This window comes from Wolffia australiana, chromosome 16 (genome assembly GCF_029677425.1).
Source record: "Wolffia australiana isolate 7733 chromosome 16, ASM2967742v1".
NCBI lineage: Eukaryota > Viridiplantae > Streptophyta > Magnoliopsida > Alismatales > Araceae > Wolffia > Wolffia australiana.
In genome coordinates this window covers 6467040-6527987 of record NC_135850.1, presented here as the reverse complement: position 1 = coordinate 6527987, position 60948 = coordinate 6467040, and the positions used below count along the sequence as shown (strand labels likewise).

Sequence of the window (60948 nt, the reverse complement as noted above, 5' to 3'; positions counted from 1 at the left end):
TAAGTCAAGGTCAAATATTAAACATTAAAATAAACTTGTACTATCAATGAATTATCACCCTAAAATTGAGTTTATCATGATCTAATAATACATTATAAGTGGAGGGAGAAATGAAAATTTCTTTCCCCACAAACTAGTGGGAAAACGTAAATAACTACATTGAAACAATGATGGAAAATAGGCTCTTTTAAACGTAGTATATAATTAAATGGATTTGAAGTTATATTTCCAGATGGTTTAGTATAATGGGCGATTCCACACATGAAGGAGATCAATTTTCTTATATTTTACTAAAGCACTATTCCCAAAACTTGGACGCAACCTGAATGCCAAGCCTCATGCCATGTCAAATGCCAAAATATAATGAAGATGATTTTTTTACTTAAAATTTTTCAGAAAAATCCATTATTTAAATATATTAACCAATGCCCATGTGATCTTATGCATGTGACCCTCTAGGCCCATATATCGTTCTAGTTAACAACTTTAGTGGCCCAAAAATAATTATTAGTCATCCTTATTAATTAAATATATCAACATAAATATTAATTAACTACGGATTGATTTATCCCAACTGGTAAGATAAGTTTCCAGTCCCTAGGGTGACAAGCTACACCTCATGCTCTAGAAGATACCGACTAGTATTCAAACTTGTGCTCTAGAAGATACCGACTAGTGTTCAAACTCTCTCATAGAACATTTACCATCATTCATTACCATATATGTGTAAGCCTTTATCCACACAAGACTCCTGAATGACTTAAGGTATGGTTGATGATAAATCATTATCCGTCATTGGATTAATATTGATGCATAACGGGGATCATTTGAGAACGCCTTCTCTAATATCCTCACTAATATAGCAAGGGATCTGCTGCATCAGCTTTCTTGAGTTAATCTCCTTTTACATAGTGGGCAGATGACAACTCAATCATCTGTGCGAGCTTCTTACTGTATCCAAGCAATAACTTGTTTGAATCCCATGGTTAAAAACTTGTAAGTCGTAGTCAAAACATAGTGGTCCATCCACGATGTCTTTCGTGTCTCACGGTAAATGGATCAATTATACAACCATGACATGAATTAACATAATTGTCGTTTAGGTATAATATCATTCGGGGATTCATACGGATCAGTTCAATGAACTCTTTCTCCAAAGAGCACACACCCTCTGTCCTTAGTGTCTTCACTCTAACGCTAACATGATCAATCATAATTATCATTTAACTAGGATCAAATATTATTATTCTATCTAGATAATTCGATGTCCATCTTGACTATCCATTGAATAGGAATAATTAGAATGCATATTTAAAATCACTTGATCATTGTATTATGATCTCATCATAACTCACTAGGTCATTCCACTTATTCATAGACTTCATTATAAACATCACACATGAATAATAATGAAGGAATATAGTATTCAATGAACTTACAATAAACATGGTGGCTTGATTGGCATGGAAGCCACATAATATCTGTCAGGTAGTGTTGATGAAGTCTGAAGTTCAGATAATATATTGGAAGGCTAAAGGAATGGAATAATTAGAATGCTGATTTCACGCTACCTTAAAAAAAAATCCCTAAAATTTTTTTGGATCTCTTTTTGCATATAACAAATCAGAAGACAAAACTTGAACTCACTTCGATAAATCCAACCAATGTGATTCTCTCATGCATGGATACCAATATGAGGTAATTTGTATGTAGTGAGGCGTGTGGATAGATGATGATCCAACATATGTTTCGTCCCTTACATCCTCCTCTTCTCGGAAATGGAAACAGAATGAAAGCCTCCATGCCCATCATTTTATTATATTCCATCATGATGGTAATTTAATCTTGGTTTAGAGCTATCCTCCATTAGTTCAGCCATACTTATGTCAGGCCCGTCCGAAATAACTAGAACAAAACTACAAACTTTATGATAGGTGAGTGACTGAAATGCAGTCCCATCCTATCCCTTCTCTTTGTCCCCAAGCCTTAGTATATAGTTGGAGGGAAAATGGATTGTCATCCTCCATCCATCATGTCCAACCCTTTAGAGGAACTAGAACAAAACTGCAAACTTCATGACACATAACTAAATGAAATACCATTCCGTCCCATCTCGTATGTCTATCATCTGTCTATGAGCCTTAGGATTTAGTTGGAGCAGAGATTGACCATCATCATCCATCCATTCAACCGTACACCCCTTGCGACCACTAGGAATGTAAACAAACAAAACTACATACTCTATAATCTTGTCCTAAAATGTCATTCCATCCTATCCCATCTATCAGTGAGCCTTCGTATCCAGTTCAGATGGTTTGATCCTGTTCCACATCCCATTTTTTTGGGCCCATCTCTTGCGCTCTCATCCGAAGACCATCCACTCTAGAATTGTTACGTTTGGGAACCGTGTCATCTAGAATTGTCCTGTCCAATATTTGTCTTGTCTAGAACTGTCTTGTTGTTAAATGGTAGCACCCCTAGCATCCCAATTCCATATGACATTTGGAATGAATACCGTAGATGTTCCAATTCATATTAGTTTTAAAACTTGATAAAAAATCATAAAATGAAATTTTAGTACATTCATCATGCGTCCCGTCCAACATGTGGGCGGGGCAGTTTTCTCATCTCAAAACACAAAAACCATCATACCCTCTCTCTAGCAGAAACTTTTCTGTCTCCCAACGTTCGAGTCCTGGACAGGACATTTTTCATTTCCAGGGGATCCAAAAAATCATCACGTTGGCATCCATGAACAATAACCGTCACATCCCATTTGTTTGTCATTCATCGGAGATTCTTCGTGTCTAGTACGAGGGGAGATGGGCTGTTGTGCTCTACGCATTCACACATCCATCACGTCCAACCCCTCCAAGGGATCGGGAACAAAACTACAGACTTTGTAACAGATGACTGACCTAAATGTCGTTAAATCCCATCACTCATCTATAGTGCACGGACACAGATGCGGACGGGACGGCTATTTCATCCCAAGATGAAAAAATCATCCCGTCAGGGATGTTGGACGAAAATCGGGATGAAAATTCGTCCCGAGATGAACGGACGGGACAGTTTCATCCACTTGGACGAAAAAACCATCCCATCCAGAGGTCTTAGACAAAAAAACTGTCCCATCCGCATCCCTGCACTGATTCCGGATGTTGGACAGGACAATCTTCATCCCGTCCCTTCCGTCGTCCACATCCCAAATGATCCAGAACTATACTAGTTCAGGGATGCGGACGGGACGGTTATTTTGCCCCAAGACAAAAAAATCATCCCGTCGGGGAGGTGGACGAAAACCAGGACCAAAATTCGTCCCGAGACGAACGGATGGGAGGGTTTTCATCCGCTCGGATGAAAAAACCGTCTCGCCTGGAGGTCTCGGACGAAAAAACCGTCCCCTCCACATCCCTGCACTGATTTCGGACGCCGGACGGGACGATCTTCATCCCATCCCGTCTATCGTCCACATCCCGGGCGATCCAGAACTATACTAGTCCAGGGATGCAGACAGGACGGTTATTTTGTCCCAAGATGAAAAAATCATCCCGTCGGGGAGTTTGGATGAAAACCAGGACAAAAATTTGTCCGGAGACAAACGGATGGACGGTTTTCATCCACTCGGACGAAAAGACCGTCCTGCCCGTAGGTCTCAGATGAAAAAACCGTCCCGTCTGCATCCTTGCACTGATTTCGGACGTCGGACGGGACGATCTTCATCCCATCCCATCTATCGTCCACATCCCGGGCGGTTCGGAACTATACACTCATCTGAACAAAACCACAGAGCAGGGAACTACAGCCGTTATCCGTCACATCACACGTTATGATGACGACAACGTGACGGATGATGTGACGGTGACAAAATTAGGGGCTTGTGACGGTGACGGTAATGGATGATTAACTGGGCGTGATGGTGACGTGATGGTGATGGAGGGCCTCGGACGAGTGACGTGACAGGATGGCTGTCACGGATGACAACTGTGACAGATTTTTTAAAAGGACCCAAAAATACTTAAAATCATTAGATTTAAGCTTTTTGACGGCTGAGAATTCGCCACGTGGTATCGCTAACTCGATTTCTTAGCATTGTGCAGAAAATTCCCTGCACAAATTCACGCGCGCAAAAGGATGCCGTCCAAAGATAATCGGTGATATGCCCCTCCAATTCTCTCTCCTCTGCATGGTTGTTTTTCTCGTCACACGTGATGGTGATGCCGTCCGGTGACGGGGACGTGAAGGGAGCCGCAAACCATGATGGTGATGCCAACATGATGGATTTTTCCGAAATCCTCAGATGTGTGACGGGATGGTGATGTGACGAAACTTTCATCAAGTCACCGTCCGTCACGGATCATCATCCGTCCCGTCACTTCTCTGGTGTCACGTCCCAAACGTGCTGTTCCCTACCACAGATCAGTCATCCGTTGTCCGGCATCCGTCATCCTAATCAGGAATCCGTCATCCGTCATCCGTCATTCTCTTATTGGGCCTAAAGCTCTCAATTTTAGGGTTTTTGCTGCCATTATTGGCGGCCGGCGAAGCTTGAGCGGAGCTCAGCTATGGCGAACCTCCACCGCCATCTCTCTCGGATCCGCTCTCGTTCCTCCCTCGTTTTCGGCCTTCTCCATCGCCATAGCTCGGCGCCCGGAGCTCGCTTCTCCCACCCGACCCGCCATTTCTCGGCTGGAAAGGACGATTCTTGGAGCACTCCCGATCTAGGCTGGGAGGAGGCGGCTTCCTCCTGGTCTACGGGGCTGACGGAAGAACACTTCGACGGGAAGGCCGTGGGCAGGCGGCGAGATCCTCGGGAGGAGGAGGAAGCGGCGACGGTCAAGGATGGAGAGGGAGAGGCGGATTTCATGGAGAGGGTAGAACGAGAAAACCGGAAGAGCAGAGAGTTCGTTGATGGGTGGGGAAGCAGGATGAAGGAGACGGTGGAATTGTTGAAGCAGGTGAGAGAGCCAGGCGCCCGTGGATCGTACTTGAAAGATTCTGAGAAGGCGGAGATGTACAGGCTTCACAAGGAGAATCCGGAGGTGTATACGGTGGAGAAATTGGCCAAGGATTATAGGATTATGCGGCAGAGAGTGCATGCTATTCTCTGGCTTAAGGAGATTGAAGAGGAGGAGGAGAGGAAGCTTGGGCGCCCTCTTGATGATTCTGTAGAACAATTGCTCGATGCATGTCCGGAGTGAGTACCATTGGTTTCTTTGTTCTGTGGCTTGATTATTTGCGAAAATTTGATCTAATTGGGTGTAATTTCATTCCCTAGAGGCCAAACTAATGTTCTTCTGCTTTTTATCAACATAGTTTTTCTTTTGATCCGTCAAAAAGAAAATTGCATAACCTGTTCAATGCAGATTTCTGTTTTCTCTGTTCAATTTGGTAAGTTCGTGCCCCGAAGGTTAGATCTAACCACCCAGCTTCTTGAAGTTCAACGTTATCTACCACTTTTGTTTCCCCATACCCTCGATAGAATTCCTATTTCTCAGATAAACAAAAATAAAATAGTGACCCATGAAAAGAAACCCATATCGCAGCGTTCGTCCCTCCTGCTTTTTGTTGAAGCTTAGAATTGTTCATGAATTTTTTGAATTTCTCGAATTTAAATTCAGTTTCTTTGAATCCCATCTATATCAGATGATTTTTTTTCTCTATCCCTACTGCTTAGTTTGCCCACTTGTTCATGGATCCTTCTTGGATTGGCATCTGCATTTGAATAGTAATATGATTCTGATGCGGTTTTTGATGATGTTCCTGCTAGATTTTTATATCGATTTGAAATGCTCATGTATATAGAATATGAACAATTTTATGGAAAGTTTCCATTCTTCCCTTGGTTGGCAGGTGCTTTATTTCTCATGACCGGGAGTTCCACGTGGCAAGCCTCCCCTACAAGGCTGACTTCAAGGTCATGCCCGAAGACTGGGACGGCACGGCGAGAGATCCCGACGAAGTTCACTATGAGATCTCCAAAAGAGAAGACGAGATCTTGTACCGTGAGTTTGTCCAGAAGATGAACTTCAACAAGATGAAGGCAAGTCCTTGCTATCTCTTGTCATTGCATGGTCATCGTATCACCATCTTCATCATCATCATCATCTCATCATTATTTTTGCATTCGTCTCGCACCAATGCTTTCAGACATTACCGATTAAATAGACTCAAATCACTGGGATCCATGATGTCACAATATTTATAACCATGGGTCGTGCAGATGTTTAAATTGAGATCCATTCAGGATGAGTATAGTGTACGGTGATGAAACATTGTCCTCATTGTCGGCCAAATCATTCGATGTTGAAAATTTTCATTATCTCATTGTTGTCTCATCATCATCTCGTCACTGTCTTGTCATGCTTTCTCATTCTGACTCGTACCTAAAATGAATGACCTATGTCACTGGCTCCATCATGAAGATCCAAAGTGTCACAATGCTCAAAACCACTGTCTTTTAGGCATTACTTATGATACAAACCCCATTCATTCAGATCCATAACGATACAATGTTGGGTCTTTCACTAGTTAGGGTTTGGATTTGTTCAGGATGATGAAAGAGAAAGATGACGATGGATGATGAAAATTCATACTTCCGAAACATCTGATCGTCATCAGCTCATGTTCATCTCTTCGTTGCCTCAGTAGGCCCTTGTCATCATCCTGTAGTTTGTCCTCGTACCTAAAACAGATGAAGAATGTGTGGATGATGATGACGACTACAAAACCTTAGCAGATCTTACTTGTTATCGTACCCAAATCACTAAAATCCCTCAAGGCACAAGGCTTTAATTTTGAACCAAAGGTCTTGCAAAAGTTGCCTGGATCCATGGTCGTAAAATTGAGGCCTTGAGAGAGCTAAGGTAATTGCCGAATTCCAGCCAAACATTTAGAATCTGGGCTTTGATTGTAACTCATATATTGTGGAAGAAGCTAATTCTTTTAAATTTTAATGATGGGTCTTATAAACGCCTTTTGAATCTGTAAAGTCAACTCTGGGTCATGGTTCTTTGACCGTGTCTCCTGCAGATGGCAGGGCAGGTTAAGTGCCACAAGTACAGTCGACGCCGCCCAGATGAAGGGTGGAACTTCACTGTCGAGAAGCTCGGGGCAAAGGACAAGCGGCCGGGCGGTGCCGGTGCTGGGTGGCGGTTTGTGAGCCAGCCCGACGGCTCCAGTCGCCCTTTGAACAGTGCAGAAAAAATGTACGCCAAACGAGAGACTGTTCGTCGCCGCCGCAAGATCTTACCGTGAGTTGATCCTTTCAGATGTGGTCGAATTTCCTGTTCAAGAATGCTCCTCTCAAGGCAAGTGCTTCTGAGTTTGGCCCTCTTTGTTGGTACAAATTTGATTTCTGGAGGGTTAATATCATGGCAATTTACATTAATCATTTGTGCAGTTTCAATGCATTTTTAGAGTGCAGGAAAGACACATTTCTCATCTATTATGCTGATTAAATGTTAAATGGAAGAAAAGTGGAATTCCTTTGCTTTACCAGTGGTCTATTCTGCTTGGTAAACGTAAAATTTTCTCTTCTGGCTGGACATAATGGATAAAGTGAGGGTAGAACTACAGATGATCTTGATCGGGTACAGTGAGTGGTGGGGGGTGCCGTGGTTTGACACTTTGAATCACTCTTCATGCCTCTTGAGTAATCCACCTGCCTGTCTCACAAGCCGTGAAGTACGGCAGAATGGTACTGAATCCAGTACTGAAATTTCAGTAAACTGATACAATCCCGGATCTAGGCTCGTATCGGAGGGAGGGTAGAGGACGAGGTGGCAAGGTAGAAATTCTCGGGATAGAGAGGTGAAACGGGAAGGATTGCAGAGCAGGCCGAGCTGAGGAGGTAGGGATCGGTCGGGCGCGAGCCGCCTGAAGATGTGGTGAAGTAGAGACGATCATCAAAGATGGGGATCATCGAGGGAGAGGGAGAAACCAGACCTAGATGAGAAGGGAGACAATAACTTCTTTCTTCTATCTTCTTGGTTGCCCTCCGAAAGGGAGGGCATCCCTATTTAAAGGGAAATACAATATAGCAAATGTCTAAAACGCCCCTATGGGCAACATGCCTAAACTACCCCTAGGATCCTACCATAAACCCGTGATTCTCAAACCAGCTTTAATGGCTTAGCTTGGTCTTACTGAAGTTTTGTTAAAAATGGCTTGATCCAGCACCAAAATATGGTGACATTCAGCACAATAGTTGAAGGCCTTGATCCTCATATTCTACCTTGATCTTAAATATGAATTTTTAAAGAAGCCCCCTGAACCTTTCTCACAATTATAAACTTTTTGTTTCAACTGAAGCTTTCTAGTGAGGGGTTTTAGTCATTAAAAATGACCATAATCCCATTCTATTTTTATCTCTAGAGACATTAACAACAGTCCATCAGATACACATAGTTAAATAACAAAGTGCCTTTTCATTCTCTGTTGTTTTTCATGTGATATTAGTAATAGCTCCTCAGTATGAACTTTTGTAGAAGCTCTCTCAACCATTCTCAACATGATAAAATTTGTTCCAAATGAAGCTATATGGTGTCAGCCGGGACATTTCTATTCCTTGTTCTTTCCTTCACATTTTTTTTTATTTCTGTTATTTCCTATTCTCTCTTTCCTATGATAGTTATTTCTGCTTTCAAACTAATGCTCCTAGTTATTGGCCCAATACGTGTACATTAATGAGATGTGTGTGTCGCTATTGTTCAATACCAGTCTAGTTTTCCCTCAGGGTTTCCGCCAAAGTCGTCTGGCAACATCTATCTTCATTAAAGGACATCAAGGCTTTTAGTCATACATAATGTCTCCAATTTAGACAATAATCATTTTTTAGTTTTGTCTTTAGAGACCTCTCGCGATACATTACTAGAGAGAGAGGGAGAGGGAAGGAGAGAAAGTAGAGAGAGAGTGGAAGAGGGATGATGGCGACGACGTCAATACGACTTCTGCAGACATGTCGCCGCTGTCAACCGAACAAGTCAACGCACCGGCATCAAGCACGTCTCCATCTACGCATCCCCCGTCAAGCACGTCTCCACCTACGCACGCCCCGTCATGCGTCATGACACGTCGTCAATGCCAGATCAAGAACTGCCCTTTGACATGACATGATATCATGTCGCCTACCTTTACTTTTATTTTTATCTCTCGCATTTTCTCTTTCCTCCAAGGCCAATATATATAGGCCAATGCTGCAAGAAACATTTGGCAAAGTTATATTCAAGAATTGAGTTTCTCTTCTTGGAGGACTTGCCCTCATCCATCCCTCTTCTTCGGATCGCCGCCGCCGCCGCCGCCGCCGTCGTCTCCGCCACGTGCCGTTGACTGCCGCCCTCTCTCTCTCTTTCTCTCTGTCTGTTCGTGCCCAGCCCCAAGCACCCCGCCGTCCTAGCGCCAGGTCACCTGGCCACCCAAGCGCCAAGCAGCCCTAGCGCCCGGTCGCCTAAAGCCCGAGCGCCAGGCCGCCCAATGCCCAACGCCCAAGGCGCCCAAGCGCCAGGCAGCCCTAGCACCCGGCCGGCCCAGCGCCCAACACCCAGCGCCCAGCGTGCCCATGGCACCCAAGTGCTAGGCAGCCCTAGCGCCTGGCCGCCCAGCACTCAGCGTTCAGGCCACCCAAGAGTCAGGCAGCCCTAGCGCCCGGCACCCCGGCCGCCCAGCGCTAGGCCGCCCAAGCGCCCGGCCACCCAACGCCCAACGCCAAGCCGCCCAAGCGCCTTGCCGCCTAGCGCCCAGCGTCAAGGTCACCCAAGCGCCAGGCAGCCCTAGCGCCTGGCCGCCCAGTGCCCAGTGCTCAAGCCACCCAAGCGCCTGACCGCCCAGCGCCCAGGCCATCAAGCACCTGGCCACCGAGCGCCCAGCGCTAGGCCACCCAAGCGCCTGGGTCTGTCCGTTCATTGATCGTTCGCCCTCGTTCGTGCTGAACGCAGATCGTCTCTTCTCCGATTCGTCAGTGATACACCGAGAATTTCCCACAGCCTCGACACGCACCCAGGTGCTGAGGTACCCCTGAATTCTTTGGTGTCGTGTGTTCCTCGTCCAGTGTTCCTCGAGAAGTTCTTCCACCGCCGTCGGATTTGTTTTGGGATTCTTTTGAAGTTTTCAATGACCAATGGATTAGGCTTTTCTTGAGTTTTCCCGTGAAGCGTGAATTCGATAGTATTAATTTTGGTGCTTGGCATCATCGCGGTGCTTGAAGACAGTACTCCCGCCCTCAACGAGGAAAGGGGCTGCACCACCACTATTTCATCGGATTTAAGTCTCTCGAAATCGATCGTGTGAATTTGCGGTATGTTTTATCCATCCCTTTTCTAAACCAGCCCAATATTTAGCTTCACCCATCGTCCATTCCCCGTCACCACAGTTGTCCCACATCCTTCATCTCCCGTTGTCCTGCATCAAGGGAAGGAGAGAAAGTAGAGAGAAAGAGAGAGGAAGAGCGAAGGAGAGAAAGTAGAGAGAAAGAGAGAGGAAGAGCGAAGGAGAGAAAGTAGAGAGAAAGAGCGAAGGAGAGAAAGTAGGGAGAGAGAGGAAGAGGGAAGGAGAGAAAGTAGAGAGAAAGAGAGAGGAAGAGCAAAGGAGAGAAAGTAGGGAGAGAGAGGAAGAAGGAAGGAGAGAAAGTAGAGAGAGAGAGGAAGAGGGAAGGAGAGAAAGTAGAGAGAGAGAGGAAGAGGGAAGGAGAGAAAGTAGAGAGAGATAGGAAGAGCGAAGGAGAGAAAGTAGAGAGAGAGAGAGAGGAAGAGCGAAGGTGAGAAAGTAGAGAGAGAGAGAGGAAGAGCAAAGGAGAGAAAGTAGAGAGAGAGAGAGAGGAAGAGGGAAGGAGAGAGAAGGTGAGGAGAGGGGAGAACGACAGGGGGGAGGAGAGGAGATGAGAGGAGAGAAAGACAGAGGAGAGAGAGGGAGAGGGAGAGGGAAGGAGAGGAGAGGGGAGAACGACAGAGGGGAGGAGAGGAGAGAAAGAGAGACAGGGAGAGGGAAGGAGAGAGAGACAGAGAGAGGGAAGGAGAGAGAGACAGAGAGAGGGAGAGGGAAGGAGAGAGAGACTAAGTGAAAGAGGGAAGGAGAGAGAGACATAGAGAGGGAGAAAGAAGGAGAGAGAGGGGACAGAGTCAGAGAGAGAGACAGAGAAAGAGGGGAGAGAGACAGAGAAAGAGAGGAGAGAGACAGAGAAAGAGGGGAGAGAGACAGAGAAAGAGGGGAGAGAGAGAGAAAGAGGGGAGAGAGACAGAGAGAGGGGAGAGAGACAGAGGGAGGAGAGAGAGACAGAGAGAGGAGAAAGAGAGAGAGGGGAGAGAGACAGAGAGAGAGAGGAGAGAGGAGAGAGAGAGAGGGGATAGAGATAGAGACAGGAGAAAGAGAGAAAAAGAGAAGGGAGAGAGACAGAGAGAGAGAGGAGAGGGACAGAGAGAGGACAAAGATAGAGAGAGAGAGAGGAGAGAGACAGAGAGAGGAGAGAGACAGAGATAGGACAAAGAGAGAGAGAGAGGGGAGAGAGACAGAGAGAGGAGAAATAGAGAGAGATATAGAGAGAGAGGGAAGAGAGACAGAGAGAGGAGAAAGAGAGAGAGAGAGGGAAGAGAGACAGAGAGAGGAGAAAGAGAGAGAGATAGAGAGAGGGGAGAGAGGAGAAAGAGAGAGATAGAGAGAGAGGGGAGAGAGGAGAGAGAGAGAGAGAGAGAGAGAGAGAGAGAGAGAGATAGAGAGAGAGGATAGAGACAGAGAGAGTAGGGATCAGGGATTCGGACAGATCGTTTGAATGTTCGATCGGATTGGACATTCGAACGAACGAATCCGAACGCCGATCTGTCCACTTCCAATCCGAACACGATCTGCGTGTCTGTTCGGATCGGATTGTTCGAACAAGATGGCTGTTTGGATCGAATGTTCGAATAAGATCTGATTCGAACACGTTGTTCGAATCAGATCGAATCGAATGTTCGAATCTGGCTGCGCTAGCGGTGCCCAGCAGTGCCCAACGCCGCCCAGCGGCCACCAGCGCCCACCTAGCGCCAGCCAGCGACCACCCAGCCGCGGCCAGCGGCCAGCGCCGCCCAGCTCCAGCCAGCGGCCGCCAGCTCCGGCCAGTGGCTGCCACTTGCGGCCAAAGGCTGCCAGCTCCGGGCAGCGACCACAGGCTGCGGCCAGCGGCCGCCAGTGCCGGCCAGCGGACGCCCAGCACCGGCCAGTGGCCGCCAGCGCCGCCCAGCGGCCCCCAGCCCCGGCCAGCGGACGCCAGCGACCGCCAGCGGCAGCCGGCCAATGATCCCCAACGGGGCCAGCGGCCGCCAGCAACCGCCAGAGAGAAAGTCGCTGGCAGTCGCTGGCATCGCTGGCCATTTGTTTGAAATTGTTTGAACTTTTTCGAACAAGGTCGAACAAATGGCAATCGAACACGAACGAACCAAATTGTTCGTTTGAAACTTTCGATCGAACACGAACAAATGGTTTGTTCAATTGAAAGATTCAAACAGATTGTTCGAATCGGCATTTGTTCGTTCGAATCTGTTGATCAAGATTCGAACGATCTGATCCGATCCCCGATGCCTAAGAGAGAGGAGAAAGAGAGAAAAAGAGAATGGAGAGAGACAGAGAGAGGACAAAGATAGAGAGATACAGAGAGAGAGAGAGAGAGGAGAGAGACAGAGAGAAAGGGGAGAGAGACAGAGAGAGAGAGAGAGAGAGAGAGACAGAGAGAAAGGGGAGAGAGACAGAGAGAGGACAAAGAGAGAGAGAGAGACAGAGAGAAAGGGGAGAGAGACAGAGAGAGGACAGAGAGAGAGAGAGAGACAGAGAGAAGGGGGAGAGAGACAGAGAGAGGAGAGAGAGAGAGAGAAAAAGAGAGAAAGAGGAGAGAGACAGAGAGAAGACAAAGAGAGAGAGACAGAGAGAAAGGGGAGAGAGACAGAGAGAGGACAGAGAGAGAGAGAGACAGAGAGAAAGGGGAGAGAGACAGAGAGAGGACAAAGAGAGAGAGAGAGACAGAGAGAAAGGGGAGAGAGACAGAGAGAGGACAGAGAGAGAGAGAGAGAGAGAGAGGGGAGAGAGAGAGAGAGAGGAGAAAGAGAGAGAGAGAGACAGAGAGAAAGGGGAGAGAGACAGAGAGAGGACAGAGAGAGAGAGAGAGAGAGAGTGAGGAGAGAGAAGGAGAGAGACGGAGAGACAGATTGAGGAGAGAGGAGAGAGAGAGACATAGAGAGAGGAGGGAGAGAGACGGCTGGAGAGAGAGAGAGAGAGAAAATCAGGTATTCAGATTTATTGGTACCCTTATTTCTAGAGCCATGGCCGTACCAACTCTACCGTTCTTTTGCCAGAACCCTTCAAACTAGCCATTTGCCCATCTCCCACCCAGTTCCCAAGATTCAACCTCGCAGTAAAATCTCGTTCCAAGTTCCAACTGCGATCAGTTCTCTCCTACCATTCTATCTTCATCACAGCGTCCTCCAACAGGCCCCCCCTTGAAAAATACACATCACAACCCAACGCAAACATCCGACGACCCGATTTCTTCGAAACCCATCTCTATTTTTGCGTCTTCTTCCGTCCTCTCCATCAATTTCCCATCTTTTGAAGTGGGCAACGAAGGAAATCCTCAATGGACCGCAGCGAGCTTTGGGCGATCTTCGGCCCAGGCGTCGCCGGCGCCGTTTTCGGAGCCGGTTGGTGGTTCTGGGTTGATGCCGTCGTCTGTAGCGCCGTCAAAGTGTCATTCCTCCATTATCTTCCCGGTAATGATTCCCCCATCCGAAAATTTCGCCTTAATCTCCTCAATTTTCACCTTAATCTCCTCAATTTCAATCGATTTGAGTTTTTTCATGTTCTGGGTTGCGCCGAACTTGCAGGGATCTTCGCGTCTCTCGCGGCTCTCATGTTCAATGGCGTCAAGAAGGAGGACATGGATTACTCGCCCTATGAAGATGGCGAGTGGAGGTGAGAGAATTTGCCCGTTTCTGTTCTATTGATCGATCAAACTGTCGTGTTGGTGTTAGAATTTTATCTGGAATTCGGAGCAGAGTGCTGTTTTCTTTGGATTTGTGCATCTTTCGGATTGAGAAAAGTAGATGTTTATTGAAAAAGCTTCGTTGAGCTACTCAGAGAGGAAGTATCTTGATCGATTTTTTTATGGTTTGAGAGATTTCTAACCAAATCTATTAAACCACCGTAGATGTTTTTGAGAGATTTCTAACCCTTCAAGTAGATGTTTTTACCTTTTGGAGTCGGTGATGAATATTACAGCAAAGAAATAACTACGGAATTCGTTGAATAATAGTAACATGCATTGTCAAGTAAGAGCTGGCAGCTCTTGTTTAAACCACCGCTTTGATTTTAAAGTAGTTAAATAATTTATTACTCAGTTAACTTGGCCATGTTTCAAATAACTTGTCGACTTACCTGACCCTCTATCGTCCTTGTTCTGTCTAAAAATCTTGAGGTTTTAGTTGGAGTCCTTAATCAGATTTGTAAATTGAAGTAATTATTGTCCAGTATGGAACTGTCTCCCCCTTCTAAATCTTTTCTCAAGATTTTCTCTGAATTAATTGATTCATTCCATTTCCCTGTATCCCGAAGTCATTGTCCAAAAGTTTCTGGCTATTCAGTCCGATCATAGAATGGTGAAGCTGCTTTTCCTAATGGCCCACTTGACTTTCCTGGAAAAAAATCTGGAAAAAAAAGACATCTGTCGACTTTCATCCGATCGATTGAACAATGTTCTTAGCGAAGTGCCAAAAATTTGAAATCATCCATTCCAGTGAAATAATCAGGACACAATCCCCACCGCATGCCGTAACGATCTATTCCCTCTAGTAAGCTCAGTAGGGGCATTCTCATCTTTGCATTCTCGTCTTGCACTTTCCTTTAACTATGTAGCCCTCCTCGTTGGAGGGCAGGACTTGAAGAGTAAGTATTTCCCCTTGGTAGCTACTATTTTAGTCGACGACGTCCAATCCGTCAGGTCTCTTCCCCTCTGCCACTACTCCGGCGTTGTCCATGCTGCCAGGGTCACCTCCTCCCCCTTCCTTCTCGATACGATCCCTGGTAGGGAACATGTCACATCCCAGGTCGTTTTGGTAATTTCTCTAAATTAGTTTCCCATTTTATACAGTTGTGAACCACTGGCATCGTATCCCCTGTCTCCCTTGTAAGCGATTTTCCATGGATGTACATCGGCAATCTTACTGCTGACATCCTCTATCCCTTCTCTCCTCTCTCTTTCTCCTTCCTCTCTCTTTGCTATCAGAAACTATTTCAGACTTAAGTCCGGCTTAGGGAAGTGAAGTTTATTGACTTAGTCATTGATACATCCTCAGGGTTGTATCAAAATATTCAGAAAAAAAAATATTGGTGCTCTTCTTAAAAAGATAATTGTTCAATGGACTCAGTGTTGGGGGCTTTCTTGTGTAATCGCAGGGTGAAGCTCTGGCTCTTCCTTGCCTATGTCGTCTCGTTTGTTTCATTAGCTGCCTCTGTTGGTCTCCTTGTTCAAGATGCTCTTGTGGACAAGGGTCAGTCGACTTGGACTGGCATCGCTGGCATCCTCCAATGTGTCTTCGTCTTGATCAGGTTCACCTCATGCTCTATCAATTCATTCATGATGTCGAGTATGGAGATGTATAAACTTGCTTTGCATAACTGTGCCCTTTTTTTCAGCGGTCTTATCTACTGGACATGTCATTTTGAGTAGGAGACCTCGTGGGATGCTGTAAATGGAGAGATGGGAAAGGGAAAGCTTGAGGTTTCCTCTTATTAATGTGAGTCTTTTTTTATTTCATGTATGGTTGACTGTGTGGCCTGTTTATGTGGAAAAGGTAGCATTCTTACTTGTAATAGGTTGATGTTTGACCTAGTAGGGCCCAAGCAAGCCTGTAGAATTTATTTAGAGGGAGATATATGGGGAGAAGAGAAAGGAAAGATGAATATAAATTTGAAGAGATACAGAGGGAAAGAAAAGAGAAAAACCATATTTTTTTGCCATAATGATGTTCTAAAAGTAAACTCCGCATGAGTTTGGCATAAGACGTCGTTTCATTAGAACCAAATCTATGTGTTGGGCAAATATTAATACCCACTGTGCTGCAAATCACTCTACATGTTATGAATGTTGACAAGCGCACTGCCCTAATTGTTTATGTCGACAATATCATCATCCCTGGTGATGAAGTTGAAGAAACTTGGCATCTCAATGCATCGCTTGTCCATGATTTTGAGATTAAATCTCTTGGGATAATTAGTTACTTTCTGGGTATATAGGTGGTCTACTTCTGGATTTACTTCTGGAGGCTGGCAAACTGGCCTACAAACCTGCCAGAGGCCCACTAGACTCTCTGATTTTAGTCACGAATAACAGGACTGTCATTTCTGTGGTCCTTTTTCTCCAGCATACAAGACGTGATCTTGGATTTTCAGTTAGTGTGTTGAGTAGACACATGTATGACCCCAGGAGGTACATCTCCATGTTGTCCACTGAGACCTTGCATACTTGAAGGGTGCTCCTCGCCAAGGGCTACACTTCAAGTAACCCATAGAGCGACGATCAGCATTACGCTATTGTACGTTTGTCTGCGGCAACATTGTCAGGGGGAACAGTAAGAAACAACAGATAGTGTCTAGATGTAATGCTGAAGCTGAGTTCTAAGCATTGTCTTAAGGCATTTGTGAGGGCATGCGGACGAGGGGTATCCTTAGGACACTAAAATTCCATCCCGGAGGTCCCATTTGACTCTTTTACGTCAACAAGCATGTCAAATCAACTGCACATGACCCAGTGCAACATGAGCGTACTAAGTATGTGGAGATTGATCATCATTTTATCAAAGGACAAATTGAGACAGGAGTTGTATCAGCTGTGCAAGTGGTCAATATCTTCACAAAAGGTTAATTTCTCTTTCCCAGGCTAATTTGAAAGCTTGACATGAGCAATATCAGCTTGAGGGAGGTTGTTAAGCCGTGGCACTTACTAGTCTTCTCCTTATTTCTCTTTATTTATAACCGTATTGAGATCTATTTGATTTGCCTCAATCTAGACTATCTTATGCACTTGCTGGAGTTTAAGCCAGTGAACACATTCTTTCAATTTACAAATCATCAACAAATCAGCTAGTTGTGAAGAAATCTTCTATTCTTCTCAGACCCTCGAACACCCCCACCAGGAAGAAATCTCGTTAGGGTTTGACATACTATTGAACATGTCCAGATTTGATTTATACGCACTTGTGGTCTTAGGATTCAATAACTAAATACTCTTACAGCATAAGCTGATTGGAAAAAATGAACAGACTAGTTGGGAGAGCATCATTATGTTTAATGTTTAAAAATTGAAATTTTCCCAAAGGATTCCAAACAATAAAATGGAATAATATTGTCGTCTAAATAAGTTAAAAAACTAATGTCTGCATGGTTATTGCAGATAAAAAGATGGTGCCATTATTGAGGAATTAAATCACAATCTAATGGTGAGATGTGAATGTGGGCTCATTGAGAACATATCGAAGACGAGTGTCGTTATTTAACCATTAAAATACTGCTTTTGGTGATTACATTCTTTCAGCATAGAATCCACATCATGATGGAGAAAATCAATAATGAAATAATTGGGTAACTATAAGCTGCAATTACGTCTTTCTTGTTGTCAGCAACGGCATGTGTGCACTATTGTGAATATATATTTTACAGATTTATAATGGGATAATGGAGCAGAATATAGATTTTAACCCAATACTAACCTGAAATTTTAAAAAAAGTGAAAGTTAGTTCACCACTGTATAAGCTCCCTTCTATCAGGAAGTGAAAAGAGCAGAATATAGGTTTTATCTGGTGAACGTCCTTCTAGAAGCACGGTATGGTTGCCAATGGGAGTTAATCTGAATTCCTTCATGCCGCTTGATAACATGCATTTCTAGCACCTTATATTATTATATTACGTGTTTTATGCATTAAATTACTCATAATTGCATGTTATCAAGCTTAAAATGATTAAATATATTTTTAGAACAAATTTCTGAATTTTCTGTATTTTTTGGGATTTTTCTAACAATATATTATAAAATAATATAATTTTTGAGACAGAATATGATTTTTCTGGAATTGTTTGATATTAAATTTGGAAAGATATGATTTTTCTGAGTCAAAAAATATATTTATACGTATTTTTTGGGCTTTTATATATTTATACGTTTTTAAGTGTTTTGTCTTTTTGCTTGGCACGGGGTGACGTGGCTCACTCACAGCCACTCATTCAAAACAAAGGAAAAAAAGAAAGAAGAGGGTGATGTGGCGCGCTGACGCGTCACCATGTCACCCTCCGGAAAAAACATGTTTTTAATGTATTTCTTTTGTTTTCTTCTTCTCTTTTTTTTGTCTTTTTCTTCCTCCTAGGAGCACGTGCGTGGAAAAAGACATGCGTGCTGAAGACCAAAAAGCACGGAAGATGAGGCATTTTTGACTTGTTACTGGGCACAGAAAACGAGGATGATGACGAGGAGAGACAAAATATCAATGGCTAGGATTGCTCCAACTTCAAACGGCCATAACTTTTGATCTACAACTCCGATTTAGCTGAAATTTTCAGCATTGCTTTGTCTCCTCCTCCTCTTTTCTATCCATACCCTCTGATTTATAAATAGAGGCTTGGATCATTGTAAAATTCATCTTGAACTTGGTTCCTACTTGTGTAGGCTGATTGAAACATAGTGAATTTTGAGATCCATCAAGAGTGTTCTTGGTGTCTTGAGTGTGTGGGAAGAAGCATTGGAGAAGAGGGGGAGCTTACCGGCACTTGTAAATTGCCATGATCCTGGCGGAACAAAAGGATCCAAGGTAAGTGTTTTCGCCTTACGTTGTCTCTTTCGCATCACTATAGCTGACATAATTAGTGTTTATCATCATTCTTGCATCCTCATTTTACTCTATTCTCTCGTCTCTCCATCCTCTCCACCACACCACTTCACATCCAATCATTATCTTCATTCATACCGTCGTTCATCGTCATATCCATCACAATCACTTACTCTTTTCTTTAAGTTAAATTAGCTTATAATTATGTATCTTTTATCGATATCACTAGCTCACATCCTCAAATCTTGATTTCGTCAATCCTCTCATCCATCATAACTAATATAAGAAAGTAATTCCTTAATTATCGTTCCCTGTGGAGACGATCCGTACTCATCACTAACTAAGTATTTTTAAGTACGGTTAAATATATTTTTATTCAATAATCTCAATCACCAATGATGAATTTTAACTCTAAAATTGAGATTATCACCTCTGCTATAACGTTTATTACAATCCAGTTCAATTTGTGTGATTTCATGTATTTTATGATCACCTCTGAATTTTTTATAACATTGACTAGGAAGCTAAGTTATGCAAGGTCCTAAATGACTTGTGTTTCTAAAAGAAGGTTAAAGGTTTCAAACGGATGAGAGGTTAAAAATATAAGAGAGTTACATGTCTAAAATAATATACATTTGGAAGAATAAAATATCTCAAGGTTGCTCACTTGAATCGTATAACATAAAGTAGAGGATTTGTGTTAAAATACTTAAATGTTATTACACAAAATTGAGGATCAAATTGATTTGGGCTTATGTGGCCATGGGCAAGATATTATTTCCTATTTTTTCTGCGTACTTAATAAACCAATTGATTTAGAAACTTTGGACTAGGGCATCAATTACTTTATTATATATATATTTATATGCATCAACGTATTTTCAGAATTGATATTTGTAGGAGAAAACCAATAGAAAGCCCAAAAGCAGTATTGCAAAAAGGAGCTTGGATTATCTTTTTGATACCATTAGAATGGGGGATAATTATATGATAAATATGTGAGAATTAAAAAACGTGATTCAAAGAGACTAAGGGAAAATTTTGTAGACTTATTAATTGAAATATTTATTCAATTTTTTAGTTTAGGCAAATATTTAGTGACCTAAATCTTTTTGATAAGCCAAAAATAAAGGGGAATTTTGCAATTTTATAATCCCCCGTCATTGTCAATTTTTGCTTGTACAATAAGATTTATATAACCCTAACTTAATATGTATACTGATAAGTAAGAGTATCGTCCAAGGGAAGCTAGTAAGGAATCCAATTGATGATATACTTGAATAATTTGACCCTAATTGGGAGTAATTTAATATTCAATAAAGATTATGATCAAATGACCCCAATAAGAGGAGGAATTTAGAAAGGGAGGTAGGAGATATTGGAAGAATAGAAGAAATTAGGAGCTCTAGATTGACTTCTTTGATCCAAAAAGAAGGATCAAAGGGGTCAATTAGAGAGGTTGAGAAGAAAAATATGATATGGTTTGAGTTTGAATCTGAGGAAATTGGTAACAAAATTTACTAACCGCTAGATCATAAGTGAAATACAATATCTCCATTAAATTAAAGTTTTTATAGATTTTTTAATATGCAAATGGAGTACCTATGTAAATTTCACAATCTCTCCTCTCAATCCCAATATGGGCTTGTACATTCCACTCACGCCTAGCGATTTAGAAATTCAGACCATGATCAAGAAGAACGTTGAAGAATTCACTAAAACATCATCCAAAATACACTAAAAATTCAATTACAATGATGAAAAAAGTACCAAACAGGGTGATCCAGGTTGAAGCTACTCTCTCTCTTGCAGCTGTGATAGTGCACCCTTAAGAATGACCCCCTCCTCTAAAAATTCGGCTTTTATACCTAAGTTACACTGTCAAAGTTATCATTTTACCCCTATTCAGTAATTATTTTTATCCATGAATGTTGGCTTGATCTGAATGATCCAACCATGCAAATAGAAAGAGGAGGTCAAGGCGAGCAAATCCATAAAACAATCATCTCAATCGGACTTCAGGATCAAAAGTTATGAAAAAATGAATTTCGACCAATTGTAGCCATTGGATTGAAATTCATTTATTTATTATTTTTTCTTCACACGCCATGATGTGTCGATGGCAGATTGGCTGGTGCAAATTTGAATTTGATTTTCAGGTTGAATCTATGAGCGCCACGTACCCCCTGGCGAAAATTAAAACAAAGAAAAAAATCAGAAAATGTTAGTTGTAAGTTTAAAACGCATTTAGCTGTGCATTTTGCACAGCATATACCAATAGGGATATGACACATCACAACACGTGCACGGCATTGTATGCGTCGCAGGGGTGGTGCCCAGTTGCATATTCCTCAAGCGTTGTCGGATTCCCATGCGACGGTCGAGATGCGGCCACGCAGGCCACCCGAAAATCCCCTTGTCATTTTGCATTTGAGTCCCTTTTAAAAACGTGTATTTGCTGCTTGACGCTGCCCAAAAGTAATTGTGTATATGCCCTTATGCACTCTCTCCTCCAATTTTTTTCCTGAAATCAGTAAAAAAATCCTAATAAATTGCAATTGAACCCTGTGCTTTTTTAATTATATCTTTACGGCTTGAGTCATGATTAAGAGCTATTTTTAGGGGTATAATTGCAACAAAAAATTAAGAAAAACACTTGGAAATTTAAAAATTACTTTCAAACTCGTATCCTTATAAATATATCCATTTTCGAGTTAAAATTTTATTTCTTCCTCGAATAAATCCCAAAAAATCCAATAAAATCTTATATAATCCTAGAAAATTCAGTAGTTCAAATCCACACAAATTAACATCAAAATTAAATTTTAAACTTGCCATTTTCATTTAAACAGAATTATTTCAAGATTAAATAAATTCCATTAAATTCATTAAATTAACAGAAAATTAGGGAAAAATTGGAAGTCACTTGGAAACATTAATTAAATGTAAATTTATGATAACAACCCCATTTTAAACTCTTTACATGCATAAAATTGTGCTAATTTCTTGAAACAACGACCGAATTTTCGGTGTTATCAGTTTATACTACCTCCAAAGGTATGTAGATTTAATAGATTAAAATATCAAAATGAAATAAATTTCAGCTTCAGTTTCTCCAAATACTTTCTTACACAAAAAGTAATGACAGAACCACATACTAGAAAAAAATCACAAAAAAAATAAATTGAAATAAGCTTAAAAAGTGAAAAAAAGAAACATAGAGAAAATATATCCAACTCAACAATCAAATATACTACAAGGGACACCAATCCCCGGAAACATTGCCAATTTGGTGAAGCAAGAGTTAGGGTATGATTTGTTGTTGTAATTCATTATGCTTAAATCAAATAATATTTATACATATGTAATATTACTCAGGGATGTATAGCAGAGAGAAAAGTTTTCTCCTCATCGACTGGCATTCAGAGATACAATCAAGAAAGAGTTGAAAGAAATATGACGAAATGAAGAAGACAAAATGACGAAGCATATATTAAGAAAAAAATACTATTCAGGGAAATTTTAATTTATACCATTACTATTATTTAAAATCCCGTTGAAATAATGTAGGAAGACATACACATAGTTGGATAGATATAAGATAGTGAGAAAGTTGAAGAGAGGAAGAGTTGTCACAAGAGAGAACTTTTCAAAAATAAAGAAAATCACAAATGCCCCCTAGGTGTTTGCACAAATATCTGAATGGAAGAGAATATTTATCTCGATTTTTTATGGTGAATAAACCTTATAATTTTTATTTAATTAAAATCAGATTAATATCACTATCAGATGGTATTTAGACACTAAAAAGTAGGTTATTTTGTAACTTTTAATGGAATTTTTAGAATTAAATAATGAACAAATTTAAGGAAACAAAGTAATCATAAACTGCTCAATGAAGGGTCAACAAGAAAAAAGTATATGATGTTTGTTCATAATTACTCATTATTTATTTTCTCTTTGTAGAAGGCTTACTTATATTTATTTGATACATTGATATAATGGAATTCTTTTCCATGTTAGAGAGTCACCATCATCTTCAGAACTCATGTAGTGATGTCGTCCTCCAGGTTAGTCAATGGACCTCCATCCTTCAAGCACTATCTCCCTTGTCTCTCCTCCAAATTGAGTTGGCTATCAATAGGGAAGGTTGCTAATGTGTTCAAGAAGGAGCCAGCAGCATTCAATGCACATCATTCATTATATGAATTAGGCTAGGTACCAAGGGTTGGGTTCCCACCTGCATTCAGTTAGGTTTAATATTCTGTTTTAAAATGTTACCTCTATAAGTTAATCATAAAGTTATGGCCTTACCCATAGCATTGTCCATACACAAATTGTCCAGATATTCTATAAGTTATTTATTCTATGGCTGATAACACACTACCAATTAGGTTAACATCATGGAATTTATATTTTTATTTGAAGTTAAAATCGAGCCTGAAGAAATTAAATTCATTTTAAGAGTAATAATATGAAAAGTGTATTCAAACTTTCTCTCTCCTGGAGAAGAGCTTCTCTCTTCAAAGATTTGGGCTTTTCACTAGAACTTGGTAATCTAACCTCCGATTGGATCGCTTGCCCTTCATACAACCCAAAACTAGACAATGACCCCTTTAGATCTCAATCTCTAGATTTTTCTTCAATCTTATGATAGGATATCGTATCAGGATCCGCCCTTACACTACATTCGGTTAGTCAATGCAAACAAGAGATGAGATTGAATGAAAACTTCAACAAACTTACATTATGCAAGTTGAACAACCTGGATCCTGAAATATGCCTTGTCCTACAGGCCAGCCACTTGCTAGAGCACGTCCATAATGAGGGGAAATGAGGGAGAGAAGAATATTTATAGATTGGATGAATTACTAAAATACCCCTTTGGGTATTTTCTATTTTCTTTTCTTGTCATTTTTGCCTCTTTTTATCCATTGGTTGAGATTTTCTCCTTGTAATATTGAATTTCTTTCTTTGGAAGGCTTTTAAGCCCAATGGACAGGTCAGGCAGTGGCCCATCTTCCTCTGATTTCTCATTTGAAGGCCCAAAACACCATTTTTCTCCCTTCAAGCCCCCTTTCGAGAATCACTAGACTCCCAAAAATTCTCAAACTCTTGAAGAATTGTGCTTTCATTCCTGTGAATCTTTTCACTTGTGAAACTATAGAATACTCATCAGTACTAAAATTATTGACTTCAAAGAAGTCAAGGAGTTTAGTCAAAAATAACCATAATGTGCAAAAATTAGAATTTATAGCTCATGCATAAATATTTAGTTGATTCAAATAATAACATGATAAATTCTGAATAAATAATACCATAATCATTTAAAATGTATCTAAATATCCATTCATTTATCATGTTATCAAGATATAGAGCAACAGAAGATAATAAGAGGATTTAAGAGGGTTTAAGGGTAATACTAATAAGATTAAATGCTTAATATGTAGATTATAATAATAGAAAGTGGGTTTATAAAATAAGTATTTTTCAGAATATTTCTAAGGTAAAATCTTTAGGAAAATGTGATCAATTGGGGAGATTCATCGATACCATGTGATCGGTGGCATATCTCAAAGAAGCCCTGATTGCAAATTCTGATGAAATTTGGAGGCTTCATGTATATCTGTTGCTACTCTGAGGCTCTCACAACCTGGGATGCACTTAAAGGGTTTTTGTCAGCCTCCTAATTATTGCAACAAGAGATTCTCACTTGGGGCTTGTAGATCTCCTTTTACGGTTCTTAGAAGAGCTGAAAAAGCCGTGGATGGTATGTACTGACTCTGGGATCCTCCCAGGCCATTGGATTGCCTGTAACAGTCCCCCTTGGTTGAAAACCACCGTGCAACCTGAGGAGGATGATGAACAAGAGCAGAGATGTATGCATCGGCCGTTGGCCATTGGATTTGGCTTTAGGTGGGATAACGTCTATGATTAAGTTGGGAGCCGTGGTTCCCTATTACTTTGAGACACTCATGTGCCACATCACTAGCTCCATCATGCTCCTCGTTAGATGTGTCATCAGCATTTTACATTGTGATTTACCATTTGTGTGGCCCGACCGACTGTATTATCAGTCATACAAAATGAACAACCTAAAAATATGAAAATAACATGAAATGATTAGTGAGAAGTTGAGATCATATCCTTTTAACTTAAATAGGCACGTTATTACTCCGGTTTCAGGCTGGGTCAGGTCAAAGCTAGGGCATGGATTCTTTAATATTGCAGCTTGTTAAGCAAAGATTTTTCTTTAATGATGGCGGCCCAAACCTGGGACATATTTGAAGAAGGCTGTTGTTGTGAATACCATATTGGAATAATTAGAAACATGTATTGCTATATATATGCCCTCCAACAAAATGATTTGAATGAAAATACAATCTCACAGGCAAGTGCGTATGAGCTATCTCTGTGCTAGGCCTTATCAGAGCTGCTTATGGGCTGCTTTGTATGGGCCTTTTGTGGGGTTCACTATTAGCCTCCTTAGTCTTTGTGAGCTGGGACCTAGACAACAACAATTGTCAGCTACACAGGGCTTGAATGCTCCAACACTTGAGTGCTTCCAACTGGCTCGGGTGCTATCATCTCTGGCAGTTGCCCTCTTATAAAATAGCACTTTAAAGAGAATAATTGAATCCATTAATATTTCTAATGTTAAAACATAGTTTGCTTGAAAATAATTGGCCTTTTAAAAACATGTAGATGTAATGTGTTGTTTTAACATGGTAAATCTGTTGAGGCATGAGTGGTAATATTGTATTAAAGTGAATCTACTATAAATTAAATGATCAAAATAATGTGTTTTGATGTGTATTGATAACATGCAAATAAGAATGATTATTCATGTTCATTTCATACATTTTAAAGCATACTTAAGCTAATTTTATGCATGTTATAATGAACTTTATTTAATTTTCACCAAAATGCATATGTCCACTAGATAATTATTTTGATGTTTTAATGATTTAAATGGATTGTATATTTTAAAAGAATTAATTTGGTAAAAACTTCATCCAAGAAGGAGTTTTAGATAAAGAGGTATTTAATTTTGAATTTTAGAAAATTTATTGGATTATATTTGATATTTTCCAAGTATTTGTTTTAGTTATAAAATGGCAAAATCAACGCCCACTAATGAGGGATGATGTGGAACAACCGGTGGTTCTCTTTTCTTGTGGAACAAGTCAATTTTGTGACCTACAAGGAGGGATGATGTGGAACAACTGTTGGCTCTCTTTTCTTGTCAAACAAGCCAAATTCATGTCCTACCAGGATGGATGATGTGGCATGCTCTGATGGCTTCCTATTTTGGTGGAACTACTCAAACAAATGAATGGCTAGAAATGCACAAAATTCAAATGTCCATGACTTCTGATCCCATGCGTAGTTTTGGATCAAATGGCCACCTCTTATTTTTTGTTTCATGATCGATGCTTGAGCCTATAAATAGATGCCAAAATAGGTTCTTCTTGTACTTCATTTTGCCTTTCTCCATGTGGGAGACATTGTGAAACAAAGGTGTATGAGTGCTAATTTATGGTTTTCCTCTCCCAAAAGTTTGTTTATTCCCTCTCTTGATCAATCTTTGTGTCTATTACAACATGCCAAGGCACAGTGCGCAATATACGGGTCTATGAAGGGAAATTAATGCTTGGGAGCATCAGTAGAGGAAAAGGTAAGTCCTAATAATTAGGCTTTTTATTCAATTTCCCCCATCTCTTAATCCATTCTAGATTCTCATATCACTTCACTCTCTATTATAAGTTATTAAAACCAATGAGTAGGGATTAATGGCTTATAACACCCATTCCTAGTTAGGGTTTTCATAGGAAAGCCCTAATTAGGGTTCCTTCATCACATCCATTCATCTCATCCTATCCTCACTCCACAATTTTAATTCTATTGTAATTTCTGTTATAAGTTCATAATTCTCACGAGTAAGAATTATGAACTTATACATATAAATTAATTGAATTAAAATCACAATATATATCTAGTATCTCTTCTTTCCACGCCATCTCATCTTAACAACTTTCTTAATCATTACTTTTTTATAAATATCAATCTTAATCACAAAGATTTCTCTGTGGTTCGACCCCTTACTCACCAATTTACATCAGTAATTAGGGTTAATTATAAATATTATTGCATAAGTCTCAAAATTACACATAGACTAGGTTAACCACTTAGACGTTTACTTATCATGTATGTTTCCATGTCTCATTTCGTATTAATTAAAAATTGAGATGAATAATATCTCAGGTGATCAGGATCCCTATTCTATCCGAGTATGGAGGGGTCTCTTTAGCCTCCTAACACCTCTATTCAAGCCTAATGCCCTTGAGTCATTGGTGAATGTTGTCAGAACATTTATATTTAATTACAAAGATGTATCTTTGTTCAACTACCCTAGATATGAATCTATCTTTTAATGAGATTAACCTTTTCTTATGTATCCGCCGTATGATCTTAGTTTGCACTGGTGATGAGCTGATTCATCATGCCATGGATTGGGTCGGATCAGGTCAGATCTGCAAGTAGAAATATTTTTAAGAGAGTCAAGAGCCAGGATATTTTTAAGGAATATTTTAAAGGAATGCAAGACCCATTTATACTTATAAGTACGTATAGATATACTATATTTAAATTCTTTCTTAGTAATTTATTGATTATATAATTTAGAAAACAAAATTTCAAAGGTGAAATAAATTTCAGAAAATTCTGAAACAAATTCAAGAAAATAGTAGTTAATTTAATTAACTCAAGTAAAATCAAAAGAAAATTTTTTTGAGGTTGATAAAATTATGAAAATATAATTGTGTATTTATTGAATAGAATAATTTAAGTGTTAAATTATTATGGCCTTCAATAAAATTCCATAAATGGTTTAATGTTTTTAAATAATTTTTTTTTGAATTTGAAAGCATGAAAGTCATGTTTCTTTACTAGAAATTTGAAGCATTTAAGTAATTTTTTTATATTGCATTCATTATGTGATTTCATTTGTGGTATAAATATGTTGTATGGTTAATGTGATGTGGAAAATCAAAAGTTGGACGGACTTAATGTAGGTTCCCTTAAGTTAATGGACCAATCAGATTAGAATGTGGAGTTGAATATATGAGATAGTCAACATACTCTTACACACATACAATTTCATACACCACACATAAGTTAGGGCTTATGTTAATATGAGATGTTACATGTGCACATGTCATCAAAGAGACCCTATCAAATCCTTCTATTTAAGATCTGAGCTGTAATGCAAAAGTGACCAACTTAAGTGTGGTCCTCCTTTGTTATAGTCTAAAGATCCAAATCCCTTTAAGCTAGGTTGGTGGAGTCAATTCCAGGCCTACCTATTTGGGAGGAGGAATTAAGAACTTGTGTGTAACACAAGGTTGAGATAGAGGAACATTGTAGTTTGGTGGGGGTATACCCCAGGATTACACGCAAATCTATTTTCGTCAAGTAATGATGGTATTGCTCAGACAAAACTCAATGGTATGTGGGGGTATACACTATGTCGCATGAGCGTTGGGGACCAAAATATGATTGGATATTTCAAAGAGTTGCAGGTCCCATGAGATGGGTGTTCAATTATGTGTATTATGATTGGTGAGAGTATAGTCCAGGTCGTATTACACATGTTGAAATTCTGATCCCCACTAGGAGATAGTCGGTTCTCCGCTTCCATACACTTGAGAGTTGTATGGAATGATGAATTGTAGTGGGAGCTATATATTTGATTATCTTAGAATCTGCTAGAACTAGTAATTCATTAGATATATCTTGTGCAGGCAAAGATTTCGTCGAGCAACCAAATTTGTGGCATAATGGATGCCAACCAATTGACTGGACCAAAATTTAGTGATTGGCTCAAAAAAATAAAGATCCACCTTAAGTCTACGCACATAGCCTGCTACCCATTGCCCAACGCTCCCCACTTATATGTGATATACTTCACACTTGGGGAATCTTGACAGCTCTAACTTCCCTCGCCACTGGGTTGTAGATTGTCCACTCGCATCGAGTGCTAATAGGCTTTCTAAAGCTCACTATGGATGGTGCAGACAAAGGGAACCTGCAGTAGTAGGTGGATCTTTATGCAGCTCCTGGAGGCGTATCCTACGAGACCACACAAAGAGTATCATTTTGACTTTCTCATATTTCTATCGAGTACAGACTAATACAACAGCCGAATCTATGGCGATACATGATGGCTTGCTCCACTCTGAGAAGCAAAACCTTCACAATATAATCGTAAAATTGGACTTAAAATTTTTTTGGTCAACATGCTCCATGCAGTCTCATGCTCCAAGTATCATCTCTAGAGAGTATGGCGAGACATTATGCAATGTCACACACACTTAGCTAGCATTTGTCATCAATTTCACAAGGGAAACCAGATAGCGTATGCCCTTGCAATCTATGTGGTATGCTCTCAGACCCCCATCCATATATATCATCTGGCAGGACCTTTCTCTGGTGGCTCGCGGCTGCCATTAGCGTTGACAGCCTCAACTTGCCGACCCTCTGCACATGCCGTATACTATCAAATGTTGGCCCTCGAGAGTGGTGTATTGCATGGAGCATTAGAGGCGAGAGTGTGGCGCCTCTTGCCTAACTGTTATATCCTCTATGCACCTCTACGAGGATATCTAATGATGGTGTGATGACCACTAATACTCCATGTATCACCATCTCCGAGGGACACGAGCACGCAATGACCGCACGTGACCTTTTCCAGGAGCTGCATCGGTATCACCTTTGTATCTTTTTTTATTTTTTGCATCATGGGCGTGGGCAAGTAGGGTTTGAGTATAATTGAGACATTTACCCTTGCTCCACACCTATAAGTACTTATAAACACTTCACTTAATATTTAAAACCTCCCTAGGTGGCATCCAGGGCATGGTTGGATCTATCACCGAGTAGAACCCTTGGGTTGGTTGTACCCGACACTTGTATTTTTCTGCCAAAAAAGAAAGAAATAAAGAAAGTACTTAATATAGGGTTGTTAAAAAATAATGGGCGGTGAAGAATGTGGGGAGTAAGAGGAAAGTAAGGAATAGATAATCCATCTGATCTTTGTAGTATTCTTCTATCTGATAATAGAATTTGATCATTAGCTAACTTCCTTCTTAAATCAAGACAAGGGCTATTACATTTTGCCCTAGCCAAGGAGATTTAGGATAGCACAAATCAATATCAATGAAATCAAATAAAAACCAAATAAAATAAAATACCAGGATAAAATTGGATCGAAGGGGAGCTCCCCTTTGAATATAGACTGTGTTCAAGCATCCAATAATCAATGAAGAGAGAGAAAATTAGGGATTCATACTTAGGGTAAACGGGTTAGACAATTCCACTTTTGCACCAATCTATTCATCAATTTTCTCTAGTTATGGGACTCCTCTTGTCGATCCCTTGAATACAGAACTAGCCGTCAAAATTTGAGCTCAACCTACCCGTTAGATATTTAAATGTTAATATTTAAATCTGGAGCAATCTAAGGGGTTTGATCATTTTGGCTTTCCTCTTTCTCTCAATGAAATTTGCAAAAAAATCCCTCTGCTTTTGCAAAAATTTATTTGTGTGCCACCCTAGAAATATTTGGATACATGCCCCTCTGCTCCTATTTCACCTGAAAAATTGGGAAAACCTCCTCTGTTCTTCTAAAACAAGTTAAATACCAAAAACTTCTATAAATAGAATATTTAGAGCCATTTCATTCATGTTCCCCACTAAAACATTTCTCGAAAAATCCACAAAATCAGGAAAATTCAGGAGACTAAAGACAAATTTGTTTCATTGTTAATGCAATTATAATCAATTTAGTGCAAATAAAAAAGTAATATGTGTGAAAGTAATATTATAAATTACATGTTATCAGACAGTATGTTACATTTGTTATGATATGTCCTCGACCGTCTTACACAGTCTATGCCTCTAAATGACACCTAATGTGAGAGGCCGTAGGGGGGGAACTCATACAACCTATTCATGATTATTATCAGCTCATTGATCTCCAAAAATTTCCAGCAAAGGATTTCAACTACATATGCATTGTTCCTGTTGAGTCTCAGTCCCTTTAGAGCTTCAATGACTTCATACACCAAACATCATTAGTTAAGGCCTATGGGTGGATGCAAGATTTGATCATGGTGCAATGAGAAACAAGCTGATGCTAGTATATATGAGCGGCTCATTCTTTATTTTCCTAATACCATTGCCATACTAAAATCTCTTTTCTACTTACGCATCTATTACAGTGCTATTTTGATCATCACCAATCATCCTCATACCAAACTCGAGAATAAGAGTCCCTAGTCATCCTTTTAGGTTGTGGATCATGTGGCTTTAAAATGCGGCTTTACATAGCTTATTACGTTACCACTATGATGGAAACATTTTACTTTGCCTTGGGAGAATTTTCTATCTCCGTTGAAGAATCTCAAACACCACCTAAAATAGTGGAAACTGCATGTACTCAAACACGTAAATACTTATGAAGAAGCCCTAAAGATTGAGCTTCGTATGGTTGAGCACCAAGTTCAAACCACTTGGACGTACGCATCTTCAAAGCATAAGATTAGGATAAGCAAGAAGATTAATGAGGCCATATGACAATAGGACATTTACTATCTTTAGAAATTATGAGTCCAATTGTTTCGGGAGGGTGATAGAAATACACATATTTTACATCTCAATTTGATAGATCTCAAACTAATTTCACGTCCCTTCTAGAGACATGTAATTAGGAACCTAATTGTTTGGTAGAGGCTGGTGTTACATATTTCCATGCCCTTGTTACATTCCTACCTATAGTGAGAACATAGGACATACTCTCGTCTATACCAAATGTGGTGACTGACCAAGAGAAAACACCCTCCTCACGTTCATTCCTACACAAGCAAAAATCAATTCTCTCTCAATAGAAACATAGGTTCGGGCCTAGTGGCTTCTCATTGAAGTTTTGTACAACCCCTTGGGAAATCATAGGCGCTAAGTATTCCCACGAAACTCAAAATCCATTTTTCTTACACATATCCAGAAAGTGGATAGCCTAGTTTCATCTCAAGACTTTCAATCTATTAGAATTTTTAATGTATGCTACAAAGTTTTACCTTAAATTATTAGAACCCAATCTGGGACTATCCTGTATAACTTATATCTCTTGAGTAATGTGGTTTTATTAAGGGTTGATAGATCCATGAAACTTTATTCTAGTACATGAGCTAGCACAATCACTAGACTACCATATGCTTGGATCAAACATTATCCTACTCAATACAGAGAAGGCCGTTGATAGAGTCAACTGAACTCTCCTCACCACAGTATTGCAATGCTTTGGCTTCATGGATGCATTCATCAACCTTGTTAAGGCTTGTATTATAGAAAACATTCCAACATGAACATGGTACTCATGAGGGTGTCTAACTTTTGACTACCTCAGATATCTCATCTTTTGTGACACCACAGGACATCCTTAATTTGATGCTATGTTGGATAAGTTGAGAAAGATACCCAATTATGGAAACTTCATTTTCTATCTCCTGGGTGAGACATCCAACTGATATGTCACATCCTCATGAGCATCCTGCTGCATAACCTAATGATGCACTAAATAGCCCTCACAATTCACTAGCACGTGGATCACCTTCGTGCACGTTTCATGTGGTCAGGTCATTCCACGGGGGCCCATCGCCACCACTATGTCCCTTGAGAGAAAGCATATCAACCGACAAAAAAAAAGGGGATCTAGGGATCATGCATCCCCAAAGCTTCCAAGATATACTTTAGAAGAACCTAGTGTGGCGAATGCATACCACGAGGACCCTGTTGGGACTTTGTATATCAACAATGAACGGCAAATGTGTTGATCATCTAGTCGATATAAAAGGTCCCAAATGGTGGCATACTTGGCAGTGTCATTGGTAAGATATGTCCATAGTGATCTGCTAATAAGTTGGACACGATACAATTTGTGCTTGGTACAACTCTTCGCTTGGAGCTGCCCCCTACGCAAGCTACCATAGCTTTCTACATCATCACCTCCATTTAATGCTAGTATAGTTTCTTATGGACAGGATGAGACTTAAATTGAAGCACCATGATCTCCCGTTACACTTTTTATAGGAGGACATTGTCACTAAGCAAGGGTCCTAGCCCAACCATCCTACATTGTAGAACATTTGAAGACTACACCTGTCAAATATATTGAAGTTGTGCCATCACCTATTGTTGGAGATCCAAAGAGACTCAAGAATGTGACAATTCAGCGATATGTGATGATTCAGCTGCCACAACTAAGGCGATATTCTAAAAGACTTTTCTTAGAGAATGCATGAGGATTTATACTTAGACTCTTCAACTTCCTCTAAGCATATGTGAATACTGCCTTCTATAAATAAGGGGTGAACTTGTTCTCTCAATAATATAGGATACCTCTTGCTTCTTCCAAGATTCTCTATTCTTTCTTCTTCAACATATATGGACACTCACACTTGAGATTTACTCTTGCCATTCCTCTCGGGACAAATTTTGAAGGAGTTCTCCTACGCAAACTTGGGGACTACACGAATGGGACTCAACGATTATCACTCATATCTCATTCTTCATTTGACAACTCATGCACTATGGACTCTTTGTTGATGGTTAAGTGGCACTTATTGGTCATTACATCATCTCACAATGCCACCGTTACCGTCTCTCTTCCAAGTTGAAACTATGGAATACCCATTTCTCAATAGTGACATTGCTACAAACTATTGGCACCAATTATTTGTCATAGGCGTCCATTCTCTGTAGCCATAATAATCTTACACCAATTTATTTTGACATGATGTATGCCTCATCTACACAATCTAAGCTTATCTGTTATCCACACATCCCCATATCTTACTTATCATGGGAGATATGGAAACGGTGAAACTCCTCTTGCTTAGTAAGTATAATCATGATGGTGCAAGGTATCATGGGACGTGTCAAGCCATGACTACAACACACCCAATGCCTAGTCTCAGCTACCGCATGTCTGCTATCTAGGTGTGAGGTAGTACACGTGAGGCATCCTGACCTGTTTGAACTGCATCACCACTCAAATAAAAAATTTTCAATTGAAACATTTGCTAGTGGGTTATGTTTGTGGATAGTGTGGCCAAAGAGAGTCCAGATCATATGGGCGGATGCGGCATTCTTCGAGATCACACAAGGAGCATCATTTTTTGTTTTTCTTTTTTCTATGGCATTTAGACTAACACCGCAGCTGAGGCTCAAGAAATATGCAATGTCTTGCTCTGTTGTGAGGAGAAAAATCTTCATAATGTTGTAGAACTGGGCTCACATTATTTTGTTGAGATGCATTGCGTAGGGTTGTGCTCCTAGTGGCATCTATAGAGTGTATGTCAGGACACGTTCGCTTCTTTGTAATTGGAATATGTACGCTCTCTCCATGCCTACAATCTCTTACAAATATTAAATGTTTACCTGTAAAATATAATAGTATCAGTCTATGAGCACGGCCCTTGCGTTGGTCATATCCAACACCTTGTGTTTTGCCAATAAAAAATATAAATTATGATTTTTTTCAACATCATATTCACAAATAAACTTCTAGGTAAGACAACATTTTTGTATAATTTTTAGAAATTTAAGTCATATGGATATTATACTTCAATAGGAATAAATATTTTTTCATGTTTTTTAATTTTTAATTTTTTGGGAATTACTTATGGGCTTTTAGCCTTTTTTACTCTACACCACATATCCTCATTCAATTTGATTGAATCACACCCAAATGTGTATTTTGGCAGTAACTAGTGCAGATAGTCATTATGAAAAGACAATAGTTTTGATGGATATTATATGGATACTAAAGGTGGACAACAAGTTGGCAGGAAAGAATATCATTATTTGATCTTACTTTTGTGACAAGTATTGCTGATCATGTGGCCATTAGAGTAAAGACAAATGGTGGCTTTTCTTAATCAAACAAGTTAGATAAATGTATCTGTTGAATAATTAAGTTTTATTAAACCTAAATATCAACTGGGTTATTCATGTCATGGTCATATTATTACTAATACCTAAGACATAAAAAAATATCTTCTAAAAGGACATGTATATTTTGACTACACATGATAGTTTCGTAATTAGTTGATTCAAACAATGTTTAGCTTGGATATAAAACATTGTAATTAATTCCATGAATACATAATGCGACTTAGTGAATTGCGATGAGATCATATTATGGAGATCATTAAGTCCTGAACCATGTGTTCCATATTATTCTATTCAAGAGATACTAGGGAACGACATCAAAATATATATATAAAATAACATATGGTCTAAATCTAATGATCGGCAAGCCAATCGCACATTCTACATCTCGTTTGATGTTTATTGATAGAGAACATATTCATTATAGTGCATGTGTGATGCTTATAATGGAGTTCATGAATACATGATTGGACTTAGTGAATTATGATGAGATTGTAATAAGGAGATCACTAGTCTTTAAGCATGTGTTCTAAAACTTTCTATTCGAAGAATACGCGAGAAGGACATCAAAGTATCCAGATAGAATAACACTATCTAGCGTCACTCATATGATGAGTATGGTCGGTTCCGTAGCCATTAGTGTGGAAACTCTAAGGATACATAGTGGGTGCTCTTTAGTGGAAAGAGTTCACTGAACTGATCCATACGAATCCCTGAATGGTATTATACCAAAATTTTGATCAGGTTGATTCACATCATGATTGTGTAAGTGGTCCTTAGACGTGAGACACCAAAGACATCTTGTGGATGGACGGTTGTACTTTGACAATGGCCAACAAGTCTCTAATCATGGGATTCTAAACGGTCATAGTTCGGGTACATCAAGAAGTTCACAAAGATGATTGAGAGGTTAAGATGGGATTTCCCACCCTCAATATAAGAGGTGATAGCTCAAGGAAGATGATGCGATGAAGTTTTTGGCCAAGGTAGTAAAATATCAGTGAAGAGTCCTCCGATGATTTCTAAATGCATCAATACTAACTCGGATGACTGATTAGGGTTTGAAAGTTGAGCATACCCTAAGTTGTCTAAGGAGCATCAAGTGGATGAGGGATTATGCATGCACCGTAACTAATGACAAACAGGTTCCATGAAGTCAGTGGATACACACTCCTTCGTATCTTCGAGAACACGAGGTGTAGGTTGGCACCCCGCGTGTGGGAGACTTGACCTATCAATTGGGTTAAATCGATCTGACATTAATTAATCTATAAGATGATATAGTTAATTAATTTGGAAGGCCAATAAAGGTTATTGGGCCATTGAACTTGTCAACTAGACTAATACATGGGCCGAGAGGTCACAAGCAAATGATCTTTTGGACGTCAGAAGATATACTTAAGTTTTGGGGATTTTATGAAAAATACTCACTTAGTAAAAATAGGGGAAGGCCCTGAACAAAATTCACCCAAGACAGAATTGTTCAGGGGCCTTTTCCCTTCTTCTCCCTTCTCCCCACACCCTCTCTCCATCCTCGATGCGATTGGGACGACATAACGACAATGAGGGAGAAAGAAAGGGGCTCGTCAACGAGGAGTAGATTCGACTTGTCGAAGATCGCATGGATATGTCTAGAGGCTGCACACTTGAGCAGCTGGACTCGTCTCACTCTAGATTCCAAGAAATCATGGATCTGATCCGTGCAAAGGTACTTTGTTTCATGGTTCTATCGATGCCATTCAATTTCCATTGAAGTCTTACGCTGCGGAATATTTTAATTTATTCATCCATATCGAGGCCTTTAGAGCCCAACAACGATGAGGATGGGTAATCATGTAGCCATTAAGGTGGAAACACTAAGGATAGATAGTGAGTGGTCTTAAGCTGAAAGATTCAGTGAGTTGATTCATATGAATCCCTACGTGAAATTATACCACACTATAAGTCAAGTTGGTTCATATCATGGTTGTGTGAGCGGTCCTTAGACCTGACACCATAAACGTCTTGAGGAGAGACAATTGCGATTTGACTATGACTTCAAATTTCAATTCAAGGAATGACATATAGTCTTACTTCTAGTGCAACACAAAATTCAGAAATATGATTGAGTAGGTCAAGACGGGATCCTAAATCCTTGGTATAAGAGGACATAGCTCAAGGAAGATTGCACAATGAAGTCCTTAGTGAAGGCACTGGAATATTGAAGAGACTTTCATTGATGGTTTTAGAAAGCATCAATACTAACTTGAACAACCAATTAGGTTTTGTCAGTTTAGGACACTAAACATCCTACGTCCGTCAGCAAATGAGGGACTATATGTACAAGTAATTCATGACAGAATATTATCTTCATTGGTATGTGATATTCCCTTTACGAGGCAACGAGGAGTAGGACCTTGTTACCTACATCCAATGAAAAGTAACATTTTTGTCAATCCCTCTTCCCCCTATAATCTATGACCATAGGAAAGGGGTATCTTGCGCAAATTTGTTTGAAAAGGGATGCTATGTAGGATGCTACCTTTTGTTTTGTTAGAATGGGCCCACTCTAAGGGATTTTCCTTCTTAAATTATGTGTGATAGTACACATACTACTGCTGGTTACGGTTGTCATTGTATTTATCTGTGCAAAGCTGTGATTTCCTGTCTTCGTTGAAGAAAGGGTCAGAGGTCTCTCTTGTAACCTAAAAAGTGAAGACTTGCTGAGGTGGCTCATGGGCATTTTTTTTATTAGTCTTTGATACTCATCCTTTTTTATGTGATGCATTTAGGAGTATAACTATAGGTGCCATAAGAGGAATAATGCCACCTAGCTCTTTGGATCTACTCTGATGGCAATGAAATGGCTCCAATGATCTTGTGGCTCCCTCTATGGCTTAGGGACCTGGAAGCCCAGGTAAGCAGAGTGAAAACAAGAGCCCTAATATGCTCTTCTTTTATAAGGGAAGAAACATAATGCCCCTTAACGCATTAGCCTTAATGTGCAGTATGCTTTCGGAGGTCTAGTAAACAAGCTCAACATCCAACATTCTTTATTCATATGTCCAAACTCTGTTCTGAAAGTAGGTATCTCTCTCCAAGAAACCACCAAAAGGAACTCTCTCTCTGCAACAGGAACACTTTCAGTTATAAAAATATATTAGAATTAAGTACAATTAATATGAAGGGACTCTGTATTAATCAACCAAGTAAAAAAAAAATCGCATGTTAAAAGTTTCGTAAGTGATATCCCACTAAATTCAAAAGCTGGTTATAGCTGCTGAACTGGATGTAATTGCTTAGTGCCCTGAGAGAGAGAGAGAGAGAGAGAGAGAGAGAGAGAGAGAGAGAGCAAGTTGACTCTTTCCAACGCCTTAAAGACTTACATCATTTACTGCTTCAAGGTTGCTCTAACTCTCCATTGGCAGCACTGTCACCCTTGCCACCACGTTTGGGGGCAGGTATTACGGGATATCCCAATCTTATACCGTCCCTGTTCATGAAGAACGCGCCGCTGGGGGTCGGCATAAATCTCGGCTCCACCATCGTCCTTGAAGCTAACTGTACTGCACTGGAAGCCCACGGCGTACTTCTCCCATTCCAAGAGCTCGCAACTGGGTATGATATATTTGAAGAAGTAGACCGGCCAGCACTGTTCCCCGCCTGAGCTAGACAGCCACTCATGCCTACAGAAGTCGTCCCCGTCTAGTGACAGAAGTAAAATAATAAAATAAGTATCCAATTATAACTCAAATAACAAACTATCCCCCAAGAAGTAATCTTTAAAAATTTAAGGGGAGAGGGTGCTGACAAGAAAAGGCCTAGTGAAGGGCCCCGGAACGAGACTGCTGTGCAATGCAGCGCCTTGGACGGAAGATCCCAACATAATCCCATCGTTCAGGGTTGCCAAACCGGCGGTGGACGCGGCCGTGGAGGCCATTGCTGCTGCTCCTACTGGCAATGGATGGTTGTGTGTCCCCTCGTATGTTATTATCAGAATAGACATGTCCTCCCTGCACCTTTGCACCTGACAAACCAAGAGGAAGAAAAATCATGTTTGAACCGATGTTAGTTAAAGAAGTATTAACCGATGAAGTTAGTTAAAGAAGTATTAACCGATGAATCGATTAATCGACCCATTTTTCTTGTTATTTTTCCGGAAAGTCTGTACAATTTTTTGGAATGGAGACATCATTTAAAGCTTCAATAGTTTCACAGTGTATCATAAGAATTTTGACGTCACTATGTTGAGTTTCTCAGTAGTTTTTGTTACATTTAAAAGTTTACCTGAGATATGAATTTAACTCATGAAGACTCATGTTTCAGGAATGAAGCTAGTTAAAAAAATGTTAATCAACGTTTTATCTCGAAGTTGTACAGAAAACTGACAGATTTTTAATGTTAATTTAGTGGAAATTTTATGCACTTTAAAAAACGGAGACATCATTTAAAGCTTCAGCAGTCGCGCAGTGTATCAATATGTTGGGTTTCTTTGTAGTTTTTAGTCCATTTAAAATTTTGAAATGAAATAAAATTTAACTCTTGAATATCTTAAATTGGGTGTTTTCGAGTTTCCAGGATCCCGAGGAGTCTATACGTTGTTAATTTTAAAGAGGTTCGAATTCAAGAACACAGGTCAAACAGAGATCATCTTTGTTAATAATGGATGCCCGTTCAGCCCTAAAAAGATGAATCTTCTCTCTGACTTGGTAAAAATTATGAAACCATGTAGAAACTCTGGCACTCATTTATTTGCCACGATAATCTCAATGTCTCTCCCGAAGCTTTCAAATCTTATAATTTATAGTCGGACAGCATGAATGAAGTCCGTTTATTTTCAGAATAGGATAAATATTATTCGGTTGACTTTCAAAATGTCCATTTTTTCCTTCGTCCCAAAGCTTAGATATAAAAGGTTGTGTTGTTTCATCCATGAATGATAAATGCGGATGGGAAATGAGTTTGCTATATCTTACCTGCTTGCGAACTGGGCATCCCGGCGTCACAGTGCAACGGTAATAAGATCTGGGACAAGGGTTTCCTTTGGCAATCTTCTGACCGTACTTTCTCCACTGGCATCCGTCGTTCATCTGCCGATGTTTTGCGTTACCAAAAATCATATCAGCAAAACATATTACGTGTTTAATCCACTCTCAGCGTGAAAACTTACGTTAGCGCTCGAGCATTTTACTCTAACGGAAACCCTGGTTTTCCTGTCTTCAGCGTTGAAACTCCGACTTGGCACGCCAGCTAGCTCTCCGGAGCTCTGCCTTATTTGTAATGGAGGTAAGTTGACTTGTTCTTCCGCTTCCCGTTCTTTGTCATGGTTTCCCTCTTGTTCTTGATTCTCTATGTTAGGTATTTCTGATGCGATCGCCTGATAATGGGTTCCCAGAGATAGCCCTAGGTCATGGACTACTTCGCTGCCACTCTCATTATCTTCTTTGTTGGACAACAAACTGCCGAGAGAAAGACACACTCCGGGCGCCTAATAACATACAAAATAATCAAGGTTAATTTGGGACAAAAGATATTGAAACGCAAAGTTTTCTCTCGTCTGTCTGTCTGTCTCTCTCTCTCTGTCTCTGTCTCTGTCTCTATGTCTGTCTCTCTGTCTGTCTGTCTGTCTCTCTCTCTCTCTCTCTGTCTGTCTCTCTCTCTGTCTCTCTCTCTCTCTCTCTGTCTCTCTCTCTCTCTGTCTCTCTCTCTCTCTCTCTCTCTCTCTCTCTCTCTCTCTCTCTCTCTCTCTCTCTCTCTCTCTCTCTCTCTCTCTCTCTCTCTCTCTCTCTCTCTCTCTCTCTCTCTCTCTCTCTCTCTCTCTCTCTCTCTCTCTCTCTCTCTCTCTCTCTCTCTCTCTCTCTCTCTCTCTCTCTCTCTCTCTCTCTCTCTCTCTCTCTCTCTCTCTCTCTCTCTCTCTCTCTCTCTCTCTCTCTCTCTCTCTCTCTCTCTCTCTCTCTCTCTCTCTCTCTCTCTCTCTCTCTCTCTCTCTCTCTCTCTCTCTCTCTCTCTCTCTCTCTCTCTCTCTCTCTCTCTCTCTCTCTCTCTCTCTCTCTCTCTCTCTCTCTCTCCCTTCTCCTATCTCTCTTTTCTACTCTCTATCTCTCTCTCCTTGCGCGCGCACGCACCTCTTTCTATCAATATGCCAATGTACCTAACTTTTTAGATCTTGACGATTCCATAAAACAACGTAACAGCACCTGGGTCATTGGCGAATGATCTTGATGCTGTAAGCTGATGAACATAGTCTTCAGGTTGTTGTATTCCTTCATTGCCCTCTTCACGCTCTCCTTTAGGGTCCTGTTCTCTTCCTCCGTTCGAGCCAATTCCTCTTTCAGAATAACTAGCTGAAAACACGATAGAAGAATGTAAATGACTGCTAAAAGTTGCATATCAACCAAAGTCAAGATCAACCTCATTTTCTCTCCAGCGTCTTTCTTGATCTACCGGGTCCTCATCCATCGGCTTCTGATCTTTTCTTTCCCCCTCTTTTCCTTCCGCTCTCTCTTTATCATCTCCCTTCTTCTCTTCCCTATTCATAATCCCATGGAAAAGAGCAGGATGTACAGAGCTCTTCTCGACCTTGGTCATGGCGCAGCCTCCTTGACCCTATCTTCTACCCTTCTTCCTTCTATATGCTTCCTTCGCCGTGCAACTATTGCAAGATAAAAGCACGGATGGTTTGCAACGCCTGTCCTTTTGTTCTCCTCTAATCCTTGTCTTTTAGCCAAGGCTTAATTTTCAACGCTCTTCGGTCCTTGTCAATCGTTCCTCACACGCTTGGTAAACCTTCCTACATGTTGAACTCGGGCACCCACCAACTACGTCTTGAAACCTCTTGCCTTCCAAGTATTCAGATACCAGAGGAGGCGATGACTACTCATGGCTATTTTATATTTAATCCTATCTCTCCATCTTTAACTATTATTCTCCACGGACGTTGAAAAGTATGCAGAAATCGACTATTCCTCCAACTGGGTTGACTTCTGCCGATTTTCGTCAGGGGATCAGTAATGAGGTTGGAAAATTGCTGATTATGGATAAGAATTTCAACTTGGCGCTTGATCTGCACAAGGGCCGCTGCGGCGTTTCCCTTGTATATTGATTATTTTCTTGGATTTCCAACACTATTCATGACGCCCCATGCCGATTGAATTAATATTCGATTCAGACCGCAGGATGTATCCGAGTTTAGTAGTTATCGCCGATTTAAATTATTGCTTGATTTTGGAGGGTCGGCCTTTTTTGACACTATTTCCTTAGTATCCCGAGATCTGAAGGTGACATCTCTTTCTGCCCGCGGGCGTTGACCTCATTGATGGAGCAAAATCAAAGACGCGTGGATTGGGACGTACGCATCTGTATTGTCAAGCAGAGGACTTGCGGAAGTAAACTATCTTGATAACGAAACAAATGGAAGCAGTATAATAGTAGGAACTCAGTCGTAGGGTCAACATCCCACAAAAAGTTTCTTTTACTTCGGTTTAAATTAATGGGAGTTCGAGTCTGATTGGTCTCTTTCTTTCTGGCTGTTCCAGCTAATGGTCCATGAGATCTATTCATCCGCTTGGCTTCTGGGTTCTTCTAGACGGCTGGGCACGCGACTGACGTTTACGTGAGAGTAGAACTCATACGTACGGTTTATCAAAGTTATCATTCGTAGGATAAGAATGTATACACTTCGTATACGGATGAAGAAAAGACGCAGACTTCGAAAGGAAGATCTTAAATGGAAGGGCAGTTACAATGACGGATCTCGCAAGAAGGTGAACTGGGAAATGGGGATAATGAAGGTACGGTAAACCCTTTTTTCAACCGGCAAAGTGTTAGTTCAGGTTCCTGGTCGAAGCACCTGATCGAATCATATGTTATCACTTCTAAGATGTTCTACTTCCAATTGTAGGTAAAGCATGTGTGGCAGTTTCTTCCTCTTTCTCGTGTCAGGTCTGTCGAATTTCTATACTTCTACGGATCAATTATCAGCATAGATATGTTATTCATAACATAAAAATTAGGTCAATAAAAATGTAAATTTATACTTCATTTTTGCCACTTATTTTTAGGTTTGGATGTGCATTAATCACCAATCTCCATTTAAGGTTAGAATGAGAAAGTCCTAACATATGTTTTTCCTAAGTTTTATTTTATGTATTTATTGATCCTGAGAGTCATGCGATATCTATCTCATTTTCTTAGAGTTTTATTTAAAACATATGAGTTAGATTAATTAAATGGTAAACTGTGGACACAAATTGGAGAAAAACAAAACACGAACATAGGTCACGGCCAAAATCGTAAAAAGTGGCCAATAGACAGGGAGTTCATTCTTCAAGCCCATTTAATCCTTTTTTAAGAAGGAGAAAAAAAATAAAGTCAAGATCTATGGAACTGACTGGCAATTTGGATTAGGACGCTCTATTTTCAATTCTGGGAAGCAACCTAGATCTATGTTAGAAATTAAGTAATCCTAGGCCTCCAAACCCATGTTATTTGGGGTACCTCTATTGAAACTCTTCTCCCCTCACTTTGTATCACATATTGGAGGGTTTGCAGTCTCATGCATCAGATTTCCTTGATACATTTTTATATGAAACAGTGTAGAGAGAGGGTTCTAGTTTGAGAAAAAGCAATATTCAGCGCTTAGACGAAGTGACAATAGAATTTGTGTGGGAAAGAATTATAGGCTATCCATAGGAAAGGTAATGGGTAGCCTAGAAGAAAAACTTTCCAAAGTATCAAAACCATCATACTCATGTATCAAAAGTTACAACATTTTTTTCTACTACATGCCGCCACTCAAATTCGCTGTATGTCGTTGTACCTTTGTCCATGAACGCCACAGTTGGATTGTCATCCAAGGGCATTTGAATTTGTTGGCATTGACTTTATGTTCTAAAAAATCCCAAATAATTCTTAAATGTTTTATTAAAAATTTTACCAAGTATTAAAAAAACAAATACTTATTTTTTATTCAAAAAAATCTTTAACTCTCTTCTTCATTAATGAATTTTTGTTACACTATAATTTAACAAAATTTTAGTACATCATCACCTCCTCCTTCTGGATTCAACCCATACATTTTATTAAGTACAATTCTATAAGTATTATTTTGTAAAGTGGAACCTCTTAAAAGTATTTTTTTAATCCATCTTTCCTTTTATCAGTTATATTTGAGTGGGATGAATCAATCAACTGATGAGATTGAGAGAGAGAGAGAGAGAGAGAGAAAGAGAGAATGACACAGAGAGAGAGAGAGAGAGAGAGAGAACTTATGTGAAGGTGACGTAAGATGAAGAGCTAATGAAGTCCCTTAGTAACTGGGGTCCAAGCCCTTTTTTTTTCTCCCTAAGTTTGAAAAATGCAATCAACACTTGAACACCATTGGATTCAATCTTTTGGTGAGATACTTGTTTAGTTAATTGATATCAATGAAATAAAATTTATTCACCATTATTTTGAGGTCATGCTTAAAGTCAAGTCTGTGAATACATCCAATGATTAAGGTGAATTATGGTGATTTCATAATACATTCATCAGTAGACTTTCGACATGTGTTGACAATATTCCTATTCAAAAGATACAAACATGGACATCAAAACTTCTGCACATAATATCAATAGCTAATTCTAGTCATCGGATGAGTATCATTAATCCTATAGCCATTTGTGTGGAAATTAAAGATAGATGGTGGTTTCTTTAGGAATAGAATTCATTGAATATATTTGTAGTAATCCCTGAATGGTATAATACATAACTCGTTAATCAGGTTGTTTAAGTGGTCCTTAGACCTGATTCACCAAAAACATGTTGTGGGTAGAAATTTGTGCATTGACTGTAAAAAACAAAATTTATAATCATGGGATTCTAAAATGTTTTAGTTTGGATGTATAAACAAGGATATGAAGCTGATAGTGTAGTAAAGATGGGATCATTTACCCTAAGCATTGGAGGAGATTGACCCAAGGAAGAAGATGACTATAAGCTCTTTGTTTAGGTAGTATAAATATAGTTGAATGTATTTGATAACATGTGGATTATTCAGTTCACAAAATGGAATTTATATGTTTTCCTCCATCAAAAAATCATGGATGAATCATATCATACCTAAAATGATTAAATATCTTTTTAGACAAACATTCAGATTTTGTTGATTTAGTAGCATTTTAAAATATTTTTCGACGTGATATTGTAAAGACTTCCTTTGTGAATCAGAAGCTATTTTTCAATTTTTTTGATTTTATATTGAGAAAGATGTCATTTTTCTACTTTGGAATATCTATTTTATACATTTTTCTTTTCTTGGATTTTATATACAACTAATTTTCAATATATTCTGGTCTTAAGTTCGTCCCTGGTATGTGTTGGCATTCAATTTGAAAAAATGACAGCTAATCACAGTTTTTGATGATGGTTATCATACCTTATAATTATGAAAGTATTCCATAACATCCAATCCTTAACGGACACTTCATATTGTTTTAATTGGCAAAATGAGCTAGACCAACAGTAAAAAGAAGTGATTAAAATCACAATGGTTTATATGCTTGAAAACTCAAGGATTGTGGGCTGATCAAAGAAAGTGAGATTCTGAAATCCATAAAGATTGTCCTTGGTGTCCTGCGTGATTGAGCTGAGGTAACATATAACATCAGAATCTTACATGCACTTACAAATTGTCATGATGCTGTCAGAATGTAAGGACTTATGATAAGTATCCTCACCATGATTGTTAGCTTTTAGTCATATCAGTTATCACCTTTCACACCACCACGTAGGCATCATCTTACCATCGTCCTGCTTGCATGCATCGTTAAATCGTAACATACTACCTATTTATCCACATATCTTCCCACCTCTTTACCTCAACCATATCAGTATCTTCTATCTATTATAAATTATCTTACTTATCTGAATCTTATTAATAATTTTACAACTCCTTGTCTCACATTTTCCTTATCTCAATGTCTCTTATTTTGTATGTATATCCTCTCATCTGGTCAATCACTATTTAAATAATATTAAATCTTAAATTACTATTCCTATGGAGAGTATATCTATTCACCACCATCTATATTTATTTATTTATCTGAGTAAAGGTTTATATTTTTATTGATTAAACCCAAAAACACTAACCATGAATGAAAAACCGGATTTTGATTTTGTTAGTGTTCTTCTTAATGAATTCTATTAAGTGTCAATATTGACTAGAATTTTAATGTAAATGAATAATTATGTACAATAGAGAACAGAAGTTGAGAAAGGTTTCATAAACTAGTTGACATACTCCCTTTTATCTTATAGAGCACAAGGTGTAGCTTTTGTAACCCACTGCTTGGAAAAAAAACCTGTAAATTAGGTTACTTTTATATATCATAAATTAAATGAGTTTTTGAAATACTTATTTAATATTTTTTTCCAAATATGTTTATTAGACCGTTAGAGCTATAAACTGGAATGATGGATGGGCGAAGAAAGTCACATGTACAATAATTTTAGATGTAGGTAAACATACTCTAAGTTCAGAGACTCATATTAAATATACTTAATAGAGTATAAATGGGGAAGATCAGCCATTTTTAGGTGCCACCCTACCAGACTTAGGAACCATCTGCGTTCTTATTCTTTCTATTGCAAATCTAATTAGACTAGATCTAAAGGAGTTTCGCTCATATTTCAGTTACCATTGTTTTAAGGGAACAAATTGGATATCTAATGGTCCAAATGATAGAAAAATTCCGTACACAAGGTGATAAGATCATCAAAAGATTTGTGTTTTTATATATATGATTGTTTTCATTTTTGGTGCCTGAATTATTTTTTATTCTTAATCTAGTTTACAAAACCCAAAATTATTTGACTTTATTCACGCACAATATCTATATCTATCTGTTAAAAAAATATCACTCAGATGTAGTAGAAGACTTCTTTCCTCAGCAGATATCTCCCAATGCTTATAAGATTCAATTGAAGAAATATCAAATCAAGGAGAAACGCACTAGCTATTCTTCACCTTGAGCCATCATTTACTACATAGGAGGTTAATAGACCTATACTCCTACCCACAGGGGATCACTATCAAGCCATGGAGGGCTTAGGATTTAAATAAAAACTTACATGAAGGAAAAATTACAACTTATCTATATTTAATATTGATAATGTTTCATACAAGACTATATAAAACTTACGAACTTGATAGAAAAATTGACACCGGCCTCCAAAGAGAGAGAGAGAGAGAGAGAGAGAGAGAGAGAGAGAGCAATGGCAACAAAAATACAAAACTAACTTGGCCCATGATGCATCTATGGGATGCCAAACTAACTTGATGCCACCTATGTCAACTTAACCCCTTGTACAACCTGAGATTCTAGTTTTTTCCCCTACACCATAACCATCAAAGCCAGCTGCATCACTTGCCTCACCTATATTTGGTTCTTTGGGTTTAATTAGCTAATTGAACTCAAATTTTGTGTAGAAAAATGGGAAAAACCAATTCATACTTGATACATATAACCTAATATGGTCACATCACCTTGTGTGAAGCTTATTGCACTCTGAATTTTGTCCAAAATAATAGTTTTCCCCACCAGTTCACATGTCTCTCATCTAGATATATTTACACGACACGTGCAACGATGGCTAGTATCTTCTACCTCTTCAAATCTCCTGGAAGATGTTGTAGACATCCTCACCATCAAGTGGCACTATTCAAATGACTGATTTGAGAAGAAGAGAAGACAAATCAGAGGAGGAAAAATCTGGCTAGTAAGGTCGCCTGTAATTAATCGCCCCATTTATTTATTCTTTGTTTAGAACTTTTCTTAAAAGCCCACACAGTTTTATTATATCCAGTAACATCCATCAATATTTTTCAAGCCACCCTTTATAAAATATATGTATCAGTCTAGTTCTTAAATTTAATACCCAATAAAATTCATTTCTAACCTTATTAATTCACAATAATATCATACATATTAATTAGTTAACAATCAATCTAATACAATACATACCTTATGTTTCGAGTCAATGAGTTGCAAATGCATATATCTTTCTCAATAAATTTTATAGCCAATAAAATTTTCTTCCAACCTTATTAATTAATTATGATCTCATATATATTAATTAATATATGACCATTTAATGCAATCTATAGCTTACGTTTCCAGCCCATAGTGTTCAAAGCTATAGCTCCTTCTATAGAAGATAGAAACTAGTAAATAAACTGTCTCATTGAATTTTTATCAGCATTGGTTACTGTATATGTAAACTCCAACATTCACACAAGAATTTTGAATGACTTAGGGTAGGGTCAACTGTCAGAACATACTATGTCAGTCTAGTTAGTACTGATGGATAGTATAGATATGTGGAGAATGTCTTATCCAGTATCTTCACTACACTGGCCTCAAATTCAATGCATCTTAATAGTAAGATTGAACAATCTCCTCATCTTGACCATTCAATCACATTTTTGTAATTCTAGGTATATTTTGTATGACTAGTTTGAATCATGCGAGTAGGGAGTCATTCATCCCAGCCAAAGTATAACTATCCCGCCATAAGATGTCTTTGGTGCATTAGGTCTTAAGGCAACTTATTTAGGTATTCAAGGATTCATACATATCAATGCAATGAAGTATTTCCCTAAAAATAACACATCATTTGTCTTTAGCATCTCCATACTAATGGCCATAGGATCACACATGCTTATCATATAAGTTCGATTAGATACTATTATCCTTTTTTGATAGTTTATATCCATCTAGAGTATTGACGGAGCAAAAATGGGGTGTAAAATTGTTGTTGTTATTATTTTTTCTTCAATCAAATAAAAATTTATAATGTGTAATCTTAATAAAAAATGTATAGTTGTGAGTAAGGTCGTCTCCACAAGGACTGGCCTTTAGGGATGATTCGATAACTGAGTTGTTGTTATTAAGATATAATAGCAATAATACTACATATAGTAAGTATAAGAAGAGATAAGAAATTAGTAAGTGGAGGGGATATTAATTTAATAAGATAACTATAGAAGGGGGAATATCTTATATTATATGTATAGGTATTTTATAGGTACTAAGAATACTAAAAAAATAAGAGATCAGATATTATATTTAAGAATGATATTCATGTAGCTAGTAAAGAAGTACAAGAGATGTATAGAGTAGTAATATAATATTGATAGAGACAAGCTTATTAATAGTAGGTTTCATTCTAGGTGGAAGACATGGATAATAGTAATGATAACAAGTAAGATTTAAGAATAGGAACCTAATATAATAAGATGTGGGAGGTAGAAAGTTACTAAAAAGTAGTAGTTATTTTAATAAGAGGAAGGAAAGGAAGAGAGTAGAGTAGAAATTTATAGCTTGGAAGAGATTTAATTAATTATCTAAATTTCTTAAAACTACCTAAGTAGATAGATCTGGAGAAATAGTAAGAAAGAATAAGGAGGCAGTGGTAGTAATTAAGATATAATTATACTAATATAAAATCACCTATACTTATAGAATATTACTTATATAGGTGAAATATTTATTTTATCAATTTTTGGAGGCTTTTATATGTTTAAATTTTATATGTTCTTTTACACTCTATTTAGGGAATTAAGGAGTTGATTTAGTCGAACACCTTCAAGGTGTTTGACCAAAGTCCCAAAAGAGGGTCGAGATAAGAGGGAGATATATGATATTTAGATTTTTTAAGCATATATGTATTTTTATGTATGTTTTATAGAATGAAATCAGGGATAATAGGGTGTTTCTGTCGAACGCCTGTGAGCTGTTTGACAGAATGCCCGATTGAAGACGAAACAGGTTGTATTCATATTTTTGTTTTTTTGTATGCTTGATAAAGTCAAACTTATATAAATTGAGCAAATAATCATCGAACACGCGAGGAGTTTGATGAAATGACACAGCGAGTCCGCGGTACCAAATTCTCAGAAAAATTAGGATCTATCCATATTCATCAAGAGATATGTATAAAAATAAATGTATAGGCAGAGACTTCCCAGATTTCTACAGCTGCGCGTAGTCGCCGACTACTCCAAACCCTGCTCTGGGTGCATCGTCCTTCAGGTAAGTATGTCCAACTCCCTCTTATTCTTTCACTCTCGCTGCGTTCTTCCTTTATGATGTAGGACGAACATCGTCAACGTCCTACGGCGGGAGTGCGGGTCCGTTCGTCCTTCTCGGGGATGATCATCTTGGACGGTACGTCCCGCTCTAGGTGGGATGTCCCGGAAAAGTCCTGCGCGGGGGGACTCAATTTGTTGAAGGGCCAAATGGTGTCTCTATCTCCACGTAGTCGGCGCTCCACAGATAGTCGTCGAGGCGTTGGTGGGCCCGACTACCTGTGGGCGGGGCTGTTCAGCCGGCAGGATGACGAGGACAGCGGCGAACTGTGTGGCAGTCTACGAAGACTAGCAGCGTTGTGCGGTGAACGGCGGCGGCGGCGGCGGCGGCGGCGGCAGCGAGCGACCGCAGCGGCGGCAACAGTGAGCGGTGGCAGCAAACAGCGAGCAGCGGCATCGGCGGCGAGCGGCGGCGGCAGCGGCGATCAGCGGCGGTGGCATTAGCGGCGCCATTAGCGGCGGCGATCAGCGGCTGCGGCGGTGAGCGGCGGCAGCGGCGGCATGGCTAGCGGCGGAGGCAACAGCGAGCGGCGTCGGCGGCGGCGGTGGTGCAGCGGCGGCGGCGGCGGCGAGCGCGGCGGCGGCAACAGTGAGCGGCGGCGTCGGCGGCGGCAACGCCGAGTGGCAGCGGCAGTGGTCATTCAGCGGCGGCGGCGGAGATGGCGGCAGCGACAGCCAGGGACAGTGGCGGCCAGAGATGGGCCACTGTAATGGGCCGCATTCAGGATGATAGGCCTCAGATTTGGGCCAGATTGGGCCACCGGGATTGGCGGCGGCCCATTAAATTAGGCCCATTAATGGGCTTAGGGCTGAGTGGCATCCCACGAGATGCGTGCATGGGCGGCTAGAGTAACTGGCGCCTCGAGGCGCGGATTTACAGCGCCTCGGGGCGTGGATTTACGGCTCCTCAGGGCGCGGGATCCAGGCTGGCGGGGCCTGGTTGGATTGGTGGGCCTGGTCGGCTGGCGCAAGCCCAATGGGCATGGCAGCTCAATGGACTGGGCGGCTGGGCACAGCTGGGCGCGCCGGGGACGGGCACGGCACGGCGGTAGGCTGCTGCGGTGCGGCTGGGCGCGGCGTGGGCAGGCGCGGACACGCGTGGCGTGGCTGGGCGTGGCGCAGGGCGGTGCGGGCAGGGCGCGGCACGGGTGGGCGTCGGGCGGCGCTGGGCGCGGCAGCGAGGGGTAAGAGGCGCGCGGCGCGCGGGCGGCGGCGGTGCGCGGAGTGCGGCCTGCCACGGCTGAGAGTGCGAGAGACGGCGAGCGGCCAAAGATGGGGGGACTACGGGCGCGCGGCAGTGCGTTTGATGGCGTGCAGCGCCGCGTTTCATGGCGCCCGGTGGCGCAGGACGTTGCACGAGGTGGCGCGCCTTCAGGGTGCACTGGTGGCACATTTCATGGCGCGCGATGGCGCGACTTTAGGGCACGCGACGATGCGTTTCTTAGCGCGCGAGCGGCGCGCGGGCGGCGCGCGGGATGATGGCGGCGCGCGAGGTGCGAACGGCGCGCGCAGGCGGCAGCGGCGCGCGAGGCGGCAGCAGCGCAGCGCGGCGCGAGCGGCGCGCGAGCGCGGCGCGCGAGGCGTGGCGGCGCGGCTGTGCAGCGCTGGGTGGCGGGTGCGCGTATGGCAGCTGCTGGGATCGCGCACCGGCGAGGCCGGAGGGGATCGGCGGCGGCGGCGGTGCCACTCCTTCAACTTTCTCTCTCTAAACTCTTTTTTGTTCCATAAATTCAACTAGACTTCTGTTCTTCTTACCCAAGGGGTCCTATATATAGGGCCCATGAGTAACAAAGGGAAAACCCTAAACTTAAAAAAGAGGAAATTTAACCTATCCTAGAAAAAGGAAACCTAGATAGTTGAGGGCTTCGCCATCACTTTAGGTCGCGGCACTTTCACTGCCATCAATCGAGAGAATCAAAAGAAAATGAAGAGAAGGAGGAGGATCTTCCCCTCCTTTAATTTTTATTTCAAAAGCTGGAGATTGATGTTCGGTGGAGAAAGATGATAGAATTGGGGCCTTCGGATCCCTTTTAATGGCTTGGGAGGGACCTCCCAGGCCGTTCGATGGAGGGGGGCAGCCCAAGGGGTCCTCCCCGGCCGTTGGAACACCCAATGGTCCCCCTCGCCAGTTGAAAACGGCCTCTGGCCGGCGGCGTCGATGGCTAGGGGCGAGGGTGGACCAAAATGCCCCTGGCCATTACATAGCCTTCATCTGAATCCGACGGCTGCAATTAAATTGCAGCCATGGACCCAGATAAAAATGGTGTACCCCGTCTGCCACATCAACGAGCCATGTCAGCAACCCCGTCAATGCTTCATCAGCGCTTCATCCGCGTTGCTTTCTCTGATTCACCCATGATTGGGTCCCCCGTCCGCGTCATCATCATCGAGCAATAAGAAGCCCTGAAATATATATAAATGATATCAAATAGGTTGATATAGATCTCACCATCCAATCTTCTCTAAGAAGATTGGACGGCTGAGATCATATCCCCATACTTAAAGAATGCCCAAAAAGACACAAGCTTCGAGATGGGTTGGCTCAAAGCCCAGTCTTAATTTTATTTTTATTTTCTTTGGGCCGTGATCACACGATTAAGTGGCCCGGCCTGCTGCGACAGTAAGACAGCGGGATTGTAAATCACATATCAAAAATTTCTTGATAATAAAGCGCTATATAAGTGTCGGCTATTATTTGTTATTGAATCAAAATACTATACATCCTTAGCGCATGACCTTGTCCTCTCTGTGGGCCTCTTTGTGGGCTTGTCTGTGGGCATGTAGTCCTTGTGTGGCTGGCTTGGGCTTGCCTACTGGACGCGCTGCACCCGTGCCAGCCATGGGCAGGCTTGAATGCCCTGTGCGCTGGCCTGTTGTAGCTGGCATGGGCGCTCGTGCACCTTGTTGGCTCCTTAGTCGGGCAAATACCTATTTTTTTGTCCTTCTTTATTATATTTTTATATATAAGTATTTTAGTTTTTTCTTTTTTTATTTCTTTCTTCAACTTCTACATTGACTTTAACCCTGCAATAGCATAGATAACATACTAAACAGAACATTAGAAATGCAAAATTCTCATTTATGTAGAACATGCATAAAAATGACATAAAAGATGCATTATTTCAGTACTTGCTCTATTTAGTGTATGAAATGCAAAATATGGTGAAATTGAAGATAATACACATGAAATGATCCCAAAATGACTTTAAAATGTGTATGATTACATGACACATTTTTGGTCTATCAAGTATCGATTGAATGGGAATGTTTAGATTAGATACTTAATGACTAATGATCATATTTTTTATGATATTATCATAATGAACCAAAACATTTCAGCACCTGACTTCAAACTTGGGCAATGGGGCATTTAAGGACTCCTATATTTTGGATAAAAATTCCTAAATAGTTCTTTGATTTTAACTTATTCATTACAAATTGCCCATATAGTGTTCCAATAACAGGCTGCTTTTAATGAAATAAACAAGATCACCATAGAGTGAATTATATAAGACATGTAAGCCACTCACTCATTCTACATCGTAGTGAGCATTCATCAAGATGTTTATCATTATACATGTGTGATGTTTGTATCAAAGTTTGAGGATATGTGTAATGATAAGTGAATTCTGAAGAGATCATAATGTGCTGATTACTTACCTTTAATCTTGAATATTAAACATTTTTATCCATTGGATATTTAAGAACCACATTACTATATCCTTATGGAATTGCATTGTATAATCCATCTCATATGATGAGTATGGTAGATCATGTGACAAATATTACAGAGAGAAAGATAGAACGCAGGGGATATTTGAGAAAACTGCTCACTAATTTATGCCTATGAATCCCAAGATAAAGTACACCTAACTATTAACCAGGTTGGTTCATGTCATATATGTGCAACTGGTCCATAGACCTGAGACATCTTGTTCAAATATGGTTATGATTGGAATATGATCTATGGGTCCCTAAAATTAAAATTCTAATTAACATAAATTAATGTTAAAAATGATGTTTAACAGTTCTGGTTTATAAAAAAATATTTATAAGTTCCCTTATAAGCATAAGGGGAGTATGGGTTGAACCCCTATAGAGCAAGTACTGAATAAGTGAATTTTAGTTTTAATTTCTATTTTTATTTTTTTAATATTTTATTTTTAATTTAAATTAAATTAATAAAATAAAATGAGTGAAAATTAATTAAAGATAAGTTTTATAAGGTTCCTAATAAATCTAATTTATTCGGAATTTGTAAAATAATTTTATTGTAGAAAATAATACTTAATTTAAAATAAAAACCTTTGGATTGAAGGTTGTATGTGTGAGTAGAGTGTAGGGGGTGAAAGAGATATAACCGCTGATGGCACCATAGATGATGGCAGATACATGCGGACAAGCAGTGGAGTAGGGGGCGGCTCATGATAATTCACATATGGAAGTGCATATGTGGTGACTAGTGGCAGTCTCAGAGGTGGCATAATTGATAGAATAAACCTTGGATAACGGTGATGAAAACCTTACAAGAAGGGAAAAAATGTGAGTCAAAAAAAATATCACATTAACCTTGTCGTCACATGCCAGTGAGCTGATTGCCCTTTATCTTCATGTGTTTTGATCTAAATATCATTAATTCAATCCTTCACTCTTTGATTACAATAAAGGAACCAAATAATATTTTGAATAAGCAAATCAAAATCACTATATTTATCATAATTCAGAACAAAATCCAAGGGTGGGTTTTTTCCAGGAGTATGTGTTATTATTATAGATCCAACATGGTGGAATGGATAGATGAAGAAAATATAGAACTACCCTCAAAATTTCAGCCCAAAAATCCTTCTAGGTTTTCAGCAATTTGATTCATCCAATTTTCTCTTTCTTCTAATTTTTCTCTCTCCTCCAATTAGTGTGGTGGGTTTCCATGGTGGTGCCCACTTCCAATGTATTAATGCATTTTAAAATTTCTAGTGCTTAAATATTTTTAACCTGAGTGAAATTAGAACTCCTCTATGTTCATGTTAGTGTTTTATTAATTGCCATAAACTTTATAAATAATCAAATATCATTTAAACCTAAAACAAAATAAGTGCATAAAATAGTTAACACTACATATAAATCAAATTTGACACCCTAATCCTAAAAAACATGTATTTTCAAAACAAGCATATGTTTAAATTGAAGACAAATGAAGATAATTTACAATGAGTTTTGTTGGACATTATTTATGAATAAATATGTTATTTGGCTAGAAACTTCAACCAAATCCTTAAAATAGGGATGGTACATGGAGAAAAATATTATTTTATACTGAGGGATTCAATCCCCTGAATATCCCTGAATTCTAGCGTATTCGATCCCGATACAGTATCAGTATCTTAATGGAATGATATATGCCTGCAACTCAATCAATTATTTCACTTCTCTTTCATCACTCATAAATAAAAATCATTGTCAATATAATGCACCTTTGATGCTTCTAATAATTCCAAGGATATGTGCCATGATAAATGATTTCTGATTTTATGATACAATGGTGATTACTTATTTTTGGGTTCTGTGCCTTGGTTTATCCATGGAAAACACGATTCCTTAGATGTGGAAGCGTGTTGATTGATTCATAATTGATCTTTAAAATCAAAAATTGAATGTGCCTTTTTGGGGAACTCATTCCATCCTTGACTTTGCTGCTGTGAGATCGCTCTGAAGTCGTGTTCACACATCTGGCCTCTAGAACTATCCATGTGATTACTTAGCACTTGGATCTCCACGTCTTCTTCTTCAATTCTTCTTGAAAATCTAGAAGATCTTCTCACCATGAAGACACTCTCCTTGCATGAGTGAAGTAGAGAATGGAGAAAGGGAGGGGCTCTCAAATCTTGCTGGCCTGGGTGCTTGAAATGAAAGCCCTTTCCCTCTTTATATTTTACATTAAGTTTTTCCCATAAACCCCAAGAGTAAAACATTATTCACCAATGCCCTTATGACCCTATGTGTGTGACCCTCTAGGCCCATGTATCGTTCTAGTTAATAACTTTAGTGGCCTAATAACAATTATTGACCAACGTTATTAATTAACTATATCAACATATAGATTCATTAAATAAGGATTGATTTAACCCAATATATAGGTTAAGTTTCAAGCCCATGGGGTGCAAAACTACACCTCGTGCTCTAGAAGATAGCGATTAGTGTTGAACTCTCTCATTGAACCTTTACCGTCATCGGTTACCATATATGTATAATTTATCATCCCTAGGAGACTCTCCAATGACTTAGGGTATGGTTTTATCGTCAAACCCTAATCCATCATTCGAATAGCACTGATGCATAACAAGGATTATTAGATAACTCCTCCAATATCCTCCCTACCCTAGCCAGGGATTTTCTGCATCGTCTGCCTTGAGTCAATCTCCTCTTATACAAAGGTAGGATGATCCTATCTTGACCACGCAATCATCTCCGTAAGCTTCTTACTACATCCGATCTACAACTTAATTGAATCCCATAATTAGAGGCTTGTAAGTCATAGTCAAAACATAGTCGTCCACTCCGAGATGTCCTTGGTGTCTCAGGTTAGTGGATCACGTATACAAACGTGACATGAATCAACCTGATTGACATTTAGGTATAATACCATTCAGGGATTGGTACAAATGAATTCAGTGAACTCTTTCTGCAAAGAGCACCCACTATCTATAGAGTGTCGTATAGCCGCAAGATCAGCTATACTTATCGTATAAGTAGGATCAGCTAGTGCTATTCTATCTGGATAATTCGATGTCCATTCCAACTATCCATCGAATAGGAATATTTAGAATACATGTTTAAAGACTATTGATCAGTATCTTATGATCTCATCATAATTCACTATGTCATAGCATGTATTCATGGAGTTCATTATAAACATCACACCAGAATAATAATGAACGTAAATATTTTATTCAATGAACTAAAATAAACATGGTGGTGTGATTGGCTTGGCGGCCACATAATATCCATCACTTATCTCCTAACATGTATCCTTAATATTCTTATTCACAAGATATCCCAAAAACTATCATATGTAATAGAACAACATAAGCTTGATAATTATATGAGGATCCTTGATCGTGAAATCATTTGTGTGTCGAGACTGAGAATAGATGCATTGTCCTCATCTGGAAAATATTTTTCAAACGTCATTTGATTAAACCATTAAATGGCTTAATGTCTATTATCAACAAAGTTGAGTCGTGCGATAGCTGCCTAAAATGTGATGGGAATATATGTGGTCGGCAAGACAATCACACATTTTGCATCTTGTTCCATGTTCATTCATAGAATATATTCATTATAATGTACGTGTGACGCTCATAATGAAGTCCATGAATAAATGATCGGACTTAGTGAATTATGATGAGATCCTAATACGGAGATCACTAGTCTTTAAGCATGTGTTCTGAATATTCCTATTCAAAGGATACTCGAGAAGGACATCGAAGTATCTGGATAGAATAGTATCATCTAGTCTCAATCATATCATGACTATGGCCAGTCCCACAGCTTTTAGAGTGGCGACACTAAGGATAGATAGTGGTTGCTCTTTAGTGGAAAGAGTTCACTGAATTGATCCATACGACTCCCTGAATGGTATTATACTGATAACATGAAAATAAGCATGATAATTCATGCCTATTTCATGCATTTTAGAGCATAATTATGCTAACTTTATGCATTTTATAACTTTTAGTAATTTTCACCAAAATATAAATTCACCAAATACCCATTATCTACATTTAAATGATAATATTTTGGGGGTTTTATGATTTAAAGAAAAAATATTTAAAAATAAATAATTTGGTGAAAATTTCATGTAAGGAGTTGTAAATCAAAAGATATTTAATTTGAAATTTTGAAATTTTCATGGAATTGATTCAATACTTTCTAAGTGTTTTTTCGGTTAAATTTGATTTAATCTCCGAGCTGATGTGGTAGGTGCACATTTGTGGGGTGTCATGTAAGCCCACAAGAAGCACAATTGGCACTCACGAGGCACACTAGAGTGTACATGTGGTATGCACATGTGTGCACATATCTCAGGAGTAGGCAGAGCGTGTGTGCGCAAATTTCAAATAGTTAACATATGCCTTGTTTTTTATAACCACAAATATCTTGAATTTTTTTACTTGAGACTAACTCCATTTTCAGCAATGCGTGACATGGCAGCATCATGGCCATTAGATCAAGATATCAGAGGTAAGCTGACCTCCTCATATTTTGTCTTTTTCTTTAGATCAAAGGGGCGCATTGATTGGACGGTTCGCCACGGATCTGAGCATAAGTGAAGCAAATCCAACGGCCAGAAAAGAACCTGCACTAGAAGAGGAGGATACAACGGCCAGAAAAGAATCCGCGCTTGAATAGGAGGATCGGACGGCTGAAATCAACCCCAATCTTGATGATCGGACAATCCAGGTGCAGTACACGGGCTCATGAAGGGAGATTAATGCTAGAAAGCATCACCAAAGGAAGAGGTAAGCCCTAAACTTTTAATTAGGATTTGATTTCATGTCTTCCATCTTTTCCATCCATTAGACATTTTCTAATCACTTCCACTCCTTGTTACAAGCATTTAGACCCTATGCGTTGGGATTTAAAGCTTATACCTTTCATTCCTAATTATGGTTTTCATAGGAAACCCCTAATTAGGATTTCTTCATCACATCCACTCATTCCTCTCATTCTATCCTCACTCCGTGATTATAATCCATCCTAATCTATGTTAGAAGTTTGTAATTTTTATGAGTAAGAATTAAGAACTTATACATATAAATTAATTTAGTTAACATCACAATACATCTAGTATCTCTTCTTTCCATGCTCTCTCATTTTGACAACTATCTTAATCATTAATTTATTCTAAATATCAATCTTAATCACAAAGCCTTCTCTGTGATTCAATCCTGTACTTATCAATTTACACAAGTAATAAGTGAATTAGGGTTAATTATAAATTTTATTGAATAAGTCTCGAAATTACATATCGACTAGGTTAACCACCTAAATTTTATACCGAACTGTCAATCAGGTTGATTCACGTCACGGTTGTGTAAGTGGTCCTTAGGCCTGAGACACCAAAGATGTATTGTGGATGAACAGTTGTACGTTGACTATGACCTATGTGTCCCTAATGGAGGGCCTCTAAATAGTCTTAGTTCGGGTGCATCAAGGAGTTCACAAAGACTATTGAGTAGTCAAGAGGGGATCGTCTACCCTCGTTTTAAGAGATGACTGCTCAAGGAAGACGATGTGATGAAGTCCTTGGTCAAGGCAGTGAAATATCGAGAGGATTTTTCTAATGATTTCTTAAGTCATTAGTACTAACTCAGATAATTTATTAATTTTTGATAGATGACCATACCCTAAGTAGATGAGGGATTATACATACGTGGTAACCGATGACAAACAGGTTCCATGAGTGAGTCGATGCACAATTCTTTGTATCTTCTAGAGCATGGGGTGTAGCTTGGCACCCCAAGTGTTGGAGACTAAACCTATCGATCGAGTTAAATCGATTTGACTTTAATTAATCTACATGTTGATATAGTTAACTGATTTGGAAGGCCAATAAAGATTATTGGCCCTCTTGAGTCATTAACTAGACTAATACATGGGCCTAGATGGTCACACGCAAATGGTCTTTGGACGTCAGAAGATACACTTAAGCTTTGGGGGTTTTATGAAATATACCCCCTTAATATAAATAGGGGAAGGCCCTGAACAAAATTCACCCAGGCCAGAATTTTCAGGGGTCTTTCCCCTAATCCTCCCTTCTCCCCACATCCCCTCTCCATCCCCAAAGTGATCGAGATGGCGTAACGATGGCGACGATGGGTGTTGACTGGCTCATTGTCCTTTCCCTTGGCACTTGAAGCACGTGATATGTGCGTGCTTCACAGCCTTTGTATCGGTAGTGATGGCCCGAGCGGGTGGAGAAGATCCCACTGAGGTAGTTGAGGCGTTCCCTTGCCCTAAGACACTCTGAAAAGTCCGTACGGATGCGAACAAGGTAGCTTGAGCGGTGGTAGCTCGAGGTGCAACTGGGGTAGTATGGGTGACAGCCTCCTTGCTCGGATGCTCCAAGTGTCCATGATGTGGTAGGCTTCATCAACCTTGACAGGGTTGCACTTAACCTCCTCATTGTGCAAGGTTGGTTGAAGCCCGTGGTTAAATAGGCCGATAATGATTCGTGCGTCCTCTACGAAACCGACACCACGTCCAGCACTCCTCAAAGGCCTGGATGTATTCCATCACAGTCTATTGACCTTGCCTCAGGTTGAGCCATGAGAGGAATAGCGTGATCTGGTACTAAAAGGGTATGTACTTGCTCCTCAGCTTCTGTGCCATCTCGGTCCATGTTGTAATGGGCTGTCCTCGACACTATACTGCAACTCGCTCGTTCTCCCAGAATATTTTGGCTTGTCCACCAAATCTCGTCTCTGCATATTCGACGCACAAGTCATCGTCCATGCAGTACTATCGAGAATATGAGTTCATGCTTGACTCCCAGTCGATGAACTCCTTTGGCTTCCTTGACCCTTCGACGAAGGCAAGATTGGATCATATGCTCTTCTGGATCCGAGCATGACGCTCCTCTCGTCGCCGCTTGTAGTCGTCCAGGCGCCTCTCAGGCACTAGGTATCCACCATATCACAGTCCGGCATGTCATGGAGTTGGGGTGTGGTAGTGCTCGTGGTCATCCCATCGTCGAGGTTGACCATCGTACGGTACGTAGATTTCCAGTATCATTAGCAGTGGGTATCAGGGAACCTCGTCAGATTCCTCGTACCGACGGTCGTAGGGTCAACCATAGTCGTCTCGGCAGGCTGGTATGTCAGCAACAAACCACAAGTCGTAGTCGTCTCGTGGGTCCTGTTCGTCTTGGACATAGACTGATTTAACACGATGGTCAGAATTGACACCTCGTGTTATGTCCGGAGGGTGAACTC

The 60948-nt window shown here is 40.0% G+C and overlaps 3 protein-coding genes across 4 annotated transcripts; 2 read left to right on the top strand and 1 right to left on the bottom strand.

Moving 5' to 3' along the window:
* Positions 1-4526: 4526 nt before the first annotated feature.
* Positions 4527-7390, top strand: GCD1 (ribosomal protein L20). The gene is made up of 3 exons (XM_078588305.1): positions 4527-5197; positions 5854-6043; positions 7033-7390. Exons 1-3 carry the CDS (start codon positions 4566-4568, stop codon positions 7255-7257), a joined length of 1047 nt encoding a protein of 348 aa, XP_078444431.1. The 5' UTR covers positions 4527-4565; the 3' UTR covers positions 7258-7390.
* Positions 7391-13322: 5932 nt separating this feature from the next.
* On the top strand, positions 13323-15828 carry LOC144713898 (transmembrane 50A-like protein). Its single transcript, XM_078588634.1, has 4 exons — positions 13323-13730; positions 13845-13932; positions 15412-15564; positions 15652-15828. The coding sequence occupies exons 1-4, from the start codon at positions 13598-13600 to the stop codon at positions 15683-15685; spliced, it is 408 nt and encodes a 135-aa protein (XP_078444760.1). The 5' UTR covers positions 13323-13597; the 3' UTR covers positions 15686-15828.
* Positions 15829-37776: 21948 nt separating this feature from the next.
* LOC144713894 (WRKY transcription factor 72B-like) lies at positions 37777-41509 on the bottom strand. Of its 2 annotated transcripts, XM_078588630.1 has the most exons (7): positions 41236-41509; positions 41022-41168; positions 39995-40312; positions 39801-39914; positions 38636-38851; positions 38211-38529; positions 37777-37950 (listed from the first exon to the last, which is right to left on the bottom strand). In XM_078588630.1, exons 1-6 carry the CDS (start codon positions 41410-41412, stop codon positions 38224-38226), a joined length of 1278 nt encoding a protein of 425 aa, XP_078444756.1. In that variant the 5' UTR covers positions 41413-41509; the 3' UTR covers positions 37777-37950; positions 38211-38223. The 2 variants fall into 2 exon arrangements, with proteins under 2 accessions (XP_078444756.1, XP_078444755.1); XM_078588629.1 differs by lacking the exon at positions 37777-37950 and having other exon boundaries at positions 38060-38529; positions 41236-41508.
* Positions 41510-60948: the final 19439 nt, after the last annotated feature.

Bases quoted from the DNA above. Each gene is read 5' to 3' on its own strand.
- GCD1 (XM_078588305.1), top strand. From the start codon at position 4,566: ATGGCGAACCTCCACCGCCATCTCTCTCGGATCCGCTCTCGTTCCTCC. The intron at 5,198-5,853 runs GTGAGTACCATT...CTTGGTTGGCAG, and splicing joins TTGCTCGATGCATGTCCGGA to GTGCTTTATTTCTCATGACC. The intron at 6,044-7,032 runs GCAAGTCCTTGC...TGTCTCCTGCAG, and splicing joins TGAACTTCAACAAGATGAAG to ATGGCAGGGCAGGTTAAGTG.
- LOC144713898 (XM_078588634.1), top strand. From the start codon at position 13,598: ATGGACCGCAGCGAGCTTTGGGCGATCTTCGGCCCAGGCGTCGCCGGC. The intron at 13,731-13,844 runs GTAATGATTCCC...CCGAACTTGCAG, and splicing joins ATTCCTCCATTATCTTCCCG to GGATCTTCGCGTCTCTCGCG. The intron at 13,933-15,411 runs GTGAGAGAATTT...GTGTAATCGCAG, and splicing joins TATGAAGATGGCGAGTGGAG to GGTGAAGCTCTGGCTCTTCC.
- LOC144713894 (XM_078588630.1), bottom strand. From the start codon at position 41,412: ATGACCAAGGTCGAGAAGAGCTCTGTACATCCTGCTCTTTTCCATGGG. The intron at 40,313-41,021 runs GTGCTGTTACGT...GTATGTTATTAG, and splicing joins ATCATTCGCCAATGACCCAG to GCGCCCGGAGTGTGTCTTTC. The intron at 38,530-38,635 runs GTCAGCACCCTC...TTCTGTCACTAG, and splicing joins CCTTCACTAGGCCTTTTCTT to ACGGGGACGACTTCTGTAGG.